General features: G+C 40.6%; 3 protein-coding genes across 3 annotated transcripts; 1 reads left to right on the top strand and 2 right to left on the bottom strand.

The window, feature by feature from the left end:
* Nucleotides 1-32,382: 32,382 nt before the first annotated feature.
* On the top strand, nt 32,383-34,879 carry LOC115754997 (agamous-like MADS-box protein AGL61). Its single transcript, XM_048276215.1, has 2 exons — nt 32,383-32,737; nt 34,476-34,879. The coding sequence occupies exons 1-2, from the start codon at nt 32,383-32,385 to the stop codon at nt 34,877-34,879; spliced, it is 759 nt and encodes a 252-aa protein (XP_048132172.1).
* A 14,649-nt stretch (nt 34,880-49,528) lies between these two features.
* Nucleotides 49,529-52,341, bottom strand: LOC115754966 (protein SRG1-like). The gene is made up of 4 exons (XM_030694167.2): nt 52,081-52,341; nt 51,705-51,952; nt 50,201-50,525; nt 49,529-49,805 (listed from the first exon to the last, which is right to left on the bottom strand). Exons 1-4 carry the CDS (start codon nt 52,339-52,341, stop codon nt 49,551-49,553), a joined length of 1,089 nt encoding a protein of 362 aa, XP_030550027.1. The 3' UTR covers nt 49,529-49,550.
* An 11,475-nt stretch (nt 52,342-63,816) lies between these two features.
* LOC115754967 (GDSL esterase/lipase At5g45670) lies at nt 63,817-66,716 on the bottom strand. The gene is made up of 5 exons (XM_030694168.2): nt 66,371-66,716; nt 65,470-65,594; nt 64,900-65,145; nt 64,445-64,700; nt 63,817-64,295 (listed from the first exon to the last, which is right to left on the bottom strand). The coding sequence occupies exons 1-5, from the start codon at nt 66,627-66,629 to the stop codon at nt 64,072-64,074; spliced, it is 1,110 nt and encodes a 369-aa protein (XP_030550028.1). The 5' UTR covers nt 66,630-66,716; the 3' UTR covers nt 63,817-64,071.
* Nucleotides 66,717-72,089: the final 5,373 nt, after the last annotated feature.

Genomic DNA, 72,089 nt, shown 5'->3' with positions numbered 1-72,089 from the left:
CGGAAAATGCCAAAATTACCCCAAATTGTACATATAAATAGGGTTTTTTTAATCTATTTTCCATCCTTAAAAGCCTCAAATATTTAAACTAAATATATTATCATGTAGAAAATCTTCATACGATCGTGCCGGTACCAAGAACGTCCAAAATGGAGTTCATATGAGCTCTCACCGTCCATTTGAAGTTTAGGCACCCTCGACTTGATCAATGACCGGTCCGAAACAAGCCTAATCGATCAACGGCTTGATCTGGTTGGGTTGACTTGATCAACAATTAAATCAGGTCGGGTTGAACCAGTTAATGGGTCGATCAAATATTACGTTACCATGACACATGGTACCACCTCACGAGTCGGGTCGGGTCTAACCCAAGTTGGTGAGACGTCTATTACACGTGCCTCACACGTGCAAGTCAAATCTCTCTCATGTTCTTCAATTTGCACGTAGCCATTTTGCGCTCCATGCCCGGTGGTGCGTGGCCATGTGTGGTAGCGCATCCGGTGGTTACCGGCAACGATCTTCATACGGTTTTGCTTGTCTCGAAGAGTACTTTTCGAATATAAAATTATTTTCTACTTTATTGAAAATAATTTTTTTAAAATACCTAAAACGTGATTCGAGATATAGTACACATATGATCTAATACCTCATGTAAGTAGCAATTTTAATCCTTATGCAAGAGCCAAAGAATAACACATATGATAAGCCAATCATGATAATCAAGTAGAGAAGTTAACGAACCTTGTTTCGGATTCATCATTCTTAATATAGAATAGCTATGAAACTATGCTCCAAGATCTTCTCCTCTAGAATCCCCTTAAACACTAGCTTCAATAAAACGGCCTCTCATGTATCGCTTTCTGACGACCCTTTATATGAGATTATGTGGACATTAGGTTTTAAAGGAGGGACTTGAGCTTTACTTATAGAGTTTGTAACATATCCCCTCATTATAAATAAAGCTTAACTCGGCTCACACTATTCAACCCCATATCCAAATAAGATTAGTAAACTTATATCCTTATTAGACCAATAATCAATTATTGTAATAATTAATAAAGCCCATATTCTAGCATGGATTTGTCATTGATTAATGTGAAGCTAAGTTTCTTGCACAAATAAGTTTCAGTCATGAGTCCTCAAGTTAGGGTAGTGTATTTCTATGTTTGGTTTGTTTACTTTAGTACTTGAATGACTTGATCCGAGTGCCTACTATCTTGATAATGCATTGTGAACTGAGATAAATGTGCCTAATACCATTATGTGCGGTTATTTCATGACTAGTAAGTTGAGACAAGTCATGTGGCACAACGTGAGCATATTAATGCATTGCATTTCAAGAGATGAATTGATATAATGCCATCGATGAGTATTGTTGATGAATCCCCGTGGAAGCCGGTATTGGAAATCGGGTTGCATCCACTATGTGTATTCAGAGAGGTCCCCTACTTTGTGTATTCAAGGAAGCCTCGGAGTGAGATGCATATGGACATGGTGATCCACGTAGTTCGGTCAAGCAAACCGTGTGATGACCTAGGCTCGCCACCTATCTAAGTATGCGCTCCGCTTTAATCTCATAATATATAGAGTATACTTGGCGCATGCGAAAGACTAGAAAACATAAATAATCGGTGATCATACGAACACAAGTAAATAACAAGTCGGCAGGCACGCTTAAAGGATATGGCCTTACTCGGGTTTCACTACCCGTAATACCAAACAACCATATAATCCACACAAAACAAGGCCATCTAATTTTATATACCATATTTACATTGTCCATTTATATACAATATCCCTTAACAACAAAAGATACACTAGGAGGATTCAAAAGGTAAGGCTACTCTCGAAGACTATCTAGCACCATCTCATGCTCCAATGCCAAGCTCATCTAATCCATAGTGCTACTGTCCACGGGTGCACCATTTCAAGGGTTATGGGAGGAGTCGACAAGGCTAGCAGTCTGAAAAGATTCCATAAGCAAGAGTGAGTAAGAGCTCAACAAATAGAAATACTATTCTGACAATTAAATCGTCTATTCAAGGCATAATCGTAGGGAATTCACATCAACAAGTACCAAGGCACACAAGGCAATTTCATCACAAAAAAGCACAAAGAAAGGTTACAACTAAGCAGGTACATATTGTATTTAACTATCCGTCATCACAATGTTACCACATAAACCACATATTCCAAGGTCATTTCCCTAGGCCCACGGCCGAATGCCTAAACCCGATTCCACCACAAATTCATGTCACTTCATCGACAACCAAAGCGATCAACCTTTAAAGTTTGACTACCCATGGCCACGAGCACATAATCCAACAACTAGGGTCCTACTGTTCTAGTTGCTTCACGCAATTTTGGGCTCTAATTAGGCTTTTTCCAATTAAATATGCATTTATATCAAGCCTTTTCCAAATTAATCATTTAAATAGGTTGAATTAAGCTCAAAATGGACTCTAATAGCCTTGATATTTTTGGCACACGCACTCTCTAAATTGCCGAAAATTTGTGATGGGTCGATGGTCCAAATCGTTTATCGATTTAAGCTCATTCTTACACCACCAAATCAAATGAATGTCAAAGCAATACATGAATACTCAAAATAAATATGATTTGATTATTTTTGGCAAGAATTAAAAGTAGTTCTAATTTTTTATTAAAAAATGACTGAAAAATGGGTTAGTCAAAATTTAGATGTCAACAACTGGGCATTAAAGAACCGTTTCTCCATTTTTTATACACATGCCTCTATTTACAGTTTGAAAGCAAGCATTTATTGTAATTGCATTTATGGTCTACATAATTACATTTGTGACCAAGACAAGATCGACAAAAGCTTTCCATATATGGAGATCCAAATTTGGACGTATTCAAGAAGAGGTTGCAGATTATATGTCGCACGAGGAGACAACTAAGATAAACATGGTTGGGAAAAATATTGCAATCAAATGACAAGGGATAACAATATGCCCGAAATTCCATTATTTTGTGTTTCCAACTTTTGTAATTTTTTTTTCTAAGTACTTTGCAACATTTATGTTTATCGTATCAAGCAAATCATTTATGTATTCAAGCTGAAACAGTTTCTCTTGAAAGTTTTCTTTTAAAAAGTCAAAGCGTTAATCGTGAATAAAGATGAGAAACTATTAGGGCAACATTCAAAGTATACATCACATAATTTGTTGTGACCGAATAGCAACAAAATTACACTAAAATTTTGTACATGTACAATTTCTGCTATTTTTGGGTGCCACCGTACAAAGGGAGTCGTAGTGACTTGGCCAATTTTTGGATTCAATTCTTATGGATAAAAAATCATATTTCCACTTTCCTTAAATGGGATCATGCTTTTAGCAAAAGGTTACACCTATGCGTTATGTACTGCCATAATCTACAAAAGTAGCTAGGTAGATAATTCCTAAATAATTAGGCAAAAGACCAAAATTGGCATAGAGGCAATAAGGGAAGAAATCCAAATACGTGAGTTTGAAAATACACTTCATTAGGATTGATCATTTGTCTGCTAGTAATATAGAAAACGTGATTTTTTTTTTTTTATAGTAAGTTGATCTCCCAAGTTGGTTCAAGTAATTAATATGCAAACAATTTTCAACTTGAAATTGCTACTAATCTATTTTATATCTATCAAACAGAGATTATGATTTCGGAGACTTGATTACATTAGATTACAGTAACGCCCTTTCTGTACCATTTCATTTCTTATGAAAAGATTTATGAAGGCATCTTGGATTTATTATAAACTAGTTACTAACATGCAATAGTGATCGAACGGGTGTGCAATCAATATATCAACACCAAATAAATCAAGACATATAAATGTCCCAAAACAAGGAATCATATCTGGGATTTTCGTTTTATTAATGAGATTACTAAATTACATGCTATGCGTGACATGAGTTTTTAATCCTAAATTATGTCTACATGACTTAATTCTAATGTGACATACAATTTTAATTAAATGGCCCTACGCATGCAATCACTAAACGACGCGCATATATGACAGGCATTAATGACTTGACCTAATCTATACGGAGGAGAGAGGAGAGAGACACGAAGGCGATGGTGAATCCCGTACTCAACTGAGGTGGGGAAGTACAATTTGATTGTACTTTCCTTTGCACATGTCTTGACAAGGCCCATGGGCTAATCGACACTTGATAAAGGATTGCAAAGTAATGTTGGGCCAACTTGAAGACGTCCAGTGTGGCCGATTGAATCATCAAGACATACGGAAGGAAAATGCTCCCATCAAATTGGTTTGTCAATTTTTCCCAACCACTTTAGGATTTACTAGCGGCCGTAATTCTGACTTTGGATGAATGAAATACAACTAATTTTTTACCAAAAAAAAAGTTAGGAAATCGGAAACCAAAATTCATCTTATCTTAGATGCTTATCACTGCATGAAATTCAATTCAAAGATATTATCCAACCCAAATGTTATCTAAACATGCATTCATTTAAATAGGATAATATCTAACCAAATCCTATCATGTGATACCATACGGAAATCAAATCCTAACCTACATGATGTGCAATTAATCTTTTTATATTTTTTACAGGAAAATACTTCCCCGATAATCATATAGTACTCGCAATTATTTCTTACCATAGATCCATATACCATCACCGCATATTTTGCATAAAACACACATTAATGAGAATATCATGGGGTCAAAAATAAAGACAAGAACTATCAGTGCGTCAAGTTAGCGGCTTTCTTTTATATATATATTTAAACGATGAAAATTATCTATGTTAGAGGTAAAACTTTACCTAATCCACACGTGCAATCCACAAAGATTTCAAATTAAAGATTATATTAATCTAAAAAATAACCTATTATCTCACGGGTTAAATTAAAGATTATCCCAATCTTAGGCAACACAATCATTCAATATTGCTTTACGAATCGAATTAGTAATTAAATCAACTATTATCTTTAAATCCCTAATATGGATAATGCCTAGATCTCAATCAAATTAGTTAGCTAATGAAATCTATCCGAATTAAGCATTTAAACAATTCAAATCAAATCGGACTAGATTGTTACCTAATTTGAATACGCATTATCCAAATCGGAATCATAGAGGATGGCGGATGGGGGTGATTCATGGTGGGCCGCACATGGTGGCTCTCGGCGTTGGGCGGCCAGCAAAAGACTCGGCTTCCCGGTGGCTCCCGGACGGGTTGACTGGCTCACAGTTCTTCACGGGATGATTGGTTTGAATCGGCAGATGAACTCTGGAAAATTCTGCAAAATATAAGCCGGGGTCACTCCGCTCAATAAGGCAAGGACAGCAACTCGTTGGTGGACCAATATTAGCATGAATATGCATGGAATTGATGAGACGTTATTGGAGTTCACACATGATGTCGCTACCTTTTCCCCAATAACCTGCAAGACAAAAATTTTTAGACGAAAGTAGAGGGTGGATCGCCTGGGTGCTAACTGCAAGACAGGAAGGGCTCCTCGGCTGGACGTGGTCGCAGTGGAGGCTAGTGTAGAAGCTCCGCTTGCCGATACAAGGCTATGGGTCGAGGTTCACCTTCTCAGTTCGTGAAGCAGAGTCGCCTGGTTGGACAACCCTTTGAGAAGGGCGAATGCGATTGGGCAGCAGCTGGTCCACAACGAACTGGGTTCGCTAGAACTTCGAGGACAAGAGGCTGCTGGAGACCACGGGACAGCAGCTGGACATGACTGAAATTGTTGCTGCAGATCTGCGGGAACAACAAACATAACTAGATGGTCGGACTGGTTTAGGAGCTCGCCGGAGGCAGGTGCGCCTTGGCTGGTTCAGGTGGCGGCGGCTGGAAAAGATCGGCTGTAGCAAGTTACAAAGCGAGGCAACGACGCCCAAGGGAGGATACACACTTCTCTCTCTTCAGGATCACTCTCTTTCATCTCGTCTTTTTTTTCCTTTTTCCCTCCCTTTTTTTTTCTCTTTTGTCCGTATATTCAATTGTAAAGGCCCCTCTCTCTCTTTCTCTCACTGCCCCCAGAATTCTGACTTGGCCCCGTCCCCTGCAGCCGAATTTTCGGATCCTTGTAATATTGCTCTCTATAACTCTTATGAAGCATAGACATGTGCAAAGCAAGTGTCAATTTGGGCCACATTGAAAAAATGTTAGCTGAACGTTGATTCATGGTGGCTTAATCCAATTTGTTCTGTTCAGTGCCCTTTCAATTAAGTCCACCCACCACCGGTCTAATTATAAAGAAAACTATATGCATGTTCCTAGGACTATATGCAATTTAAGCAATATTTTTGTTGGGGGTTGGGATCGAACCCTAATTTTTCTATGCAATAAATCACTAGATGGAGTGCCAAAATTTAGGTGTTAACAGTTGCCTCTCTTTGAGAGTGAGCTCGCAGAGGTTGCACCCAAAAACAAATTGATACCTAAATTTTGACCATGAAAATGCAATGAATGACAATAATAGATTTCAGCATAATTTCAACATTAATTGACCATTGAATTCCATCAAAATTTGACCCAACAAAATCCGTCAAAAGGACGATATGTTATTTTGTTGTTATCTACCATATGTTTGAAGGGATTTCAATGTATTATCTCCTCAAAGCACACATATTGACAAATTTTAAGTGGCCTATTATAGAGTAATCCAAATTAAGTATTTGGCCATACAAACTCCCAAACATTGAATACAAGAAATAATTATTTCTGGTTGCTGTAATCCTCAAATCTTTATTGCCCAACTAAGAGTTTTGTCTAATTTAAGCTTCCAATGGAGCTTATGTTTTAGATGTCTTACTCAAAATACGAATTTCAATTTGGCTCTTTCATTATAAATGACTCATTTATAAAAATTATTTGTCAAGGACAAAATATGCTGAGGAATACAGAGTTAAGCCTTAAAAATGAGGTAACATTTATTTTTACTTCCACATATTAGAAAATCAACCTTTCCAATGAGGAATTATTAACTTTTTATGACAATTATATTTTAAAGAAGGTGACAATTCGAAGTGATCATCCCAAAACTGTCACGCCCCGACTCTCGAGCTCGCGACATTCCTATCTTACTCGCCTCGGGTCATGAATGATAGCATCCCAAGTAGGCTATCGACCTATGAAATTACGGTGCATGCGGAACATGCAATTCTCTCGCACAATCAAAATCAGCGGGATAGTACAGTAGGAAAAATCAACACAGTCATTTCACAAAACATAATTTCATTTAAAAGGCAAGAGTAGATGAATCTTAACCCTACTGAGCTACAAGAAATATATACAACCCCATTCTTCGAGGCAGCTCACTAGAACCTCAAAAAGACACACGGTCGGATAAGGTTAAACCCTCATCTACTCCCAAAAATCCTACAACAATCCTTGCCTTATCGTCCACGGGCTCCATCATTGCCTGAAAATTATCAACAATGACGGGGTGAGAAATTAATCTCAGTGAGCTAACGTCTAAACCCGGTTAGGACGTTGATTTACTCAGACATCCTAAAAAGCAGTCACCTCAACACAGAGCAGATATTTCAACCACATGCAAGCTTACCCTCTAAGCTACACATAATGCAATGCGGACTCGACTCAATAGTTAGCCAACCAAACCAATTCAACCCAATGCAAAGCATCATAGCACTTGCATGCATAGGACACCATACATAGTCCATTTATTATTAGAACCGACCCGTAGATCCAAGACACTAGTCGGTTAGTGCTCTTCCGGTAGGATCGGGCATCGTCCCTTACTTCCGGCGATGGCTTCTGATAGTCTATATGACTCAGCTGGACCAACCGAAAGACAATGATTGTCGACACGGCACGGAGTTAACAAGAATCCTTAAAAGGCTTCGACCCATCACAAGCTACGATCGGCAAATGAACAGCCAAAAAACAATGGTCGACGGGCATCTAGCAACCAAAAGACAGTGATTGCCGGGACCGATTGACCGAAAGACAATGATCGTCAGAATTATCCCATTATGTGATCACTCGGGCACTTCGACAACCGCCCGGTTCATTTCTTGGAAGTAGGTCGAATGCTCATACTCGAATGTTCAAATACTTTGCCCAAGGCCATTTTCGTGCAAAAACATGCAATTTGATCTCATACGTGATCACATGAATGCACAATTATATCGACCGACAGACCAAGCAATTTGGGGTGATTAACATCTAATCGGACCCCCACGGCAATCAACGACCAAACCGGCATTTACAGCCAACAATTCATAAATCAATTAGTCAATTGCAGCCAGTCAATTATTAATTCCAATTTCAATTCCAATTGCGTACTCGTCTCTAACTTATCGCTTGCTCGCGATCAATCAATTCAATCAATTATACTCACCAATTAGCTATAGATAATCTAGCTAATTGACTAATCTTAACTAATTACGGTCATTTAGCCTAAACCACATTTCTATCTAGCTCGATCGTAATTAATCTACCTAAATGCCCTAATTAACTAATTAAACTAAATACGAACGCAATTAGCGTCCTAACTCAAGAGTTAGGGGCTAACTCACAATTAAACTAACTCAACCTATCTCAACTCGGGCAGCGGTGACACGAACTTGGCCCGGCCCGGTGACGACGATTAGCGATTCGCGGCTCGATCAAACTTAAGCCTTGAGCTCCAACTTGATCCGGGATGGCTCGAAATACTTGGCGACACTCCGGGACAGCGGCGCAAGGCTCGGGAGTGGCGGCCGGTGGTCAGAGCAGCGGCAGCCGGCAATGAAAAGTGGCGTAACGGTGACCGGGCGGAGGAAAATAGGGGAAAATGGGGCTATTTTGGGGTGGTTCGGGTGGTCCAAGGGCTAGGGAAAGGTTCGGCCATTGTCGAGGGTCTTCGGGGGTGGCCGAGGTAGAGCTGGTGGCGGCGGCGGATGGTCGGAGGCGGCTGAACCGAGTCCAAAAACATGGGTGACGGTTTAGAATAGGGGAGGTAGATCCGGGCTATTCGTGGCCTCCACAGGTGACGGCCGCCTTTTGCAAGTCTCGAGGGGCGATGGGAGGTTGAGGGCGACGGCTTGGGGTGGTCGGCGGGCGGTAGGTGCGACGGAATCGCGGCGGAGGATAGCGGAACAGTGGCCCAACGCAAAACAGGGCAAGGAGGTCATCGGGGCTTCGGGCAGCTGTTCCGGGTCTTGCGACAATGAACGGCGGCCAAGATGGAGTCCGGAGGTTTGGGGGTAGGATGACAAGGTGGCCGGTGGTCGTCGGAAGTGGCCTCGAGGCGGCTGAACATCTCGGGTACTTCTCGCGGCAGAAATAGAGCAAGCGCGGGCGGGGTTGTTTCCGGGGTCCGATGGAGGTTCACGGCGGCCGAGGTGGAGGCAAAGTGGCGGGCGAAGGTAGCTGATGGCGGCAGAGGCGTTTGGCGATGGCGATGGCGATCGAGCAAACAACAAGAGGAAGGACAGGATGAGTATTCGGTGAGGGGGGTGCTCGTGCAAGAATTGGGGAAAAAGGCAGATAGGAGAGAGAGAGAGAGAGAGAAGAGGGGAGAGAGAGAGAGAGAGAGAGAGAGAGAGAGAGAGAGAGGCTGAGTTGACCGGTTGATCGGTGGGTGAAAATTTAACCAAAAGTGGGGCCACGAGTCTCTTCCAAATTAATGAATTTTGTCTCACATGCATAATATCCAAGGATGATTTCGTAATTTGATAAATCGGGATCGATAAGATTTTTGGCTCAACCGATTGGGAATAAAATTTGGAATTTCATGGGATAGGTTCAGTCCGGAAAAAATCTAGGCGTGAGGATTAAAAATCCTAAGTCACGGTGACTACGATTTCGAGACCCAATTGAAATCGAACCACATTTCGGGAATCGTCCAAAATTCGTCACTTTCGTCCTTGCGATCCGAAATTTGCACCGGCTAAAATTCAATTTTCTTTCTTTTTATTGAATTCGGGCATATTACAAAATTCGAATTTACCGGGCATCATAAAAACATTGCACACTAAACATGTTCCTAGGGCTATATACAATTTAAAGCAATATTTTTGCTAGGGGCTGGGGTCAAACCCTAATTTTTTTATGCAATAAATCACTAGATGGGATGCCAAAATTTAGGTGTCCACCGTTGCCCCCACTTTGAGGATGAGCTCGTATAGGTTGCATTCAATGACAAATTGATACCTAAATTTTGACCACTAAAATGCAATAAATGATAATAATAGATTCAAGCATAATTTCGACGTTAATAGACCATTGAATTCCATCAAAATTTGACCCAAAAAAAAAATCAGTCAAAAGGACGATATGCTATTTTGTTATTATCTACCATATGTTTGAAGTGATTTCAATGTATTATCTCCTCAAAGCACACATTACCAAATTTCAAGTGGCCTATTATAGAGTAACCCAAATTAAGTATTTGGCCATACAAACTCCAAAACAATGAATACAAGAAATAATTATTTCCAGTTGCTGTAATCCTCAAATCTTTATTTCCCAATTAAGAGTTTTGCCTAATTTGAGCTTCCATTGGAGCTTATGTTTTAGATGTCTTACTGAAAACATGAATTTCAATTTGTCTCATTCATTATAAATGACTTATTTATAGAGATTATTTGTCAAGGACAAATATGGTGAGAAATACAAAGTTAAGCCTTGAAATTGAGATAACATTTATTTTTACTTCCACATATTGGAAAATCAACCTTTCCAATGAGGAATTGTTACTTCTTTCTGACATTATATTTTAACAAGGTGACAATTCGAAGAGATTATCCCAAAACATTGCATTCTAAATTCGATATAACTATCCACTTGTAAATAGGTGCATGCTTTTCCTTGCATTACCACACTAACTTTGACAAAACTTGCATGACTTTACTTTCTTGCAATTACCTTAGATTATCACAAGGCAAATTAACAAAAATTGGCATAGAGGCAATAAGGAAAGAATTCCCAATATTTTAGTTTGTAATATACACCTCATTAAAACTCATCATTTGTAAACTAGCAATGTAGATAATGTCAAATAATTTAATCATTAAGTTGATCTTTTTTATCAAACCAGCTTTATATGAGAGAGTATTTTCTTGAAATGTGAAATAAGTAGCAAATGATAATATCAGTTGTGGCAATTTCATGGTAGCTGGCCATTGAATTCCTTCAAAAGGTCAATATGCTACTTATTATGTACCATCTATTTGTATAGAATTCCATGTATTATCTCTTTGAAGCACATATTTGAAAATTTTCAAGTGATCTATTTTAGAGTAAATTTTTTTTAAGTATTTGGCCGTAAAAAAGATTCTCAATCTTTCAATACAGGATATAGTGATTACAATGCTGTAATCTTCAAATCTTAATTACCCAATTAAGATTTTTGTCCAATTTGTGCTCCCAGTAGCGCTTATATTTTGAATATCTTACTCATAGTACAAAATTGAAATTAACTCTTTCATTGTAGAATACTTCTTCATAGAGATTATTTTTCAAAGGCAAAATATGGTGAGAAATATTGAGTTGAGCCTTAAAATTGTGATGTTATTTATTTATATGCGCATATTAAAAAATCAATTTTTTCCTTTGAAAGATTCTTACTTTTTTGATAAATAATATTTTGTGGAAGGTGACAAGTCGAAAGAGACTGTCCCAAAACTTTGCATACTATATTTGGCATATCTATCCCCTTATAAATAGGTGAATTCTTTTCATTATGGTCCCATGAATTTGACATTACTAACATAAGTTTACTATCTTGCATTTATCCTAGATTATTGTCTATAATCATGGCAGGTAGACAGACAAGAAGAAGTCGAAGAATTGGGTTGACACAAATTGAAAATGACGATGATAAGTTCATCACGTTCTCCAAACGTAGATCTGGCATCTACAAGAACACAAGCGAGCTTGTAACCCTATGTGGTACGGATGTGGGAGTGGTTATATTCTCTCCAACTGGGAAACCTTATTCATTTTCTCATCCATCTATTGATTCAACTGCAAATCGATTCCTGAAACAAAACCTTCTAAAAAATTATTGTATTGACACCTTGGTTGAGTCCCATCGTCGACGCAGGACTAATGAGCTCAATCAACAACATGCTAAGCTTGTTGAGCAAGTTGAAGCTGAGAAGGCGCGAGGTAAAGTGCTGAAGCGAGTGATTGAAGGATGGAACCACAAGGGATGGTGGGAAGCTCCCGTTGAAGAACTCAACTTGGAAGAGCTCCACCAAATGAAAGCACGAATGGAGGAGCTTCGGCGGAATTTGTCGAGTTCTATTAATCAAAGGAATCAAGCAGCTGCATCAATTCAACGAGAAACATCAAATCGGAGAAACCCTCGAGAGAGTTAAAATCAGGAGCTATGTCAATTCACCATTTGTGTTTGATTTGTAGTGTACATACGCTGAGAGATTATTGATAATATTACTACACATTTCTCATGTACCTTCAGGACATGTTTATTCGCAGAATTAAAACTCCAGAATAGACTTATAGAGCATGTGTCAAGTTTGACATGTTAACGAATGAAATTCTTTATGGTATTATCAAGTGGGGTTTGAAATTCCGTTTTCTTGAAAAAATATTGCCTACGGATTTTTTTGTAACTCCTTGGATTTTTTGGCCTGCAACTTGGGTTTTTTGTCCTTATTTAATGTAAAAGCTTTCTTTCATTCATAATCGGAAAGGATAACATTTGACTCTCCACAATCTAAGCATAACAAAGACCAAAGGTAAAGAGGCGGCTTTAAGAGTGACTTCGGATTGAGGGAATTAGTGTGATGGGCCTTAGCCACCCAATCAGCAGCTTGATTTGTGCTACGAGGACAATGGGCTGGAGATACTCGTTCAAGTTGCTTAAGCAGGTCTTTACAGTTTTGGATAATTGGACGCACAGACCACGGGCTCTCTTCCTAACCCCACTGTACGACGGAGAGAGTTTGTTTCTAGCACCACTTTTAGATCTGGAGTATCGAAGATGTGGAGACTTCCATCTACTTTTCCACTTCGTACTTTCATTAGGAACTCCAGACCGTCTCTCACTACTAGGGTTTCCGCTACATAGGCAGAAGGCGCTCGAAACTTCCTTGCGAAACCAAATAGTAGCATCCCGAAGGCATCTTGCAGAATTCCAACAACTGTAGCCTCCCTGTGTCGCGACACCACAACACATCTACGCTCAGTTTCAGACTCCCCTGATTCAGAAAGCACCAACGAGCAAGTAAAGGATTATGCCCAGCTTGTCCACTCTTTTTGCTTGGGTTCCATCTCTTGTACAGCTTAAAGGAGGTAATTGCTTCATTGACAATGGTCCAAGGCTGAGATCTTCGCTTTTGAAAGACCCAAGCGTTGCACGCTATCCAAATGGCCCATATTATCTTGGCTAGTATGACAGCGTGTGTCATACCCCGTACCCTTCGGCATGTCAACATCCTTACGCAGTAGTTAAGTTTTGACGTCTTAGGACGCGTCACCGACCCATTTAAAATTTTATGTTTCAATTAAAAGCACGCAAAAGTGATTCACTTCTCCTAACAAAAATAACAATAGGGATAGACAGGATGACATCCCACCAATTCACATCAACAAAAGTCAATTTGATTAATAGTTATTTGTTAACCCCGAGAAGTACATTTGTACACATAAGCCTCACTTTAAGGCTACTTCTTATAACCCTCAGAAGTACCAGATTAGAGTTAGGGGTTAACACTACTCCCAGCTACTCCAAAAGAGATTCACGTCCTTCTCAAAGCCAGAATTGCTCTCACATGCTAAGGGCCTAAAAATTGATTAACAACAACATGTAAGATATAAAATCTCAGCAAGTTAAAGGCTTAAGCCTCGATTAGGAGGTCAACTCAGCTTAGATGCGTTTAGAATCTGCAATGCAACACAGTACACACAAGTATGCTATCACACAATCATAGACAACCTTACGTTGCCATAGCACGCGTCTTACACATTACAACTCACTATGGGCAATATAATACAGCACATAGATGCATGATTAGAACACATGCCAACTCTCTCATGTACTGTGCGCGCAAGCATACTTTCATCATTATGGCCACTCATGGCACACCCGATCACATACGGGGGTCTTCTGGCTTTGTTGGGATAGCTGTTCATTAGATCAATTATGGCCGATCAAGGGTACGCCCGTCTTTACTGGGGTCTTCCATTGGAATTTATCCAGTTGATCAATTATGGCCGATTGGGGGCACGCCCGTCTTTCTACGGGGGTCTTGCAACTTATCTGGGAATTTATCATTTAGATTAATTATGGCCGATCAAGGATGTCACGCCCCGACTCTCGAGCTCGCGACATCCCTACCTTACTCGCCTCGGGTCATGAATGATAGCGTCCCGGGTAGGCTATCGACCTATAAAATAACGGCGCATGTGGAACATGCAAATCTCCCAGACAACAATATCAACAGGGATAGTATAGCAGGAAAATCAATACAATCAATTCATCAAAAACAATTTCATTAAACATCCAAAGCGGACGAATCTTAACCCTACCGAGCTACGGTAAATACGTACAACCCCATACTTTGGGGCGGCTCACTAGAACCTCAAAAGACACAAGGTCGGGTAAGGTTAATCCTTCGTCTACTCCCAAAAATCCTACCACAATCCTCTAGGTTCAACGCCCACGGCTTCCGTCACAGCCTGAAAAATTGTTAACCACGACGGGGCGAGAAATTAATCTCGGTGAGTCAACGCCTAAGCCCGGTTAGGACGTTGATTCGCTCGAACACCCTAAAAGGCAATCACATCATCATAGAACAAATATTTCAATCACATGCAAACTTACCCTCCAGGCCACACGTAATGCAATGGAGACTTGACTCAACAATCAACCAATCAAATCAATTCAGCTCATTGCAAAGCATCACAGCACTTGCATGCACAGGACACCACACGTAGTCCATTTATTATCAGATCCGACCCGTAAGTCCCGCACACTAGTCGGTTGGTGCTAGCACACTAGTCGGTTGGTGCTCTTACGGCGGACCAGGCATCGTCCCTTACTTCCGGCGACGGCGTCTGATAGTCCATATGACTCCGTTCGACCAACCGTAAGACAATGATTGTCGACATGGCACGGAGCTAACAGGAATCCTTAAGAGGCTTCGGCCCATCACAAGTCACGACCGGCAAACGTACGGCCATAAGACAATGACTGACGCACATCCAGTAACCGGAAGACAATGATTGCTAGGACCGAACGACCGTAAGACAATGATCGTTGGAATTATCCCGTTATGTGACCACTCGTGCACTTCGACAACCAGCCAGTTCATTTCTTGGATTTAGGTCGAATGCTCACGCTCGCATGTTCAAATACTTGGCCCAAGGCCGTTTTCGTGCAAAAACATGCAATTTTATCTCATACGTGGTCACATGAATGCACAATTAAATCGACCGACACACCATACAATTTGGGGCGATTAACCTCTAATCAGACCCCTATGGCAATCAACAGACAAACCGGCACTCACGGCCAACAATTCAATAATTCAATTAATCGATTGCAGCCACTCAATTATTAATCCCAATTTCAATTCCAATTGCGCACTCGTCTCTGACCTATCACTCACTCGCGATCAATCAATTCAATCAGTCCAATCAATCAATTCTAATTAGGCATAAAATCCTAACTAATTAGACTAACTTAGCCAATTAGGGCCATTGAATCTAAACCAAATTTCTAACATAAACCAATCCTAATCGAGCTATCTAAATACATAATAATCTAATTAAACTAATCCGAACGCAATTAGCGTCCTAACCAAGAGTTAGGGGCTAACTCACAAATTTTAATAAGCTCGGGCGGACTCAAATCGGGCGGCGGCGACGTGAACTCGGCCCGGCCCGATGACACTTAAAGGCGGCCCGCGACCTAACTTGAACTTCGATTTCAACCCGATCCGGGACGGCCCGAACGACTTGGCGATACTTCGGGAAGGTGGCACGAGACTCGGGGGGTGGCGGCCGGAGCTGGCCGGAACGGTGATCGGCCGGGCGTGAATGCACCCCGGCGAAAGGCAAAACAAAGCGTAATGTGACCGTGGGGGCTGTTTTAGGTGGTTCCGGGCGGCCAAAGGCTGGGGGAAAGGTTGGGCCTTGGTTGGGGGTCTCCGGGGAAGCTGCGGGTGGCGTCGGAAGCGGCGGCGGATGGCCGGAGGCGGGCTGAATAGCGGCGACCAGAATCGCGCAGAAAACAGGGCAATTTTCGGGCAGAACAGGGGAGGGCAAAATCGGGCTCAATCCGAGCTCTACGGGTGGCGATCGGCTCCCAACGACTTCATGGAGCTGAGAGAGGTTGAGGATGACCGTTTAGGGTGGTCGGCGGGCGGTGGGTCACGGCGGAGGAGGCCGAAATAGCGGCGCGAACCGGCGACGCGAAAACAGGGGATGTTGGGCAACGGTTCTGTTCGGGGCTGAATCGGGACGGTACGGGCGGCACACGGCGGTAGGGTGGCTTCGGGGGGTTGAGGGGGAGGTGGAGTGGTGGTGGGTGACGGCCAAAAGAGGCTCGGGGCGGCCGGAGCAGCTCACAAGCTCACTGGACCCGAAACAGGGCAGGGGCGTCGGGCGGCCGTTCACGGCTTTCGGGGTGGCGGAGTGGCGGGCGGAGGTGGCTGGTGGTCTGAGGAAGTGGATGGAGGTGGTGGTGGCGCAAAACAACCAAGGGAGGAAGATGAGATGCACGGTGGTGGCTGGTTGCGCGAAGAACAGGAGGCGGGGGAGATAGAGAGCAACGGGAGAGAGAGAGAGAAGAGATAAGTCACGTGGGCTGCTAGAGGGTGGACCACATTTGACCGGGGTTTGACTGAGGTGGAGCCCACAAGATATTTTAAAAAATCCTTGTCTTATATGCATTATTGGAGGGCAATTTGGTAATTTGATAAATCGGGACCGATTGGATTTTTGGCTCAACCGATTGGGAATAAAATGCGGATTTTCACGGGCTAGGCTCGGTCCGGGAAATTTTAAGCGCGAGGATTAAAAATCCTAAGTCGCGGCGACCACGGTTTCGAGACTCAATCGAAACCGAACGACATTTCGGGACTCGTCCAAATTCGTCACTTTCGTCCTTTTGATCCAAAAATTTGCACCGACTAAAATTCAATTATCTTCCTTTTTATTGAATTCGGGCAATTTACAACTTCGAATTTCCCGGGCGTCACAACTCTCCCCACCTTAGGAAATTTCGTCCCCGAAATTACAGTACAGTTACGATTCTTCAAAAAGATACGGGTAGCTACTCTTCATAACTTCTTCGTTCTCCCACGTAGCTCCTTCGGTTCCGTGGTGTTGCCAAACCACTTTGACTAGCGGAATCGTCTTGCTCCGGAGCACTTGTTCTTTCCTATCCACGATCCCGACCGGGCGTTCCACGTACGTAGCTCACTCATCTAGCTCGATTTCTTCATAACTCAGCACATGAGCAGGGTCCGGCTCATACTTTCTTAACATCAACACGTGGAACACATTATGTACCCGAGCCGGTCCGGGCGGCAACGCAAGACGATATGCCAAATTTCCAATCCGCTCTAAAATCTCAAAAGGTCCAACATATCTAGGGCTCAATTTTCCTTTCTTGCCAAAACGAGATGTCCCTCTCATAAGCGACACCTTTAGAAAAACATGATCGCCCACTTGGAATTCTAGAGGTTTGCGCCTCTTATCTGCATAGCTCTTCTGACGACTACGAGCGGTCCTCGGTCTGTCTCTGATAACCTTGACAGCTTCCATAGACTGCTGTACTAACTCGGGACCAATGATTTTTCTTTCGCCTACTTCACCCCAACAAACCGGCGTCCCGCACGCTCAACCATACAATGCTTCAAATGACGCCATCTTTATGCTCTGCTGATAACCGTTATTGTAGGCGAACTCAACTAGATGCAAATGCTCTTCCCAACCGCCTTTAAAATCCAAGACACATGCTCTCATCATATCCTCCAGTGTCTGAATTGTCCTTTCAGATCGACCATCCGTCTGGATGATAGGCCGTATTGAACTGCAGTTGCGTTCCCAAAACAATCTGCAGACTTTTCCAAAATGTGGCAATGAACTTGGGATCACGATCCGAGGTGATCGTCACCGGCACTCCATGCAATCTCACAATATGCCTCACATACAAATCTGCATATCTGTCCAAGGCTAAGTCTTTTTTTACCGGAATGAAGTGTGCCAACTTCGTCAATCTGTCGACTACAACCCATATTGAATCATGCCCTCTTTGACTTCTTGGCAATCCCATCATGAAGTCCATCGTGATATGCTCCCATTTCCACTTCGGAATCTCCAAAGGCTGCAACAGTCCTCCAAGCTTACAATGTTGCGTTTTGACCTGCCGACAGGTCAAACACTTAGCTACATGCTTGGCTATATCTGCCTTCATACCATTCCACCAAGAGTGTTGCTTCAAATTCCGATACATTTTCGTACTTCCAGGATGGATACTATAACTGCTACGATGTGCCTCTGATAAGATATCCTCCCTCAGACTTTCATCGACCGGCACAACTAGACGTCCTCTAAACTTTAGTATCCCATCCTCGGCCACTTGAAAATCGACCCTTCGCTTAGCTGCGTCTTCTTGAAGGATCTTCCGAACAGTAGGGTCCGTCAACCGTAGGGTCTTTATTCTAGTCTGCACTTCTGGCTCAATTCTCAATGTAGCCACCAGACTCGACGGACGACTAATCTCCAACTTGAAGTCCGAGTCTCTCACTTGCTCAAGCGTACGCCATTCACTAACACACAATTGAGCAATCGCTGATTTTCTGCTCGGGGCATCCGCAACCTTATTTGCCTTGCCCGGATGATACAATATCTCGCAATCATAATCCTTGAGCAACTCCATCCATCGACGCTGCCTCATGTTCAACTCTTTACGAGAGAACAGGTACTTCAAACTTTGATGATCGGTATACACTTGAAAACTTTCTCCGATCAGATAATGCCTCCAAATCTTCAGGGCGAACACGACAGCGGCCAACTCCGGGTCGTGCATCGGATAGTTCAACTCGTGGGGTCTCAATCGTCGAGACGCATACGCTACCACCCTTCTATGTTGCATTAGCATGCAACCCGGACCTACGAGAGACGCGTCACTGTAGATCTCGAATCCTCCAGGACCGGACGGAATAGTCAACACGGGAGCCGTAGTAAGCTTATGCTTAAGCTCTTGAAAACTACGCTCGCACCGGTCCGTCCATTCATACTTCACATCCTTCTTCAACAGCTTAGTCATAGCCGAGGCTATAACCGAGAACTTCTCCACGAATCGCCTATAGTAGCCTGCCAATCCCAAGAAGCTTCTAATCTCCGTTCTCGTCGTTGGTCTTGGCCATTATATGACCGCCTCAATCTTGGATAGATCCACTTCAATTCCCTCGCTCGAAACCACGTGGCCTAAGAACGCCACACGAGCCAACCAAAACTCGCACTTAGTGAGCTTGGCAAAAAGTTGATGCAATCTCGTAGTCTCCAACACAATCCTCGGGTGTTGCTCATGGTCCTCAGAACCCTTCGAGTACACCAGGATATCATCTATAAACACAATTACGAAGCGATCCAAGAATTCCTTAAAAACTCTGTTCATCGGGTCCATAAAAGCAGCAGGAGCATTCGTCGGACCAAACGGCATCACTGTGAACTCATAGTGTCCATAACGCGTCCCGCATGCCGTCTTCGGTATATCTTCCTTCCCGATCCTCAACCGATGGTATCATGTCCGTAAATCAATTTTAGAAAATACCGATGCTCCCCGCAACTAATCGAACGGATCATCAATCCTAGGCAATGGGTATTTATTCTTGATCGTCACTTGATTCAACCGCCTGTAGTTTATACATAACCTCATAGACCCGTCCTTCTTCTTGACGAACAACACAGGTGCTCCCCATGGCGATGCACTAAGGCGGATAAACCCTTTATCCAACGGTTCTTGCATCTGCACCTTGAGTTCCTTTAGTTCTAACAAAACCATCCTATACGATGCCTTAGAGATCGGCTCTGTTCCTGGAGCTAATTCTATCACGAACTCTATTTCTCTATCGGGCGGTAATCCAGGGCGGTTCTTCGGGAAAACGTCTGGAAATTCACATACTACAGCAATATCCTGCAATTTAGTTTCCCCAACAAACGTATCAACTACCGCAGCCAAATAACCTTGGCAACCATTTTCCAACAAACGAGTCGCCTCTAGCGACGAAATTACTACGATCGAGGTTCCTCTTCGATTTCCCACAAATTCAAAACTGGCCCAATCCAACGGCCTAAATTGAATCGCCTTACGATAACAGTCCATCGTGGCCCTTTGCTTCGTTAACCAATCCATTCCCACGATCAGATCAAAATCGTACATCTCCAGTACAATCAGATCTATCTCACTCTCATGACCATCCACTACTAGTCTACAACCGGGACAGCTTACAGCAGCTATTACGCTATCCTTCAAAGGTGTAGACACCTTGACAACCACATCTAATGGTACCACAATTAATCCAGACAGTCTAACAAATTGATCCGCAACAAAAGAATGCGTAGCACCAGGGTCAAACAAAGCGTAAGCTACGCTATTACAGAGAAGGACCGTACCTGTGACGGTCGGCGAATCCTTCACCTCATCTCGGGTGATTGTAAACACTCGTCCTTGCGCCCGAGGTCGGTTCCGGTGATTTGGTGGCGCGATCCTTCCAACTTGGCCTCCCGGTGGCCTAGCTTGTTGCCTCTGCGGGCAATCTCTCACCAGATGGCCCCGCGGGCCACATCCAAAACAAACTCCACGCATTCCACACGGACCGGATCCATGCCTCCGGTTACACAAACGGCAGACATCGTTTCTGCGAGGCATCGGCTTACTAATCACTCCTCGACGATTAGGCGGAACATTGAATCGGTTTCCTTGCATCGGCCTCTTCCCTTGCCGAATATCTCTTCCGCTCGAAGGTGCGAACCGCGATCTAGAAGCGGCGGCCCTTTCGATCAGATCCCGCTCAACCATCCGAGCTCTCTCATAAAGGTCGTTGTAATCCTTCAGATTGAATGGCACCAGCACACTTCTGATCTCGGGCTTCAGCCCATCTCTGAACCTTCCGGCCATATCCACGGGGTCTTCAACCAATCTCGGAGCATACTTGGACGGTTCCGCAAATCTGGCCTCATACTGATCGATCGTCATCCGGTTCCGGCGTAGACGAAAGAACTCTGCCATCTTCTGTTCTCTCGCGGTATCCGAGAAATACTTCCCATTAAAAGCCTCCACGAAGGCATCCCACGTTGGGACCGTACCCTCGGGAAATACTGCGTCCTTTGAAGCTCTCCACCATGTACTTGCATTCCCTTACAACCGGTACACGGCTAGGGTAACCTTATCCTCATTGGTACATCTCAACAAGTTAAACGCTTTTTCCAACTCCTCGATCCACGAAGTGGCAGCCTCGGGATCTCCGCTCCCGGAGAACTTGGGCGGCTTCAACTTAAGAAATTGTTCCACCAACCTTTGGACCAGGTGCCCGTCATTCATAGCTCCAGCTGGCTGATTCACAGGTGGAACTTCAGCAGCAGCGGCGGCATCGGCATTTTGATTCCTCACTTGCTGCCCCATCAAGTCTCCAATATCTCCCAGAGCTTGCAGAATCCCAGCCATAGTTGGCTCTCGCCCAACTGGCTCGGCAGCGCGCGGCACTCTTTCTTCCTCCAGAATCTCACCTATCGGCCCGACGGGCCTGGTTCGAGGTCCTCGGGGTGCTCTTCTACCACGCTCGCTCATTTTACAGGCAAATTACGGAGTCCCGCATACCCCATAGCAAGTGCAATCAAAAGGCGGCCCCACAACTTAAAGCACAGCAATAATCACATGCACAACGATTATTAACCCACTAACTATCCCAATTTCAATCGCTCCTTATCACTCCAGGCCAATGACCGGATGGATCAGGCTGACCTTGCTCTGATACCACCTTGGGCGGGGATGTCACGCCCCGACTCTCGAGCTCGCAACATCCCTACCTTACTCGCCTCGGGTCATGAATGATAGCGTCCCCGGTAGGCTATCGACCTATAAAATAACGGCGCATGCGGAACGTGCAAATCTCCCATACAACAATATCAACAGGGATAGTATAGCGGGAAAATCAACACGATCAATTCATCAAAAAAAAATTTATTAAACATCCAAAGCAGACGAATCTTAACCCTACCGAGCTACAAGAAATACGTACAACCCCATACTTCGGGGCGGCTCACTAGAACCTCAAAAGACACAAGGTCGGGTAAGGTTAATCCTTCGTCTACTCCCAAAAATCCTACCACAATCCTCCGGGTTCAACGCCCACGGCTTCCGTTCTGCCCTGAAAAATTGTTAACCACGACGGGGCGAGAAATTAATCTCGGTGAGTCAACGCCTAAGCCCGGTTAGGACGTTGATTCGCTCGAACACCCTAAAAGGCAATCACATCATCATAGAACAAATATTTCAATCACATGCAAACTTACCCTCCGGGCCATACGTAATGCAATGGAGACTTGACTCAACAAATAACCAATCAAATCAATTCAGCTCATTGCAAAGCATCACAGCACTTGCATGCACAGGACACCACACGTAATCCATTTATTATCAGATCCGACCCGTAAGTCCCGCACACTAGTCGGTTGGTGCTAGCACACTAGTCGGTTGGTGCTCTTACGGCGGACCGGGCATCGTCCCTTACTTCCGGCGACGGCGCCTGATAGTCCATATGACTCCGTTCGACCAACCGGAAGACAATGATTGTCGACACGGCACGGAGCTAACAGGAATCCTTAAGAGGCTTCGGCCCATCACAAGTTGCGACCGGCAAACGTACAAACGTAAGACAATGATCGATGCGCATCCAAGAACCGTAAGACAATGATTGCCATGATCGAACGACCGTAAGACAATGATTGTCGGAATTATCCCGTTATGTGACCACTCAGGCATTTCGACAACCAGCCGCTTCATTTCTTGGATTTAGGTCGAATGCTCACGCTCGCATGTTCAAATACTTGGCCCAAGGCCGTTTTCGTGCAAAAACATGCAATTTTATCTCATACGTGGTCACATGAATGCGCAATTAAATCGACCGACACACTGCACAATTTGGGGCGATTAACCTCTAATCAGACCTCCACGGCAATCAATCACCAAACCGGCACTCACGGCCAACAATTCAATAATTCAATTAATCAATTGCAGCCAGTCAATTATTAATTCCAATTTCAATTCCAATTGCGCACTCGTCTCTGACCTATCACTCACTCGCGATCAATCAATTCAATAAGTCCAATCAATCAATTCTAATTAGGCATAAAATCCTAACTAATTAGACTAACTTAACCAATTAGGGCCATTGAAGTTAAACCAAATTTCTAACATAAACCAACCCAAATCGAGCTATCTAAATACCTAATAATTTAATTAAACTAATCCGAACGCAATTAGCGTCCTAACCAAGAATTAGGGGCTAACTCACAAATTTTAATAAGCTTGGGCGGACTCAAATCGGGCGGCGGCGACGCGAACTCGGCCCGGCCCGATGACGATTAAAGGCGGCCCGCGACCTAACTTGAACTTCGACTTCAACCCGGTCCGGGACGGCCCGAACGACTTGGCGACACTTCGGGAAGGTGGCACGAGACTCGGGGGTGGCGGCCGGAGCTGACCGGACAAGTGATCGGCCGGCGTGAATGATACCCGGGCATAGGCAAAACAGAGCAGAACGGTGGCCGTGGGGGCTGTTTTAGGTGGTTTCGGGCGGCCAAAGGCTGGGGGAAAGGTTGGGCCTTAGTCGGGGGTCTCCGGGGAAGCTGCGAGTGGCGTCAGAAGCGGCGGCGGATGGCCGGAGGCGGGCTGAACAGCGGCGACCGGAATCGCACGTAAAAACAGGGCAATTTTTGGGCGGAACGGGGGAGGGCAAAATCGGGCTCAATTCGAGCTCTACGGGTGGCGATCGGCTCCCAACGACTTCATGGAGCCGAGAGAGGTTGAGGATGACCGTTTAGGGTGGTCGGCGGGCGGTGGGTCACGGCGAAGGAGGCCGAAACAATGGCGCGAACCGGCGACGCGAAAACAGGGGATGTTGGGTAACGGTTCTGTTCGGGGCTGAATCGGGACGGCACAGGCGGCACACGGCGGTAGGGCGGCTTCTGGGGGTTGAGGGGGAGGTGGAGTGGTGGTGGGTGACGGCCAAAAGAGGCTCGGGGCGGCCGGAACAGCTCACAAGCTCACCGGACCCGAAACAGGGCAGGGGCGTCGGGCGGCTGTTCACGGCTTCCGGGGTGGCGCGCGGTGGTCGGGGAGGTGGCGGAGCGGCGGGCGGAGGTGGCTGGTGGTCTGAGGAAGTGGATGGAGGTGGTGGTGGCGCAAAACAGCCAAGGAAGGAAGATGAGATGCACGGTGGTGGCTGGTTGCACGAAGAATAGGAGGCAGGGGAGAGAGAGAGCAACGGGAGAGAGAGAGAGAGAGAAGAGATAAGTCACGTGGGCTGCTAGAGGGTGGACCAGATTTGACTGGGGTTTGACCGAGGTGGGGCCCACAAGATATTTTAAAAAATCCTTGTCTTATATGCATTATTGGAGGGCAATTTGGTAATTTGATAAATCGGGACCGATCGGATTTTTGGCTCAACCGATTGGGAATAAAATGCGGATTTTCACGGGCTAGGCTCGGTCCGGAAAATTTTAAGCGCGAGGATTAAAAATCCTAAGTGGCGGCGACTACAGTTTCGAGACTCAATCGAAACCGAACGACATTTCGGGACTCGTCCAAATTCGTCACTTTCGTCCTTTCGATCCAAAAATTTGCACCGACTAAAATTCAATTATCTTCCTTTTTATTGAATTCGGGCAATTTACAACTTCGAATTTCCCGGGCGTCACAAAGGACACGCCCGTCTTTCTACGGGGGTCTTCCTACTTATTAGGGTATTTATCTTTTCAATCAATTACGGCCGATCGAGAGCACACCTGTCTCGTACGGGGGTCTTTTGGCTTATTCAAGAATTCTCGAATTGGTGTAGCTCTCATGTCATGTATGTAGTAAATAAATTGCACGCGATCAAACATGGGGTAAATAAATTGCACGTGATCACATACACACAATCCAATCACCATCCTTGAAAGTTACCAATCAATTTATTACATAAGCCAATTTATATGGCTATGCCCAATATCGACAACATAGTTTAATATTAAATACTACACAAGAGCACATTAATAAATATAATGTCTAACTACCAAAAATTAATTTACGTAATTAGAGAATAATAATTCTCAAATAATTCAATAGTTTATCATAAAAATAACGATAACTTATCATAAAATAGCGATAGCTTATTATAAAATAACGATAGATTATGATAAAAATATCGATAGCTTATCATAAAATATCAATAGCTTATCATAAAAATACTCGATAGCTTATCACAAAAATTTCAGTAGCTTATTGTAAAATATGGATAGCTTATCATAAAAATACTCGATAGCTTATCGTAACATATCGATAGATTATCATAAAAATAGTGATAGTTTATCATATAAAATAGCGATAGTTTATTATAAAATTAGTGATAGCTTATCATATAAAATAACAATAGCTTATCATAAAATAACGATAGCTTATCACATAAAACGCCGATAGCCTATCACATCATCAATAACTTATCAAGTCCACTTATCACTTATCATGATAGCCTATCAACTAATCACTAATTAAATTAGTACTAAGCATACTTATACTAATATAAACTCATCCTAATCAATTTTAACATACTAATCAAGGGATTAGGACAATAACTCACCCAATTGCAAAATTTGAGGACACCGGTACATTGGCGACGGCGAAGGCTATGCGTGGCTTGGTCCAAAATCAACATGGAACCATTGAGGACCACCGAAAAGCAGCTACACAGAACCGGTTGTGATGGTTTTGCTTGACAGAGCTCGAATTGAAGCAAGAATGGATCGGGTCTCACCAATCGGCTTCTTTCCAGCACAATTTCATGAAAATACAACAGTTTATTGGAAAAAAAAAAAAGCCTTCAGATCTGAGTTGCCCTCCATCTTATGGTCATATAGGAAAAAACGGAGCTCAATTCGCCCTCCCGACGAGCTCAAACGAGCGATTTCTTCTAGGGCGCGGGCAGAAAATCGAAGAGAGAGAGAGAGAGAGAGAGAGAGAGAGATAGATGGATAATATCACCTTAGCCTTTTTGAACAAGCTTGGGTAGGGTAAGAACCCCTCATTAAGTCTTGCCACAAAAGTATTCATCCTATCAAAGCTTCTTGTCTTTTGCTAATAATACAAGAATGACAATTTGATCTTTTCATAAGGCAAGGGCATTTTGGTAATTTCACAAAGTATAGTATGAGGTACTATATGCGTATCAAAGCTAGTATTTTATATGAATTCGTATAAATTGAAATATGGCTCAAATGGATAAGGTTTAGGTTTTAGAATGGCTTAATGGACTTTAGAAAGCTTGTTGCCCTTTAGTAAGCCCACTTAGCCTGCTCTTGGGTCTATATGGCTGAAACCGACTTGGGCTTGAGGACCAATTTGTTCTAGTCCAGCCCGCTCCTTCGTAGGCTCCAAATCTTAGCTAGTCGATACTTAAACCGAGAGTCTCGAGAAAATTGATAAATTGGCATCTCAATGAGGCGACGTCCAAAAGTTTAGTTATAAGATTCTCGAACATTCGATACCCATATTCGGATTGTAATCCATGGTCAATCGTCAATCGATCGCAACTATAGTTCATCTCGACTTAACAGGCGGCTTCCAAAAGTTACGTGTACTCAACCCGTAGTTGATTCGATAGCAATCTACATTTAAGCTTTCTCAAACAATGGACAACCTCGGTTGTCATGTAATTGCGATGGGTCAATTACTAGTTCCAATTTACTTGATCATCGGGAATTGGTTTAGGATTATTCGCAATCTATACAATGGTCAAGCGGAATCACCTATGATCCGATTGTATACTATTGTCGAAACATTCTATAGCCGTTCCTTATTTGGTCCTTAATGGCTCAAAACTGTCCCTCGTCAATCCTTATGATCGAACCGTTAGTCCATGGTTGAGTTCTCAAGTCGAGCGTACTATAACCTTAATAGCCTTTCCCTTTTGATTAGCTTCTCATGAGTGATCACTTACGAGCGAGAATTTCTAAAAGTGCATCGATTAAAATCATCATTTCATTATATCCTGAATAGAGTCGAATTTGAGGATGTCACAGAGAGAGAGGGGCTTCAGACAGTAGGAGGTTCATGCTAACAGAGAGGTTATCCACTACGCACTTCTCTATTCTCGAAATTTTGGTGGGTGGTGTATCAAAATTTAGTCTTTTGTTTGACCACACCCTTTTTGTCCATTTGCACAGAAGAAAAGATGTACGCAAGGATCGGGGGTCATCATTCTCCTGAAGTGGTTATCTTTAGTCGGCAGGGCGTTGTTACAAGTGCTCCAGAGAAAAAAGCATACCTTTGGATGGGTTTGGGTCTGCCATAAGTTGGTCCATAAATTCCTTGGGGTGCTGTAAGATGTGGATGCCTGTGCCTTAAAAACCTTCTCTTTTGCTGACTGGATCTTGCTGTACCTTGCTTTAACAGAGTAGGTTCCTTCCCTGTTCCAGATCCAAACTAGACTTTACTATGGGGGTTTATGGCTAAGTGAAATTGCCATAATTTCCTATGCCATTTCCTCGTTGAAAAGTCCTGTTATTAGCTGAGAATTCCAACCGTGTGTCTCCTGGTTAACAAGGCCTGTGACTACTCGAAGTTCTGAGTGGTTCGCTAGACCTTCGAATTTGCCGGAGGGGAGCTATTTGTCCTTTCTAACCTTTATCCTTCTACCATCACTCACTACCCATCTAGTCAAAGGTTCAATTGCAAGTCTTCCTGTTAATAGGCTTTACCACCCCAGGATGGGCGGTGGCCTTTCTTTGCTTTTCAAACATCACCTTCGGGGAAGCAAATTCCTTTCAAGATCTGGCACTAGCGTGAGTTAGGGGATTGAGCTAAGTGCCAAAGCCTATTTACCAAGCATGGCTTTATTGAAGGCGATCAGGTCCTTAAGGCCTAATCCACCCATATCTTTCCTGATCCCATTTCCTCTAGTGAATTCCTTATTTGTTAGCATTTTGCTTCCTCCAAAGGGAAGCAATCTTCCTCTCAATTGCTCTGCATATAGAGATAGGAAGTTTGAAAATGGACCGGGCATACTGCAGCGAGGCTTGAACTATTGTCTTGATAAGAATTTCCTTCCCAGCTTTTGATATGAGCTTTTCTTTCTACACCTCCAGCTTCAAATTAACCTTCGCGAGCACCCAGCTGAACTTATATCTCTTAGTATGGCCCCAATCTGATGGGATCCCTAGGAACTTGTCCGTTTTGTCCAAGATTGAGACTCTCGGTTCTTTTGACAGATTCCTCTTGAGAGTTTTTAGGCAACCCTTGCTCTGAAGCATAGCAGTACTAGTTTAAAATATTAGCCACATTCTGACATTCTCTCAAGGTCCCATTCAGGAAAAATATCGCATCGTCCACGAATGACAAGTGCGATAAGGGTGGACACCATCTATTCCGTTTGATGCCCTTCACCATGTCGTCCACCACTTCCTTATTCATTAGAGATGATAGGGAGTTGGCCAGAATGATAAACAAATAAGGCGATGGTGGATCTCATTGTCTAATCTCGTGGATGACTGGAAATAATTTAGAGATTCTCCATTCACTTGGATGCTGAAGGAGACTGTAGAGATGTAGTATTTGATTCGTAGAACCCCATTCTTTGCATGCTAGCACATAGAAAATCCCATTCCACTCTATCTTATGCTTTTTGCATGTCCATTTTCAAAACTGCCTAGAAGTTTCTTTCCTTTTTCCTAATGCTTTGTTAGTGCAAAATTTCCTGTACCACTAAAATGTCATCTTGAATTTGCCTACCACTTACAAAAGTACTTTGTTCGACAGCAATCAAGTCAGATAGCTAGGGTTTCAGCCAGTTTGCCAACACTTTAGAAATGATTTGATTTTATAACTGAAATTACACAAGCTTATTGGCCTGAATTGTGAGATAATCTCAAGGTGTGCCACCTTTGAAATCAAGACTATATGTGTTTAGTTTAGAGAGGGGTCGATGGTACCTATTGAGAGAAAACCATCTACCATATGAATTACGTCCAATTGGATGCTTTTCCAGTAATGTTGGTAGAACTGACCATTAAGTCCATCTAGCCCTGGGCTTTTGGAGCCTCCATTTGGAAAACAGCATCTTTTACCTCCTCCATAGTTACTTTTTTCGTTAGAGCCTTGTTCATATCTTCCTCTGCTAAAACCGGGCATTGGTCTAACACTGGCTGGAAGTTTCTCTCTCTCGATAACTCATACAAGGCTTGATAATAGGAATTAACGTAAATCTTGAGTTCAGCAGGATATTTGCTCCAAGTATCATCCTACAGTTTGACATAGAGATTTTATTTCGCTGTCTACATTGAATAGTGGTAGCATGAAAGTATTTCGTGTTATGATCTCACCATTTCAACTAGTTGATCCTCGATCTCATGCTCCAAAACATCTCTTCTTGTCTCCATAGTCTCTCAATCTGCTCTTTTGTTCGCTTTAATAGCTCTTCATTACCTTCCACATCCAGGTCATTAGTGCAAGTAAAAGCTTTAATTTGGAATAAAAAGGAAGTTGTTTTGCTTCTAAATCTTGGTACTGATGTCTACATGATGGTTTCCAAAATTAAAAATCCAATGAAACTCGCACTTGTAGTGAAACAAAAATTTGTCAAATCATAAAATAGTACAAAAGGAAGTCGACTTTAAAATGGGATAACCGACATGGATGATCCTCGATTTATGTTAACTTGATGTTAGATGCTAGCGTCCACTCATGTAACCTCCATGTCACTATGTATACATACACATATATTTGAAGAAATAAACAAAAGATATGCTGACTTGGATAAACCGTGTGGTAATCCACATCACTGTTTTGGCCAAATAAAAAGTTGCATGGACACTCAGAAAAATGCACAACGTGGTGATACACTTGGATGAATAAAATTACATTGAATAGATTTCTGAAAGTTTAGGATTAGATTGAACGAAAAAGTTCAAAGGCCTCATTCAAAAATCACAAATGTCATCACTACATTCGTAATTAAAGAAGTCACACACAGTTATATTTACAAACACAAGGAATTGATGATTTTGTCAAAAGGATTAGAGGTGTACATCCGAGTCAGTTCAACCTAAGAGTCGCTAAGACTAGTTGATCTGGGTAGAAGTTGATTCCAATTAAGCCAACCTATGTTTTGCTTCCAAATTAAACCAACTAGATGAAACCATTCAGCAGCATGGAAAGTGAATTGTATTGGTAAGAAAACTACTGGGATTTGAAAATACATCAAATCGAAATCACATGGAAGTGTAAAGTTGAGGAATTGAAAAGTACATGGAAAAACGAAGATAAAATTCTGGGAGAGTTGAGGGATTGCGCATGCCGAAGGGGGTCCTCTCTTACCTGGACTCTTGAGCTTACGACCTTTTACAACGGTTGCACTGGAAATTCCAAATTTTCAGTGAATTCCAAACATAGGTGAAACCATAAGATTCACACACATGATCTATCCCTCGTTCAACATTTATACAAAATTTTCCAATTCTACGGCGGGACTTGCCCCGCAAGAGTAAGACCAATCCATTTGCGATGGCGGTGGTCATTAATCTCATAATATCCATCATCATCCGAATCTTCTCCATAATGCTCGAACAATGGATTAACATAAGGGAAACTAGAACATTCACATACATGAGCACATTGATTAACAGACTCAAATCCTCACAATTCCTAATGCGAATCTCTTCAAAATATAGATCATATGGCTCAGAAATGATACACGTTCATTTTTGCTAACTTTGGCCACATAAAAAAAAAAAATTTCTTATCAAATCACAATGATGAATGAAAATTTCGTTTGAATGAGGAACTCTTCCTCCTTTCAAGTACTGAATTATGTAATTTCAAAGTACATGTGCAAATGATTTTTGGTGAAAATTACGAAGACAAACGTATTCCCTACCTTATCAAATATAATACTGCACAAGAGAAAGTAAGACTCAAGTGATCCAAAAATCATCAACCAAAAAAAAAAAAAAAATAGTCAAAATAGGTTAATATGGGTCCAAAGTATACTCTAGAAGTAAATTTTTCCCAAAATATTTTGTAAAATGAATTAGTTATTGGTCTAATTATTATACTATACATATAAACAATTTATGTGATATATTTTGTATGCTTGATGATTTTATTAATTCAGGATGCGTAAGAGTTTTGAAAATGATACATGATTGCTTTGTCATCAAGTAATAGTAAATTTTTCATTTTAGCGTAACACTTTAAATGTTAAAGTATTTTCAGGATAGTCATTGTTGCGATCAAGAAGCAATAGTATTATCCTTTAATACAAGATATGTTGACAATTTGTTCTAATATTCAAATGTTAATTTCCCAACTAAGATTTTTTCCAATTTTGTGTCTCCAATGGAGCTTATGTGTTAAATGTCTCACACAAAATACAAGTTTTAATTTGGTTCTTTCGTTATATAGTACTTGTTTATAGAGAACATATTTCAAAGGCAAAATATGGTGAGAAACACAGATTTGAGCCTTAAATTTGTGAAAACATGATTTCAATGTATTATCTCTTCGAAGAACACATATTAATAAATTTGAAGTGACCCATTATAGATGTGTTCTCATCTTCTCACACAAATTCGCCAACAATGGGTAAGAGAAATAGTCATTGTCATTTGTTCTCATCTCTCATTTTTATTTCCGAACTAAGATATTTACCTAATTTGTGCTTCCAATAGAGCTTATTTTTAGATTTCTTACTCAACATATGAATTTTAATTTGGCTCGTTCACTATAACATCTTCTAATTTTTATTTCCCTATTTGCCCAATTTGTGCTTCCAATGGAGCCTATGTTTTAGATTTCTTTCTCAAAGTACAAATTGAAATGTGGCTCATTTTTTGAAAAGTACTGTTTTATAGAGATTACTTTTCAAATACAAATAGGGAGAGAAATACAGAAGTGAGCCTTAAAATTGTAAAAACAATTATTTACATGTCCATAAGGGAAAATCGACCTTTCCATTGAACCAATCTTACTTTTTTTGAAAATACATTTTGCAGAAGGTCACAACTCAAAGAGATCATCCCAAAACATTGCATACTAAATTTGACATCACTATCTCCTTATAAATAGGTGCACTTTTTTTCAATATGCTCAGACCAAATTGAACATTAGTATCGTAACTTTATTTCTTGCAAAGATTACTATCGTTGGTCATGGCAAGGAGACAGACAAGAGGACGTCAGCCAACTATAATGAGACAAATTGAAAATGTGGAGGATAAGCTCATAACATTCTCCAAGCGCAGATCTGGTATCTATAAAAAGGCAAGTGAGCTTGCAACCCTATGTGGTTCCGAGGTGGGAGTAGTAACATTCTCTCCTGCCGGAAAGCCCTATTCATTTGCTGATCAATCAATCGGTTCGATTGCAAACCGGTTCCTCGGCCAAAACCCTCCGCAAAATGATGGTGCTGACACCTTAGTTGAGTCATATCGTCGATTGAGGATTGGTAAGCTCAATCAACAATATGATGAGCTTGTTAATCAAGTTGAAGCCGACAAGGCACGAGGTAAAGTGCTTAAACAAATAACCGAAGCACGAAGCGGGGAGGGATGGTGGGAAGCTCCCATTGAAGAGCTAAACTTGGAAGAGCTTAAAGAAATGAAGGCGCGAATGGAGGAGCTTCGGCGGAATTTGTGGAGTTCAACAAATCAAAGGAATTGAGGATGACATGATTGTGATAACTATAATTTTCTCGTGTATTGAGGCTTTTGGTCTGTATTGTTCATGTTTAAGATATTAAGAATAATATGACTGCAATTTGCATATGTACCTTTAAGACAATCTCATCCGCTGACTCACACCTTCAGAATAGACTTATAAAGTATGTATAAAGTTTCGCACATAAGCGAGTGCAGTTCCATAAATTTGTCTCAAGTAGGGCTGAAACATTTGTTTTCTAGGAGATTTTGACAACCGGAACTTTTTTTCTCAAGGACAAGTGACCTGCGACTGCTTGGAATTTCATATCTACAGAAAACTTTCATTTGGAATAAAAGGGAAGCTTTACTTTGTTTTGCTCGTAAATCTTAGAGCATGTTTGTTTGAGTGGAAGAATTTTTCGAGCATTAATTTGTTGGACTTTCAAGCGTCTGATTTACTAAATGATAAGTTAACTTGAAAACAATTTATGGTCAAAGAAAACATGCATGCTTAAAATTAGGAAAATGAATTCCTTAACCTGAAAAGGTAAAAACATATTAGGGAAAATATTTCTCAGATAATTTATTTCCTGAAAAGAATTATTTTTCTTTTAAATAAAGTTTTCCTTTAAACAAACACACCCTCGTTACTAATGCCTATGCCGTAGTTATTTTTGGAGTTGAGTGGTTGTTGTGTAGAAGGAGATCCCCTGTTTGACTTGGACTCTTCAGTTAAAGGAAAGACATTTTCTCCAACGAGGACCAACTGTATATTAAACTCAAACAAGGGAAAAATTACGAAAGGTCCTCAACATATTTCAATTGTACAAATTTAGTTATAAACTTTTTTTTGGCTAATTGAGTCCTAAACCTTTTGTATTTGTGCCAATTGAATCCATCCGACCATGTTTGGCCTGCCTGCATTGACTTGATGTTGCCGGCGCCGATGTGGCAATATTTAAAAATACTACAGTATTTTTTTTTTTTTTTTATTTTTTTTATTTCCTTCTTTATTTTTTTATTTTTTTTATTCACCTTCTTCCTTTAGCAAATGGAGGAAGAAGGGCAAGAAAAAACAAACAAAACAAAGAAAATAAATAAATAAATGAATAATTCGAAAAAATATTAAATATTAAATAATATTCACATCGGCGTCGGCGTTTACGTTATTGTCGGCTGGCCAAAGTTGATTGAGATAAACTATAAAACTTTAGGACTCAATACCAGCCTCCCAAAACTCTGTGGAACATGATTTGGCACCTTATTACTCACCTGGAGATCAGATTACTCATGTGGAGTTTATGCAACAAAGCACTCCCTTCAAAGGAAAACCTACTAAGAGGGAAAATGTTACCCGACTCGTCTTGCCCTGTTTGCCATCGAGCGCCAGAGACCCTGGAGTACCTCTTAATTCTGCGCGGCTGGACAAAAGCCATATATGGTCACACCCAGAACTGAAAATCGACTCGTCCCCCCAGCATTTAACTAGAATCCACAAGTGGGGACTGAATGTTCTCACCGAAGAGAGGGACCCATTGTCAAAGGATCTGCTCGCAGGGACCCTTTAGCTAATCTGGAAAGAGAAAAACACCCTGGTTTTCCAAGGTCGACCACCAAGCTCGATAAAGATCGTTGACGAATCAATAGCACAAAACAAACTCTTCAATAGATGGAACCTAGAAGGGAGAAATCGAAGAAAAGTGGTGAATGAGTTACCTGCACGATGGAAACCACCTGAGAAGGGAAAGCTGAAATACAACGTGGATGGCTCATGGTCCGGCGACTCACTTGAGGGATCCATAGCCGGAATCTGCAGGAATTCCGACGGCGTTGTCATCGATGGTTGTGCCGAGAAGACCCGTGCGGATTCAGCCCTTGCGATTGAAGCCCTAGCTCTCCATGCAGTTCTGTCGAGGTTGGAAGAGACACAGAAATTGAAGACTCCAGTTGATCTGAGCGCCGAAGTGCAAGTAGTCACGGACAACTCATCAATAGCAGAGTACTTATGAGGCCGAGTTCAAAGCCCAAGGTCCGTGAGGATGATTATTGAAGCCTGCAAATTCTTTCTTGCCCGACTTAATGAAGTATCTATCAAATACGGACCCCGTGAAGCCAACGTGACTATGGATTGGATTGTCAAAACCCACTAGAAAAATTTTCTTCCCTTTAATTGGCTGTCTAAGCCCCCCTACCCACTATGGGTTTTATTATGTACTGATTCCAAACCTTGATGCACTTCCTCATTACCTTATTAACGAAAGCATTTGCATTGACCAAAAAGATTGGTAAAAAAAAAGCAAATAACTAAATTAGCACAATTATAATAGATTTAAAACTTTTTTGATAATTTTTCCCTCGAACAAGACTTCGAAATGTCAAACTTAGTCTCATTAAGATATCGTGTCGAGATCTTCTTCCTCCATCCTTACCTCTAGGAGTGAGCATGGTTCCGGGGTAGAACCGAGAACTCGGAACCGAAACCCGTAGGATCCGCTCTGGTTCCAGGTTCCAAGATATGCGGGGTAGATTCTAGGTTCCAAAAATTAAGGAACATGTTCTAACAGATAGGTTCCAAGTTCTACTAGAACCTGGAACCTGGACCCTATATTCCGAAATAATTTTTTATATTTTTCTTGGTATATATTTTTGCACGATTATACAATGTTCTATGGCATCCGATGATGAGTATATAATTTAGAGCCAAACAAATTTTTAAGTTTCGGGGTCCAAAAAATGATTAGCGTGTTCCAATGGATTGGTTTCGGGTTCTAAATGTAACATGTACAAAGCCTAAAATCACTCACTTCTACTTTCTCTTAGATGTTGTCGCATTCACTCTCATTTTGCTTAATTAAAAATAAATAAAATAAAATAAAATAAATTGATAGGTTCTCAAGTACCTTGGAACCCACCCTAGAACCCGTGACGGGTTAGGTTCCGGGTTCCAAGGTATGACGGGTAGGTTCCGGATTTCAAAATATGAAAAACCTATTCCGACGGGTAGATTCCAGATTCTAGGTGGAACCTGTAAGGAACCTAAAATCGCCCACCCTTACTTATCTCCCCCCTTCCCTATCTCTGAATTATTTTTCAAGCCACTCGAGGATCGATTCTACATATTGTCGTTCGCAATAGGAAATAAATGCCTATTTCTGATGTGATGTAACTTGGGACAAACTAAAAAATGTCGAAGTATATTTTATTTTTCAAAATGTTCCTTTCAACATTGATTGTGTCACGCCCCACACTCATTGAGCACGTCAACATCCCTCCCAGTCATTAAGTTGTGATGACTTAGGACATGTCCCCGACTCATTTTTTTTTTTTTTTTGTCTTTCAATTAAGTGCATGTGAAAACTATAAACTTCCCATGACAAACATAACGATAGGGATAATTAGAAGGAAACCAACAATCAGCAAATAGCAAAAGCTCATTTTATTTAATTACCATTAACTCTGGGAGGATTACAATATACACGGGCTTATCACAAGGCCGCTCCCTAACAGACCACACATACAAAAAAAGGTGGGGTGGTTGGGTTAACCTAACTTCACTACAAAAGGGTAGCCCAAAAAGATAAGCATACGGTGCCTATCATCACAACCGACCATAACCCAAGAGAGGCTCCACATTGGACTCCTCTTCATCTGCATCGAACTCCATACTATTCGGATCGGTCTCCGGATCGTAAACAACTCCGTCCGGAGGGTCGAGATCCATAGGATCCCAAACCTCAACTCCCGGTACCACCAGCGGGGGTTCGTCGAAGCCTCTAATCGGACCATAGGGGTCATCCCCTTCCCTAAGGAACCAAGCTAAAAACTCATGCGGTTGCCACATCTCCAACCCATTCATCATCCCAAACGGTTGTCGAATGCTTCTAATATCACCTATTCGATCCTCTTGGATATTCCACCACTATTATACCCGTGTCTATGCATACACCAAAACACGTAAGCAAAGGTGATTAATTCATACTTGGGGGTCTAAAAATATTTGAACAACAAAATGAGATAAAACTCAGCAAGTTAACGACCTAAGCCTCGATTAGGAGGTCAACTCAACTCGGACGCATCTAGAACCCGTAATGCGGCATAATATATATGAGTATGCCAACACACAATCATAGGCAATCTTACTTTATCTTGACAAGCACCTTGCAAGTTACAAACCACTATATAAAATGTAATGCAATAAATAAATTACATAATCGAGATACATGTCAACCTTCTCATGCACAGTGCACTCAAGCGTGTTCTAATTATTACGGCTACTCAAGCACGCCCGTCCTCACACGGGGGTCTTCCGACTCTACCGAGTATTTATTCATTCAATCAATTATGGCCGATCGAGGGCACGTTCGTCTTCATACGAGGGTCTTTCGGCTTATCCGAGTATTTCTTGAATCAATGCAACTCTCATGCTAAAAATACAGTAAATAAATCCCACGTGACCACGCTCACATAATTAAATCATCAAACTTTTTATACTACTCTACCCAAACATTCTTGCCCTATTTAACTCATAAATTTTGATATATAAACCCGATACTTTGGGGTTTACTATTTATATGTCCACAACTCTTTTCTTGAAAATAGCCCTTCAATTCATTTAATTATACGAGCTAATTTATATGGCTATTCCCAACGTCGACATCACAATTTAAGTATAAACAATCACAATTTAATATTAAAAAATACAAAAAAAATATTAATGAAATATTAATATGTAATTTCTGAAAATTAGTTTATTTAATAAGAAAACATTAATTATCAAAGAATCCGATAGCTTATCGCCTAAATAGCGATAACTTATCACTAATTAATGAGAGCTTATCACCTAAATAATGATAGCTTATTACTCAACAACCAATAGCTTATCATCAAATAGTGATAGCTTATTATTCAATCATTGATAGCTTATCACCAAATTGTAATAACTTATCACTAACAACTTCAATAGCTTATCGCATAAATTGTCGATAGCTTATCGCATTCGTGATAACCTATTAAGTCTACTTAATGCCTATCAAGATAACTTTTCAACTAATCCCTAATTAATTAGCACTACTTAGCCTAACTTATCAACTAATCCCTAATTAATTAGCATTACTTAACCTAATATAATCTCATCCTAATCAAGTTTAACATACTAATCAAGAGATTAGGGGAAAAACTCACCCGATAACTATTCTGAAGACACGGGCGTGAAAGCGGCTACGAGGGCTATGCGTGGTTTGGTTTGGAAACGACATCGAACAATGATGGATGGTTGGACAACGGTAAAATAGAATCGGTGAGGACCGGTTTGCTCCATGGGGCTCGGAGCGATAGTTGGAAAGGCTCGAATGGGTGGCGCATGGCGATGGGAGGTCATGATGGTGCTAGGTGGTGGCTTCAATCGGTAAGGTAGCATTAAAAAGGGACAGAGATGGTGTTGGTGGTGGCCGGCCAAGAGAGAAATGAGAGAGAAGGGGCGCCGGATGAGTGAGAGAGGAGAGAGGGTGAGAGAGGTTCAAATGAGAGATATTATCTCATTCAAACTTCTTGAGCAAGCCTAAGATCAAGATATTATACCCTCATCAATGCTTTACCCCCCAAAGTCTTCACTCATCAAGGTCTTTTGTCTCAACATCATAAATGCAAGAAGGGCATTTTAGTAATTTCACAAAGTATAATATAAAATACCATACGCGTATATGAGCTAGAATTTTGTGCGGGTTCATATAAATCAAGCTTGGGCTTGAAAGGGCCCACTTGTGCTTGTCCTAGGCCCTAATGGCCAAACTACAATGGGCTTGAGGTCTAATGGACCTTTGTCCCGTCCACTTCCTCGTGGGCTCCCAATCTCGGCCCGTTAATCCTTCTTCTTTTTTTACGAGAGTTCTAGCCAACCGATAAATTGGTAGATCAATGAGGTAACGTCCAATAGTTTAGTTTTGAAATCCTCGAAGGTTTGATACCCAAATTTGAATTCTAATTCATGGTCAAAATCGATCGATTGCGACTTTAGTACACCTCGAGCTAAAGGGCGGCTTTTAAGAATTACGCGTATTCGACTCGTGATTAATTCGACATCAATCCACCTTTAAGCTTCTCAAGCCATCGGTTATGATGTACTTGCGAGGGGTTAATCACTAGTTTGGGCGTACACGATCATTAGGAAACATTCTATGGTTGTTCCTTGATCTGTCTAAAGTGGTTCAAAATTGTCCCTCGTCAATCTTTGTGGTCGAATTATCAATTCATGATTGAGTTCTCAAATCATGCGTACTTAATTCCTTAATAGCTTTTTCCTTTCGGTTAGTCTCTCATGAGTAATCAATCCAGAGCGAGAATTACTAACATTGCATTGATTAAAATCATCATTTCATTACATCCTGAATAGGGTCGAGTTTGAGGATGTGACAATTCTTCCCCACTTAAAGAAAATTCGTCCTCAAAATTTATAACAACCATACTACTTAAAAAGATGGAGATGTTGTCGTCTTATTATCTCTTCACTTTTCTAAGTAGCTCCTTTCGTTCCATGATGTTGCCAATCACCTTAACCAAAGAGATCTTCTTGTTCCGTAACACTTGATCTTTTCTGTCTTCGGTGCGCACTGGTCTTTCCACGTACGACACCCTATCGTCCTCATTTATTTTTTCATAATTCAGCATGTAGGTAGGATCGGGCTCATATTTTCTTAGCATGGATATATAGAAGACATCGTGTACTTGTGCCAATTTCGGCTGCAAAGCTAGAAGATATGCCAAAATTCCAATTCTCTCCAAAATTTCAAACTATCCGATATATCTCGGCCTTAACTCCATTTCCTACCAAATCGCGACGTTCCTCACATAGGTGACACCTTGAGGAAGATGTGATCACCTACTGGGAATTCCAAAGCCCTTCGTCGCTTATCCGCAAAGCTTTTTTGATGGATCTAGGTTGTCTTAAGCCTTTCTCTAATGGCTTTAACTACCTCAACCGATTGTTTTACGAACTCCGGAATAGTAATCCTCCTTTCTCTAACCTTGTCCCAACATATTGGACTTCTGCAGGTTCTACTATACAAAGTTTCAAATAGTGCCGTTCTAATGCTCTGTTGATAGCTATTGTTATAAGTGAACTCAACGAGATGTAATTGCTCCTTTCAACTTTCTTTGAAATCCAAAACACAAGCTCACAGCATATCCTCGAGAGTTTGAATTGTTTTCTCGGATTGTCCATCCGTCTAGGGATGACAAGCTATACTATATTGCAACTTCATTCCCATGGCACTTTAAAAAAATTTCCAAAATATAGCGGTGAACTTGGGATCTCTATTCGAAGTAATTGTTACGGTACTCCATGAAGGCAAACTATCTATCGCACGTACAACTCAACATATCTATCCATGGAAAAATCCTTTCGTATGGCAATGAAATGTATAGACTTGTTCGATCTATCAACTAAGACCTAAATAGAGTCATTACTTCTCTAACTCCTTGGTAGACCCATTAAGAAATCTTTTGTGATATGTTCCCATTTCCATTCTAGGATCTCAAGTTGTTGTATCAACCCACCTGGCTTGCAATACTGCGTTTTCACTTGTTGGCACGTCAAGTATTTGGCTGCGTGCTTGACTATATCAACTTTCATTCCACTCCACCAGTAATGTCGATGTAAATTTTGATACATCTTTGTACTACCAGGGTGGATACTATAATTGCTGCGTTGTGCTTCTAACTGAATCTCGTCCTTGAGTTCCATATTGTCGGGTACGCACAATCATCCATGAAACTTTAACGTTCCATCTTTAGCCACTTAAAAGTCTGGCTTTCTTTTATCCGCATCTCCTTGTAGAATCTTTTGAATTATAGGATCCGTTCATTGTAACACCTTAATCTTAGCCTGTACTTCCGGTTCAATTCTTAGGGTAGCTAGAAGACTCGAGAGGTGACCTACCTCAATCTTGTACTACGAATCACGTACTCCTTTGAGTAGAGTCAATTCATTAACCATCATATGCATGATGGTAGACTTCCGACCGAGTGCATCTGCTACCTTTTTGGCTTTTCCAAGGTGATACCGAATGTCGCAGCCGTAGTTCTTGAGAAGTTCCATCCATCGATGTTGTGATGTCCCGAAATTTTGACGTCGCTAAGATAACTGGATTCAATTAAAGTTAAATCATCAATTCCATCCTGCAAATTAAATTTGAATTTTTGAGGATTTGAGAGACGATAATTAGATATTCTTGAGACGTCGGTCAGAGTAGTTTAAGCTCCGGTACTTTAGTCGTCGTGTTGTAGTACCAAGACACTTCGCGCTCGAGCCTAGCCCCGATCGAGCCCTAGCCTTGAAAGTACCAAAATGCCATAAGTTATTTATGCCAAATGACCAATCAGTCATAAAATACCAAATGACCAAATTGCCTTTTGAATTTATGCAATACATGACAAAAATATTCAAATTTGATTTTACCCATGGGCCCTCTCCTTCACATCAGCTACCTTCTAATCCCATCACACACACACACACACACACACACACACACACACACACACACACACACACACACACACACACACACACACACACACTCCTCCCCACCTTTAGCGACACACTCCCGACTCCCCTTCCCCCTTGCTGTTTTTGCTTCGGCCACCACCATGCCTCATTGCTAGCCACCATCCCTTTGTTGTCATCGCCACCACCCGTTGCGCTAGTACCAGCCCATCATCTCTAGCCGACCCATCGTCGACGTCTTCCACTTTACCTCGATCATGATCCGAAGCCCCCGTAGAGCAGTTAGACCCTCGAGCCAATGCGGTTTGCTGTCGCCGTGCTCCATGCCCATCCATCATCCGAGCAACCACCACCCTACCGTCTATCGCCCACGAGCTCGACCCAACCCGAGGTCGAGAACCCTTAGACCCGAGAAACCCATAAACCACAACCCTCATCCTCGTGGCTTGTTGTTGTCGGCCTCCACCTCAATCGCCGATCCCAGCCGCTCTCGTACGGCCGTTAACTCGAGAGCTATCCGCCACCACGAACCCGTAGCTGTCGAGGATCGTCGCCACCATACCATTACCGCTTGTGTCACCACCGTCATTGTCCTGGACCATTAGTTGTGAGTTAACCCTTAACCCTTGATTATGTCATTAATTGCGTATAGGAATAGATTAATTAGTGTAAATCCTAGACTAGTTAGTTAACTATGATCGGGTGAGGTTGGTAACCCTAGTTAGTAAGTTAACTCTAGCTAGATAAAATAGACGGTGGCTAGTTGATGGTGAACTGTCTTGGATTTGATCACAAACAGGCTAGTTAGTCGAAGTCAAGTGGACTAATGATTGTCGAGTTATTTAATTAAGTCGGACTTAATTAATTGTAGTTGGATTAATTAATTGCGGTCATGTTAATTAACCATAACCGAAATAATTAATTATTATTAATTAAATATTATTATTGATTGATTGATGGGTAATTATGGATTGGATGTTGTATGCATTGGTTGTGTATATATTATATATATACGAGAATTAATCACCTTGTATTAGAATTTGAAGCAAGCAATGCGGTGGAGTGGTATGAAGGCGGACATAGCCAAGCACGTGGCGAAGTGTTTGACGTACCCGTAGATCAAGGCGCAGCACTGCAAGTCGGGAGGATTGCTGCAATCGTTGAAAATTCCACAGTGGAAGTAGAAGCATATCACGATTGGGTTTGTCGAGAATTCGGAGAGGATATGATTCGATTTGGGTCATGGTTAACAGATTGATGAAGTCGGCGCACTTTATTACGGTGAAGAAGGATTTTGCCTTAGACGGATATGTAGAATTGAATGTGCGACACATAGTGCAACTTCATGGAGTGCTAATGAGGATTACTTCGGATCATGATCTTAAGTTTACTACCACATTTTGGAAAAGCCTATATAATGCTTTGGGAACGAAACTGCAGTTCACTACGACCTATCATCTACAGACGGATAGCTAGTCCGAAAGGACGATTCAAACACTTGAGGATATGCTAAGAGCTTATGTTTTGGATTTCAAGGGCGGTTGGGAGGAAAAAGCGTATTTGGTTGAGTTTACCTACAACAACGGTTATTAGCAGAGCATTAGGATGGAACCTTTTGAAACGTTGTATGGAAGAACTTACGGGATGCTAGTGTGTTGGGATGAAGTGGGCAAAAGGAAGATCACCGGCCCCGAGTTGGTACAACAGTAGTTAGAAGTTGTCAAGTTTATTAGAGAAAGGCTTAGAATAGCTCAGAGTTGCCGAAAAAATTACACCAATAGGAAGCGTAAGTCTTTGGAGTTTCAAGTGGGAGATAACGTATTTCTAAAGGTGTCGCCTATAAGAGGGACATCCCATTTTGGTAAGAAAGGAAAGTTGAGCTCGAGGTATGTAGAGCCGTTGGAGATTTTAGAGCGGATTGAAAATCTGGCGTATCGTCTTGCCTTGCCCCCGAGACTTGCTCGGGTACATAACGTTTTTCACTTGTTGATGCTAAGGAAATATGACCCTGACCCAGCTCATGTGTTGAGTTATGAAGAGATCGAGTTGGATGAGTGAGCATCGTATGTAGAGCGCTCGGTGAAGATTATGGATAGAAAAGAGCAAATGCTCCGGAACAAGATGATCTCTTTGGTCAAAGTGGTTTGGCAACACCATGGGATAGAAGGAGCGACTTGGGAAAGTGAAAACGTTATAAAGAGTAGTTATCCTTTTCTTTTGAAGGTTTGTAATAGTAGTGTAATTTCGGAGACGAAATTTCCTAAGGATGGGAAAGTTATAATGTCCCGAAATTTTGACATCCGTAAGATAACTGGATTCAATGAAAATTAAATCATGAATTCCAGCCTTTAAGATAAATTTGGATTTTTGAGGATTTAAGAGACGATAGTTAGATATTCTTGAGACGTTGGTCAGAGTAGTTTAAGCTCTGGTAGTCTAGTCATCACGTAGTAGTACTAAGACCTTTCACATCCGAGCCTAGCCCCGACCGAGCCCTAGCCTTGAAAGTACCAAAATACCCTTAGTTGTTTGTGCCAACCGACCAATCAGTCCTAAAATACCAAATGACCAAATTGCCCTTCAATTTATGCACTATAAGATAAAAATATTCAAACTTGAGTTGACTCGTGGGCCCTCCTCATTCACATCGACCACCTACCAATCCCATCACCCTCACTTCACTCTCTCTCTCACTCAACCCCCACCTTCGGCGACACACCTCTGACTCCCTATCCCCCTTGCTAGTTTTGCTCCAGCCACTACCGCACCTCACCGCCAGCTACCATCCCTCTATCGTCATCGCTACCACAGTCCATGACCCCCAGTTGACTCGTTGCCATTGTCCTCCACTTCACCTCAACTACAACCCGAAAGCCCCACTGAGCCATAAAATTCGCGAGCCAACGTGGCTTGCTGCCGCCATGCTCCACCGTCCATTGTTGGACCCAACCCGAGGCAAGAGCCCTTGGATCCAAGAAACCTACATACCGCCACCCTCGCCCTCGCGCCTCGTCATCGTCAACTACCACCTCGGCCGCCAACCCCAACTGCTGTCGTACCGCCATTGACCAGAAAGCCCTCTACGGTCGAGCTCGTGATCGTAGAGGACCATCGCTACCGTGCTATTATCGCCCGTGTCACCACCGCCGTCGTCCCTGACCGTTAATTGGGATTTAACCCCAAACTCTTGGTTAGATTGTTAATTTCATTTAGAGATAGATTAATTAGTGTTGATCATGGATTAGTTAGCTAATTGTGGTCGGGTTATGTTAGTAACCCTTGTTAGGTTAAATTATCATAGTTAGTTAAGTTAATTCCGGTTTGATAAAATAGATTATGGCTAGTTGATGGTAGACTCTACTGGATTTGATCGCGAGCATGTTAGTTAGTCGAAGCCTAGTGGACTGATGATTATCGGGTCAATTAATTAAGACGGACTTAATTAATTCTAGTTGAATTAATTAATTGTGGTCAAGCTAATTAAGCATAATCGAAATAATTAATTATTATTAGTTAACTGTTATTAATAATTGATTGATGGGTGAATATTGATTACCTGTTGTATGCATTGGTTGTGTATATTATATATATATATATATATATATATATATATATATGAGAATTAATTACCCTATATCAAATACAAAGTTTGGTGGATAAACTGTGCATTCATGTGATCATGTGTGGATCAAATTGTATATTTGAGCATGAAAATGGCCTTGGGCCAAGTCTTTAAGCACTACCGTGTGAGCATTTGACTAAATGCAAAAGATAAGAATTGACTGGTTGTCTAGTGTGCTTGTATAGTCATATGATGGTTTCTTGACACGTTGGTGTTGAGTCGATCGGAATCACACGACTTGTCAAATGCACATCAATTCGTGACGCCGGATTGGTTAGATACTGGTCGCAGCTTGTGATGGACCGATGCTCCTTACGGGAATTCCTGTTATGCCGTGCCATATCGATCGGAATCACACGGCTAAACAATTGCCATTGCCAAAGTAATGAAACTATGATTGGTCATACCAAGAGAGCACCAACTATCTAGTATGCTGAGCACTAACTTTCTAGTGTGCGGGCACCAACTGTTTAGTATGCAGGCTGAATGGCCATTAATAACCAAAACATGTGTAGTTTTCTATGCATAGAAGCTGTTTGGGTGTTCTAGTTGTATGTCTTGGTTGGAGTGACTGATGAGTCGTGTCGAATATTGTGTTATGCAGGAACCAAAGTGTGATAAGCTTATGACGAAGTTGGGGAATGGGACCCCACTCAAGCTGCACCTCTTGATGGCGTAGTGACGAGCTCGGATACCGGCCCCGAAGACTCGGAGTCCAATCTGGAGAATTTGGTGCCGGAAAAGGATATAGAGATCGTAGAGCCATCAAATGTGGAGCTGCCATCCGAGATGGATGTGGAGGAGGAGCTGGAGACTTCATCAAAGGATAGTGAGGATGGGGCTTAGGGTAGTTGCCGGTTGACCTTTTTTGGCGAGTAATTTTTATCAGAAGAGTTAGGTTTCGACCACTTAATCTTTTTGTTGTAGGTGGTCAAAGGCTTGTATAATGGCCTCTGAAGCCTTGGGTTTTGGTTTGTGTAAATGATATGTGGATATGTATATAAGTTTTCTTTTACCATCCCAAGTCATCATACTACTGTTTATTTTTGTACGGGGTTCGGTTTCTACTTCCGTATGTGCTTGTCATTCATGTTGAGTTTGGAATTTTGTTGGCCTTGGGATCCTGGAGAACTGTACATAAGCGTGGCCGGAGGAGATGTTGGCGAGCTCGTAGGGTTCGGGTCATGACACAATGGGTGTGCACAATACAATGACAACACAATACCGGTCGATGGCGAGGCGTTAGCACAATAACGGCGGTGTCGGCCAGGGCGACAAGGAAGCACAATCAAGAGAGAGGGAAAGGGTGTGGTGATGGTTTGACAGAGCAACAAGTGTATTCGACGATCATACGATGAAATAAACCGATGTCACCGGTTTATACAGGGGAAGAGTCAGCAGCTGATCCACAGCGCATTAACACGTGTTGACAACCTCAGCACGTGTTGACATGCTCCGACACCTATCAGAAATGCCCCGACACTTGTCCGAAAAGCCGACACTTTTCGACATTTGTCCACAGATTTTGCCACGTGTCATCCTCTTGTCCTTATCTGGTCCCAATTTCTCATATATTTAACCCGATATGACCCTAATCAAACATATAGTGTCCTTAAAAATATTACCGGGCCAATAATAATTCCTTAAAAAACCATCATGTTCGAATAATAATCCCTCAAAACTTATCCAATAATCCAAACTCATTAAATACTAATCCACTCATAAGCGGGTAAGGGTTTTCGGGTCATCACACCTCACTCTATATAAACAACCTTATGCTTAGGGTTAATTCATTCACTCACATACACAATTTTTGGCACACTTAAGGCAGAAAATTCATAGCATAATTGAGAAAGTCTAAGGAGTTTGATTATCTCCCCCACCGGTCGAGATAATCCTCCCAATCCAAGCTCAATCGAGACATCTTTCTCGGCCGAACCCTCCACCAAATGGCCTCCTCCTCCTCCGAAGCTGCCCGAAGCTCCACCACTCACATCCATCGTCCAGCTGTAAGCTACCTCAGCTACAGCCGATGCGTCGTCTGTAGAACAGACCATCCTAGCTCATCCGCCGATCTATCGACAACCGATGAAGCCCTCCACTATCCAGCTCTGTTTAGCCACAATTTAGCCCCATTTTGAGATCGATCGGCTTCGGTTTTAACATTATTTGAGGGTTTAACTCAACTACTTTTTGTGTTAGATTGTTTGGGTCCGTTCTCGTGGTGAATCAAGCTCAAATGGTGCCTTTTTGGGCGGATCATTGAGTTTGCACAAGTGCAGAAATCTTGCTTGGAAAAGGTATAAAGTCTCAAATTTTGATTGCAAATCCATGCTTATTTGATTGGAAGTTCGCATATACGTTCTTGTACCTCAATGAACATATATGATTTGCAAATTAAAATTGATAAAGTTCAAGCGTTTTTTGATAATAAAAAAAAAAAGACGAATTCTTAGTTGATTGTCAAACTTGAAGCTTTTGAGATATTGCTTGATTGTATTGCCTTCAATTTACCATTTACATCGGAAGTCGCTATGCACCATGCTTTGACCTGGAGTTGCTTGAAAAGCTTTATGATTTAGCATATCGAAAATAGCTTATATTTTGATAAACAATCAAGTTAGTACGTTCCTTGCTAAAACCAAAAATTTGAGCTATTTTTGCATAAAAAAATTCTGATTTTTCAAAAAACTTAACTTGTTCATGAATTAGCCGAATTCTACACACATCTATGAGAATTGGCGGATTTTGATTGGAAAATATCTTTTCTCAAAGTCTAAAATATTTTCGGCATATTTTCTAGGATCAAATTGAATAAAGTGGGAAAGAAAAGGATTTTTTATGAATTGGGCTGAAATTTTCGGCTCACTCTTTCTCTTGGCTGAAATTTGCTTGTTGATGGATGATCTTTGCTTTGGTGATTATCTCTTGCATGTTGCGTTGGTTGAATAGCTTTATCCATTTAGCTATTTGACATTATCTTTATGTTCCGGATAAGAATTGCTTGGATTGGATAATATCCTTCCGAATTTTGGGGATTATCTGAAGATATTTTCTAAATCCTAAAGATAATTTCTCAATTTTTAAAAGATTGAATTTTCGCTGATGGGAAAGTGGACCCTACACAATTTCGGCCACCCCACATTAATTTTTGAAATTTGGGGATTGGTGGTGACTTTTACTTCTCGTCTTGTGCTTTGCATAGTTCCTTGTCATGTGTATTTATTTTATGTGATTGTTTTGTTATAAGGTTTGCACAATTATAAACAAATATGCTAATAATATATGCTCCCCTATGTGCTTTAACCCTTTGGAATATGCAAATTATATACCCTAACCTCGATCTTAATGGAATGAGTCGTCAATTTTGTAAAGAATTTTATATTTTGCCTTTCTTAGATAGGACGATGAAATTCTATACCAATCCGCTTGCTGACTTGAATCTAATAGTACGTTGCGGATAAAAAATCGCAATTTTCGAAATTTAAGGTATATTATGAGCATATCTATTTATTTTTGTTCATTTTGTTTGTTTGTTTTAATTTACCCAAATAACACAAAAAAAAATCACTTTTTTCGTATATAATATGGTCATTTGTCATTGCATTTTTCTAAATAAAAAATTTGATTCCCCTCATCAATCGAAAGAGGGTTTTTCATGAAAGCTTCTATCAAAAGGGCATTAATTTTTCTAATTAATGTAACCAAGTCCTCAAACTCATTTTTTCTGGTTTGTAGAAATAATTTAATTCTCTTGCTAATTTACTTGGGTATCTAATCGGCTTACCAAGAAAACGATTAGTGGCGGCTCCAAATTGAATAAATTTTGTATGAAATGAACCTAAGTTACGATTCAGTAGAACTTGGGAGAGTTCAAATTAGGTTAGTTAATTTAGTTAACCTAATAATCCATTAACCTGAAATTTTTCCTAATTTTAGGTCAAGACAATAATTACTAGGACAATTTTGACTATCAATAGGATATATAAACTATAGGTCGATATCCCTGAACCATGGCGAAACAAAATTTCATAGTTGAGAGGACGAACCATGTCTCAAACAAAATTTTATAAAAGGCTTGTTGGTTCTTTTAAGGCAAGGCATCACACGTCCCGCTCATATCCCGGCTCATGCACTACTCGGACTTTCTACACTTGCAAATTCGAATAACATCAGCAACTTTCATGACCACCTTTTGCGCTCAACTTGTTCCATGGGTTCGTTCCAAATGGTTAAGTTCAGCTTTACCTTGTTGCGATGGAAAGAAGAACAAAGATTCGTAGAAGTCCGAAAATGTTGAAGTGATGCTTTCTCTGTGACGGATTTACACTGCTTTATTTATTAACAATGTTCTCTTGCTTTCGAGACCAAAAAAAGAAAAGAAAAAGATGTATACCAGTTAGAAAGCTCTTTAAGTCATTAATCCAGCAAATCAAAGCGATGAAACTGATCAACAAAAGCAAGGAGGGAGCGAAAGGAATATGGATAATCAAGTTTTCGAGGTACATGGAGAGTGCCAACATAATGATATGATTTCTCAATGACCAGATTCAATTCCCTTTTATTGACCTTGAATCGTCCTCATAACTTCAAGATAGGACTTGCCTTGCAGCTCGCGAGAGAAGTGTCCCTTGAAGTAATCAACAACGCCAATTCTTCTAAACAATGCTGGCTTGTCCGGTGTGATCAGGCTCGGTGCAGGACCCATCTCGCCCTCAAGTTTCGGGCCATAAAATGTGGCAAATGAGAGCCTTTCTTTCGTCGAATTAACTGTTGCTCTGTGCTCAATGCTACGATATGTACCGTTCGTCACAATCTGTGTCCCTCATCAAATACACAAACTACCTTGTCATGTCTCTAATAGAATTTTACTGTAATCCATACTCGTTTTATGGAGCTGATTAGCTCAATGCATCGGAATAAACAATGACGTGCACACACAAGGACTTGGACCGCATAAATTTTCATTTAGTCCACCATATTGTTCAAGATTGTTATTGCATTCCCGACTGCATAAATTTTTCATTTATATAGACTAATCCAAGCTTTTTTTACATAATGAATAAATAACTTTTTATACATATTGTGAATGAAAACCCAATCTTGTCATCAGTAGCACATGAATTAGCAATACTGGCTCGCATATCAAACAAAATTAGGTGGAATTCCACAATTGAAAGAAAAGATATAGGGCCAATCGAGAAGCTTTACCTCTAAAATATCTCCGACATTGACAACGAAAGCATTAGGGAGGGGCTTGACAGGGACCCACTCTCCCTCTTTCCTTACTTGGAGACCTTCCATTTCATTGACCTGGAGAAGAATGGTGAGGGCTGAGGCGTCGGAATGTGGGGTGAGGCCAATGACGAGCTCGGGTCGGGAACATGGAGGGTAATAATTCATCCTAAGGGCTTGCCTGCCTCCATCGAACAGTTCTATCATGTCCTTGGTGTCCATCTTCAGAGGTTTTGCCATGAGAAGGAGTATCTTCATCGTCAGATCTCGTAGCTCTGAGGAGTATTCATCCAAGACATCTCTGCATAAAAACAAGACGATACATATAAGAATAGGTTTTATACAATGTTCATCTCAGTTGGGAGAGACGGGGGCTGCGAAGAAAACAGTTGAATAGACTCTATGTCAATGTTCCTATTGGTAAAATTAAAATATTATTAATGATGTATACGAATCTTGAAGCTAGACTTCTATGCATTCGACGCATGTCCGCCCAACTCACATGCATCAAGTGCAGTCAAGAATATTTCCTTACTTAGGCTGCATTCGTTTCGCAAAAAATAACTTTCAAAAATAATTTGCGAATTTTTCGGTGTTCGGATCACGAAAACTAAATGAGTCAAGGAAAATATTTTCTATCAATGGACAAAAACACCTTCAAAAGTGAAGAAACTAATTTTCTCTTTTGGAAAAAGAAAATCATTCTTTTCACTTTTGAAAGTATTTTAAGAGGAAATCAGTTTCCACATACACCAATCTCTTTAATCTCTCTCTATCTATATGCTTCGAATGCTTACTATTTTTTTATTTCTTTTATTTCTTTTTCTATTTTTTTCCTCGGCCGGGCCTTAATGACCCAGCCACAGCCAATCCCGGCAAGCTACCGAGCTCGAGGCTTGCCAGTTCCTGGGAATGCGGAGTAAGAGATGCATGGTTTCTAAAACTTGCAATTCTTAATTAACGCAATTTTTCATTAAAAAAAAAAAAAAAAAGCACTTCTTGTTCTTGAACTTGCGGTTACCAAATCACAGGCATTCACTCTAATAATAGCCAATATGTCATTATGTTGTGAATTGACCTCAAACCTGCTCATTTGGCCTTGTTTAGCCATCGAGAATCTTTTCCATATTCAAGAGTAAAGCATGAAAACGACAATGCTTTGTCCTCGCTCCCGAGTCTCCATCATCACGTGAACATGAAGGGGACTCTGCGTAAATTATTGTTTCGTATCAGGTTAGATGACCTAATTTTGTTAAAAGATTGTATTTTTTTTTCAATATTGAATGTTAATTTTCTATGCATTAAAGTTACTTTATTCTTTGCTCCCGCCTTTCTCACCATAGACCATTGCCCTTGCTTATCTCTCTTTCGTGTGCACGTTTGACATCTATCTACTCCCGACAACGCACAATCCGGATCGTTCAATTAGTGTATAGTGTTCTCAGTGCATGAAGGAGAGAAAGAGAGAAAGAGAGAGAACCTGAAGGGAGAAGGAAGCATGGGAAAAAGGTGAGGTTTTCTCAAATGTCTCGGGAGGGACACCATGAAGAAGATGTCGCTCCAATCAAGCTTCTGCTCCTCGGACACAACAAACGACTGCCCAAAACCCTCCAATTCTTCTCCCCCTTGCCAAAACTTCCTCTTCTCCTCCATTGGAAGATTGAAGAACTCTTGTATTCCCAACTTCACCTCCTCCACCAATGAACAACTCACTCCATGGTTTATCAACTGCATCCACACAAAGGGATCAGTTAAATTTAAAAGTCAATTCTCGAAAAAAGGAAAAATTCGGATCTTGTGACTCAACCAATCCTCACAGAAAGAAAAAGTAAAAGCTACTTTTGTAACATTTTTACCTGGAAGAATCCCCAATCTCTGCATGCCATGTGCAGCTTTTCGAGCTCGGACTCCATCAAATCGTCACTGCTTGATGAGAGCTTATTCAGGTCAATTACTGGCACTTGAAGGAACGAAGTTCCGTGATCCTCATGCATGAGCGGGTGATCTTGGTCAGTACGGACATAGCGAGGAGGGACTTCGGTTGTGAGCTCTTTTGCCAACTCCTGAACGCTTGGGACTGGAAGAGAACTACCAAGCTTTGTGAGATTCGCATCCATTTGAGAAGGCTGTAAGTTACAAAGTGCATTTGAGAGTTTGATGGCTGTAGGATGTCACGCAACTTGGTTTCTAATTTATAATGGTTGTATCAAGAGCAGAAACCACCAAAAAAGTTCTAAATCTATTGTATTGTGTCAATTCAGTTATAAACCTCTTTTTTTTTTTTTTTGGCCAATTGAGTAGTTAACCTTTTATATTTATATATATTCAGTCCATCCGGCCAACTTTAATTGATCGACAATGACGTGGACATTGGCCGATACCGACATGAAAATTTTTAGATTTATTTATCTATTTATTTAATGTTATTTTTGGGAAGAAGAAAAAATAAGAAAAAACATAAAAAAAGACAAAAAAAAATTAATTCCAAAAAAATTAAAAAATTATTAAAAATTATCCACGTCAGCGCATCTGGCAAAAGTTGATTGGATAGATTAAATTGGCATAAATACAAAAGGTTTTGGACTCAATTCGCATAAAAAAAAAGATTTATGACTGAATTGACACAATTACAATAAATTTAGAACTTTTTTTGTTCCCGAGTCAAGAGACCCCCGCAATTGAAGCCATAAGAAGAACTTGTTCAGATGCGACGTGTAATTTTGTATAACATGATTAAGGTAACTTACGTGCTTAAAATTATTCTTGTAGGACATCACATGTTGAAAAGGTTTCTTTTGCCTGCTCCCGTGTGCTTGGACACGCAACATTTCAACGCAATATCTTATGTTTTTTTTATTCGAATTTTTTGTTGTTTGGTTAAATAAATTAGTTAAGGAAAATATTTTTGATCTATGAATAAAACACCTTTAGAAGTTAGAAAATAATTTTCTTTTTTTGAAAAGACCAAATCATTTTCTCTCATCTTTCTTCCTTACACTCAGTCACCCTTCATTTCATTGTAATTATTTGTTATTTTCCTGTCGTTTTTTCTTTTCCTTCTTTTTTCCTTCTTCCTTGGACGGTTGCTGGTCATGGCAGTGGCTAAGGGCCCAAAGGAAGAAAGAAAAGGCAAAATAAAGAAAATAATAGAAAAAGAGAAAGTAATTGAAATTTTGAATTTGTTTTGTAATTTTCTCAAGGGAAAAAATCGCTCAAACCCATAATTATGTCCACTGTGATGCATTTACCCCAAAATTTTTGTATAACACCAAAAATCAAAAACTTGTACTAGTGTGATACATTTACCCCAATTTATTCTTTTGTATATGTCACAATGATACAAGTTTGAAGTTTTTGATATCACAAAAAAAGTTTAGGATAAAAATGTCATACCGGTATAAGTTTGTGATAAATGTGTAATATGTGTACAAGTTTGGGGTTTTTTGTGTCAAAAATAGTTTGGGATAACCGTATCACAGTGGACTTAGTTTAAGAGTTGTTGCTGACTTTTTCCCTTTTCTACAACAAGATTTTCCTTACCAAATGATGGAAGATATATTCCTATTCGTATTTAAATTTTAGCCACACACCAGATAATATTATCATTTTCCTGACAAATTATTTTATGAAATATTTTCCAAAAATATTTTATTTTCCGCCAACAAAAGGAGCGGAAATGTAATCGCCCCGGTGAGTCAAATGGCCATTTGCTTCATCTACAGCTTCTAGAGCTCCACCTCCATCAATCCTCTGCAAATGGAAGCCAAAATCAGCAAAAGACTGACAACAACTTTCCTGTTACAGTTATAGTTCTACAGAAGAAGCTACTCGTTACCAAAATATCAAAATGATTTCACAGAAAAAATAAAGAGAGATATCTAGAGATTCTGGGCAAAACTTGATAATACACTACGGCATTGAAGTTTGTCATGGTATAGATATCATATCATTATCTAGAATAATAAGTATAGATGTAGACTATAATGTCATGCTATCAAAATGAATTATAAAGCCATTTTTTACCTTGAATTTATTAAAGTGAGTTATGCATGCACCTTAAATTGAAAATATATAAAGGGTTCAACAAAAAAAAGAAGAAAAAGAAGAAGAAACCACAAAACAAAACGGGTTAGGGCCTGCATGGCAATGATTCTGATTCGAAAAAATGATTTTGATTGGAATTTTTTTTTATTCTATTTCATGGATGAGTTTTAAAGAATCAGAACGTGTTTGTTAACTACACAAAATTTTTGTTCTTGGAACAAAAACGCATTTGATAACCGCACAAAATTTTTATTTCCAAAAATAATTTCTCTTCATAATTTTTGTCATTTAAGTCAATAATTCCGTAATTACTTTGTAAAATTTTACCATACATTTCAAATTAATTGAAGATTAATTCATATTGATTCTTTTATATAACCTATAGCCTATTGCATATAATACTTTTTTGTGTAATTTTGTCTAATTGTTGTGTCATAATGAGTTTTTTTTAGCTTAAAAAAGGATAGATCATGTTGGGTTGGTGTGTGATTTTAGATTAGCTCGGGCTCTCGCAGGTCTATACCAAATCGCAATGAAAGAATATAAAATTCGATCTTAGTGTGATCAGTGGCATATATATGTGTACATGCAAATGGAGTCGCCACCAGTCTTTAAGGAAGGTATATCGGGAACCTTATCGAAGGTGGGGACAAACCGTTCAATTCTGCGCAACCAGAGAAATCTAAGGTCCGAGAACTTAGTTACATTGATGTTTCCACCGACGCCCTTTCGGCACAGAAGTTTAGAATTTTCTAAATGTGTTTCATGCAAATTTTTAATTCATTTTTAAACCTATGAGGCAAGCCAAAGTTAAGTGTTCATGCAAGTTGTTTTTGTCTTTTTCTGAACTTTCTAAAATTAGACTAAGTTTAAAGTACTTAAACCTAAGTAAATCACAACCAGTGAAATCAAATGCACAATCAATGAATCATGGCATTGATAAATTGCATCATAAAACCCTAATGAAGCCCTAAGAGCTTGGAGAAATATGGTTCGGGTTTAATTTCTTACGTGTTTATGATTTTCCTAAAAAGAATAAAATCAATGCAATCTAGGGAATCTAGGCTCAAATTTATGAAGATGAGGTCAAACTAGCCTAATCTAAGTTTCTTTTATTTTTAGGGATTTTTTGAAAATTTTTTTATTTTTCAAAAAAAATTGAATTTTTTTAATTTTTTATTTTCTTATATTTTTTTCTTTGAAAATTAAACCTTATTATGTTTTAGATAGAGTGAAAAGTGATGAGAGAACTGAAAGGAAAAAGTGAGAAATGTGGGAGTTCATTCTGTTTTATGATTCTCTAAAGCGATTCTTTTTCCATAACCAACTTTTTCTTTGTCCTTGTTTTTGCTCCAAAACTGTTTTCAAGAATAGAATCAGAATCAGAATCATCTACGTTACCAAACATGATTCTCATCCTTTTTTATTCCAGGAAACAGAATTAAAGAATCAGAATTATTGCCATGCAAGCCATTAGTGTGCCTATTATAAGCCCACTTTCAGCCCATCTTCCTTCCTCTCTTCTATATTCGATTCCATCATTCATGGCTCTTCAATCTTCGTCCTTGGTGAGCACTCTCCCTCCTCTTTCATCCTCACCGATCAACATTACCACCAACCACGCTGCCGACGTTAGAGGAGCACATGAATCTTGAGCGCTTGTGGGGACCGAACTTGTCATGGTTGTTGCTGCTATTATAGCCACCACTCAGCAAAGTGCAAGTAGCCGTAAGCAAGAAGAGAAATGAAGACGAAGGCAAAATTGAGAGGGAGAGAGTGGAGAGCTCGTAGCGGGTGTAACAAATGCATGGGTTGTAAGTGTGCTCATGAAGTGTTTAACGTAAAGGTTGTTATATCAAGCAATATCATCTAAGGGAGGTGAATAGGTGATTTTGAATAAATTTGACTTTAAATTGCTGAATTAAAAGAAACAAGTCAAGTAAGTCACAGATTCCGAATCCGAATAATGTTCGATGGGACCAAGCGCCATGTTTGTTGCCGTTGAAGAGAGGTAAATTCTTGATCCATAGCATGATGCTATTGAGGATCCTTAACCGCTTGTGAGTAACATGTTGGTTCATAGATATGGCTAGCGATAAGTGTAAGTCCAAGTGGAAGTGGGTAAAGGGTGTGGGAAAAGGCCTTCTGTTTGGTAATACCAGATTTAGACCTTGTTTGCATTGGGTGAGTGGAAGAGGGAGGGACATGTTTATTGTTAATAGGTGGAGGAATGGGTTGGCTAGAGATAGGCTCGGTAGTTGATGGCTCTGTATTTGATGAAGAAGGCACCGGGGAGGTGCCGCCAGATGTGAGAACGGCTTGTGGAAGGATCACAATGAGCATACTCGATTTGAATGACTCCAAAGAAATCAAGATTATGAGGTGTAGGATGTGAATAATGAGTGGGAGTAATGGAGAAGTGGGGAAACTTAATTTTGTCAAAGACGACATGACGAGAAATATATACTCAACCAGATGAGAGATCCATGCAACGATACCCTTTATGATTAGAGCTATAACCAATAAAACAACATGGCGTCAATCGAAGTTCCAATTTATTAGCATTATATGGCCGAAGCCATGGGAAGCAAAGAGAACCAAAGGTTTGTAAGTATGAATAATCGGGTAGGGTGTGAAATAAAATTTGATATGGGGAGCAAGTATGATGTTGAAGTATGAGCATGTGGTTAATCAAATAAATGGTTGTGGTAAATGCTTCCAACCAAAATTTAGAAGGCATATGAACATGAGCCATCATATCTAAGCCAATTTCGATGATGTGGCGGTGCATGCGTTCCACAACACCATTTTGTTACGGTGTGTGGGGGCAAGAATATTCATGTGTCCAAGCAAAATGTAGTGATGGTGTGTCGCAATAGATATTCAACTTGCTTTTTAAAACTAATGAAGATATCATAAAAGTCAGATTTTAATCTCATAGGAAATAACCAAGAATATTTAGAAAAATCATCGACAAAGAGAACATAATAAGAATAATTAGAACAAGATAATGTGGGAGCAAGGCCCCATACACAATGTAATAATTTTAGAGGATGACTACAGGTGGAATGAGAATTGGAAAAAAGAAGCTTGTGACTTTTTGCTTGCTGACATGAAGAGCAAATGCGAGAACTCGATTTATTGGAAACAAAAATAACCGAGAGAATAGCCCGTTGAATGTTATGAGAGGGGTGACCAAGATGAGCATGCTATTAATCCGTGGTGATGGAGGAATTGTAATGAGCCTGCGGAGCGGTGGATGATGATGGAGTGTGAAATAGGTGTAAGCCGTTCTCAACTGCCCCTTGATATAATATCCTCTCCATAGCCTTGTCCTTAATACAAAAAATAGAGGCATCAAAGGTAAAGAGATAGTTGTTATCTTTGGAAAAGCAATTAGAGAGTAAATTGAGTGAAGCTATGAGACATGGAATATATATTTCAGGTGAAGAGATGATAAAGAAGATGAGATGGTGGTGGAACTAACATGTGCAATGGGCATAGCGTGGCCGTTACCTATCTCAACAGCATCATTACTGTCATAAGCAATTGAAATGTGGAGATTTTCGAGATCCGGGTTGAGATGATGAGTAGCTCTGGTGTCGGTATACCAAGTATTAGGTGGGGTGGAGGCAGCAACTGAAGTTTTATTGGTGGATGGTGACCTTGACAGGTGTAGTCTATTCGGTGATAACAATTGACGACAATCTGACATTGTGGACGAACACCCAAATTTTGAAATTTTTGTTGACCTTGGGGTGATGGTCGTTGTTGCACCGATCCGGAGGATCCGGATGACTGCTGGCATGGAGAAGATGTACCACGAGATGATGCATGGCCGCGACCACGAGAGAATTGAATGGAGTTGTTAGGCCTAGAAGGCTTGGAAGTAACCAATGCAACAGATTGAGCCGAGATCACGGGAGGTGTATCGTCGCTTAAAGAGAGATCTTCACAAATTAATAGTGTATGCAGTTCTTCCAGAGATAGGGTCGAAGTTCTAGCATGAATACGAACCGAGGAATAGAATTGGCAATATGATGGTGGTAGCCCATCGAGGATGTGAATAAGTAAATCATCCTCGCTTAGGGGTGAGCCATAGGTAGCCGATTGGTCAGAAATAACCTTAAATGGCTGGAGATAATTAGCCATAGATTGAGTGCCCTTCTCAAGTCAACTAAGCACCTGTTTGAGGGACATCACATGAATAGGCGCCGTGGAGGCATATCTATTATTGAGCAGCTCCCATGCTTGCCTAGCGAAGGTGAGTCCAACAATATACGGAAGAGCGGAGTCACTTAATGTAGCATTGATTCAGGATAAGAACAGCCGGTCTTTTTCAAACCAAGTTGGATTTGTAGGATCACTAGGTGAAAGTGGAGGAATAGAGCCATCAACATGATGCATTATGCGATGACCACACAAAATAGGTGTGAACAAAGATTTCCAAAGAAGATAATTGGAGGCATTTAGTTTGATTGGGATGAGGCTAGAAATGTTCGAAATCACAATAGGCGGGGACCGAACTAGGGTATTAACAAAGCCAATAATTTCTGCATTAACATTGCCGGTAGCTTCGGGATTAGTTGAAGGAGCCATGAGGAAGAAGAAGCGGGATCACAGAAATGCTATTACACGTAGAGCTATGATATTATAAAGGAGTAAAATAAACTTTTGAATTTTGATTTTCCTTATTCTTCTATTGATGTACATAATGAGTTTAAATAGATATATAATCACAGATGAAGACCAAAGTGATTCCTCAAATCAAGGAAAGAATAATTCCTCAAATCGAGGAATTCACTCAAATCAAGAAAAGAATTCTAAATACAAACATTTCAAATTGAGAAAAATATCATCAAAATTGATTTCATGACGATATGTTATCATCCACTTTGTGCAAAAACAAATGTTTTCACAATTTTAGGATTCAACCCTGTATTTGTCACCATATTTTCCTTTGAAAAACAACCTCTTTGGATGAGTATTTTGTAACGAGCCAAATTGAAATTTGTTTTTCAGTAAGACATTTAATATATAAGCTAAATTGGAAGCACCAATTGGGCAATATTTTATGACAACCTTCCAGAAAATACTTTTTTCAAGAAAAGTAAAAAAAAATTTATGGAAAGGTTGATTTTTCAATATGTAGATACAAATAAATGTTTTCACACTATTAAGGCTCAACTTGAATTTCTCACCATGCTTACCTTTGAAAAATAGTTAGTTGTAGTTTGAGCAAGAGGTCCAAAACATAAGTTCCATCGGAAGCACAAATTGGGAAAAAATCTTAGTTGGGAAATTACATTTGATGATTACAACTAGTTGCAATTACCTTTCGTTGTATTCATTGTTGGAGAATTATTTATGGCCAAATACATAACTTGGATTACTCTATAATAGGTCACTTGAATATGTCCTGAACCGATTGTGATAAAAGGCCACCTCATCATCCACGTGGACTATTTTCTTTCATGGAAAAAAAAATTCCATGTTGGCATTAACATTTGTTCAAAAAAAATCACGTAAGATATTTTGTAGGATTTTGTTGCTAGAGGTACATAAGTGATCGTGTTCTCTTTGATGTGGCACTAAAGTGATCCAGGGAGAAATTTTGCTACTAAAGGGATTGTCGTACAAAAATTATGACAGTTATAATGTCCTTTTTTCGATTACACGCACAATCCATCAAATCTGTGATGGAGTTTTAATGATTTGATCAAAGATAAAACAATTGGATTTAGGGCTCTAATTTAAAACTATTCTTCCTTGATTTTATGCCAACTTTAAGTTTTGTCGGTTAATTCATAAGAGCACATTATTCTAATAATTATGTCGCTTGGAGGCCACAGGAAAATTCCAAATAAGAGTCCGAACTGTTATCCTTTTCTTAATAATAGCCTGGAGTTGATTTTATTTCAAGTAAGGGCCTAAAGTGCCCTTAATGTTCAAAGAAAGGCCTAGCCGAAGGCATTTTTGTCTTTTCACATTTTCTGATTTTTTTCCTTTTTTCTATTTTCCTTTTCTTTTCTTTTTTTCTTTGCCTTTTGTTTCCTCTCTCTTTCCTCTCCCCTACCTCGGCGAATTGCCGGCCTCAGACGAGGGCCCCACCAGATCTGGCTTGGGCAACCCTCGCCCGATGCCTGGGCTAGTGTCGGGCGACCCTCACTCGTGCCGGCGTCTGGCGAGGGCGGCCCTTCCTAGATCCCACGAGGACCATCCCTAGAGAGAGAGGGTGAGGGGTGCTGAGTTAGAAAGCCCAGTCTGCAACGCGATTGTTCTCCTCCTAGCTATTGCCTCGAAATTGCTCGATGAGGAGCTAATATCACCGTGTTGCACTTGACAATCGACGGATTTTTGGTGCTACGAGCATGAGAACAGAACCAGAAGAGAGTTAGACAGTGATGATTGTGATGCCAATAGAGTGTGATTGTCTCTGGTTTGGGTGGGAAGTCTGAAGTGTGAGTGAAGGCTGTACAGATCCGGTGGGATTGGCGAGAAAATGGGGAAGAAAGCATTAGAAAAGGGCGAATTTTGACCAATCCCTCTCGCCCACGCATCTGTTCTTAGTCGTCTCTCACTGTTCTAGCCGTTGCAGGCCAAACAGCACCGCACACAGAGAGTATGAGAGGAGAGGAGAGGAGAAAGAGGGAGACGCGGCCGTACCGTCCTCCCCCAAACAAAAGAAGCTAAAGAACATGAAAAAGTCAATAGTCAAACTCCATTATTTCCTGAAACGCACAGTGTTTGCAACCATATAGCTTGATTATCATGTGCATAGCCTATGCTGTTTAAAGAAAAGATAGCATTTAATTGAGAGATCTATAGCATCTATCTACAAGACTGCAATTACTCTTGTGAAAGAAATAGAATACCTCATCAAGTAGAACATAAGTTCACATAAATGAATGTCTGCAACATAACCTATGTTGGGATAATTGTCCAGAAACTCCTAGACCTATTATATAGTGGTCAATTTAGTCTTAAATATTTCAATTGTATCAATGTGGCTCTAAATCTTTCAATTATGCCAATTTAGTCCTACATATTTTTCACAACATGCTAATTTAGTCTTTCCAATCAATTTCGGTTGGAAGTCTCTCACATGGACGCTGGCCGGCGATCAACCATCCTACATGACAGGGTTGGTGCTAATGTAAATAGTTTTTTCCTTTTCATCTTTTTTTCTATGATTTCCTTTTTTTCACTTTTTCATTTCTTTTTTTTTTTTTTTTTGGCCTATGGCCGATACTAGGCCATGGTTGGCCCTTGCAACCTGGGTAAGGGCTATCATAATCAAAATTGGTGAGGGTCGTGCTCTCCCAAGCCTCAAGGATCGAGCCCTTATTTGTGGCCCACAAGGCCAGCGACGCCGTCGCTGGCCATGGCCGAGTATTGACTAGTGGCAAAAGAGAAAGTAAAAGGAAAAAAGAAAAAAAATTCCACGTTAGCGTAGGCTACGCCATGCGAAATGGCCGGCGGCAAGGTGGCGTCCACGTCATCGATTTTCAGTCAACAATTGGCAAGTCATTAAAAGGTTTATGACTAAATTAGCACAATTGAATGATTAAGGACTTAATTGACCACCATACTTTCGAGCTTGCTTGAGGTTGGTGATCTTAAGTCTCGCTAGATCGGTGACCTCGAGGCCTTGCCAAAGGTGGGCGAGTCACGGCGAACTCGAGGCCTTTCTAGAGGTAGACAAGTTATGGTAAGCTCAAGCCCTTTTAAATGCGTGACGGGGGAGCTCAAGGCCTCGCGAGTCGCAGCAAACTAGACCTCACCGAGTCGTTAACCTCCGGCAAGTTCGAGCTTCGCCGGCCTTGAGCAAGTTCATCCCTCGCCCGTGGCTGATCGGTTGCCACAGTCTGCGGAGGAATGAAAAAGAAAAATAAAAAATAGCAAAATAGAAAAAAAGGAAATAAAAATAATCAAAAATTTGAAATTTTTGGTAATTTTCTCCGGGACAAACAAAATCATATGTTTCATACCAAACAAAGGAAAATATTTTCTATTTCTTTTTCTAGTTTCAACCAAACACTGAAAAATATTGTCATTTTCCTGGAAATGACTTCTTGTAAAGCAATTTGCAGAAATATGACATTTTCCGTGAAACAGAAGGAGCCTAAGTCTTAATTTCGCCGTAGGTGGCATTGGGTTGCCGAATTTTCGAACCTATATTAACTTAAGCATGAGTTTGACCCTAATCATGTGGCTTCCAATCAATTTTATCGTTTGTTTGACATAAAATCGAAGAACAATTGTTTCTAAATTAAAACCTTAAATCCAATTATTACATCTTATATTGAATCACTAAAACTCATTTTAATGTCAATGAATCCATCATTGGTGCCTACCATCACATTTGTTTGGAATTTTTTTTTTTTTTGGTCAGAATTTCTCTTGAGAGTTCAAATTCAATTTTATTTCATATTTTTGTTGATTGAACGAGAATTAGAATTTTGAAACTGTAGATTTGGCCACCTGATTTTACTACTTGACATTTGTTGGTTTGATTATTTCATGGAAATTAAAACTCGTGGATATTATTACTCTGATGAATTTCAGCGAATATGGATAACGAATTAAATGTTGATTAACATTTCAGAGTGTAAATTGCCATTGAAGCCAGACCAACAAAAGAAAATGAATTGCCATTGAAGACAAGATCTTAGATTTGCGTTTAAATTTGATTGCACTCGATTTTGCAAAGAATGAGTACTAATTTCATTTCATAGCCATAATCAATCCATATAATTCATAATCGACCAAACACACATGTTCTATCATTCGATTGCATGAGTTTTGAAATATTGAAAAGTTAACTGCGTTTTCTGAAAGTTTAGGACGCAATTGCACTTCATATAAAAGGAAAGTGTGAACTATAGCGTCAAAGACCTTAGCTTTACTTGAGGTTACCTTTACTTAGTCTTCTAAGTTTGGATTAGTCCTCTCTTCTAGGTGCACTATCAGTTGGTCATAGAGAACATATGGAGCAATTCTTCTGAGCTTTGAGCCTTCCCCTTCACCTGGAGAAATCAACCTTTGAGCCTTACGATTCTTCTGATTTTCAAATTCCAAATTTCACCTGCAGGACTCGACAGGGGACATGAAAAACTTCTTCAAGCTTTTCATTGCAGTTCGAAAGAAAACGTACTTGTACATAAAAACATTCGGAGAAAAGGGCATATTCAGCAGCTCCAAAGCTTTTCCGTTGGAGAAGTCCTTTTTTTTACTGGGAATTAAAGAACATTTTACGCAATAATTAAGCAAGTAAACTATGTTTGTTGACGAAGCGAAAACCAAGTACTAAGTCGAGCGAAAGTAAATGGGAAAAATTATTGGTTGGTTGTTTCAAATTCGAACAGAACTGTGACGATTTATACTAGGATCCAAAAAAACTAACAAGGATTGCTACCGGCACTTCACCGTTGCTCTTCCCTCTCTCGCTTCTCTCTCTCTCTCTCTCTTCAATCTTATGCCAAATTATAGAAAACTCAATTGGCATCATAAATAACACATGTAAGAGGCAAGTTCTTCCAAGGACTATAAGTGTATATCGGTGTGCATTGACTTGTTCCTAAAGGTACACTCCAGTTGATTTAGACAAAAACACAAGCGAGCAAAGCAAACGAAATTATAATCGAACTTATGGTCACAAAACCCACGACATGCCTTACATGGAACAATGGAAACAACACAATCATGGTACAGTGAAATTTGGGAACAAACAACAGGACAATCCCTATCGCGTCACTGCGACTCCCTTGGCCACTTCCACTGCCACCGCCACCTCTCTATCTTCAGAGCTGGGCGAGGCGGCGAATGTCGATGGGGTAAGCGTCGGTCGAGGCCTCGGCGCTGTATGATCTCCTTCCGACAACTATGTTGGCGGCCTCTGAAGGGTGGAACGCGTCCCAGAACAGATACCCGTTTCGGTTTTGGCACGGGGTCTGAAGGGGAAGGCACGTGATTTGGCCGTTGTTCCTCCCAACACCGCAACACCCGGCATTCGTGACGCTAAAACCTGAAATTTAGCACAAAAAATTAAGGGAAAGAATGTATTGAACTTCGATGAGAAAATTATGGTACCGGTTGATTTTCCATGGAGTCTAGCATCAAACAAAATTCCTAATTTCGCTATTAAATAGTCTATGGCGATAGAAGAAGGTGTACCGAAACTTGCAGGTCGATTGATGAGATCTTGGAATATTCCGTAAGCGTCGACGTAAATGAATCTACCATCGGCTAAATTGCTGTTGAGCTGATCGACGAGCGACTTGAGCTTGTTGTTGAATAATTGGCATGCGACGTTGATCCTTTCCACGCATGTGGTGCCATCAGCACTGTTCTGAGCCAACGCGTTAGGACTACAACCTATCTGACCAACCCCGATCAACACCACCTTCCTTGCTCCATAGTTGTACAATGACTGGAGCAATAATTGTAAGCGAGATCAAAAAAAGGTTCAGCAAATGACACTGCAGAATTGAAAATAAAAAAAAAAATGCTATGAAAGAAGTACAATCTTTACATGTCACAGCGTAAAGAGCAGTACGTTTAACAACACAAGTTAGCCTTTACGCGAAACTGTAAGAGAAAGGAAAAGAAGTGCTACAAATTATGCTGACCCTTAGTTGCTGAGAGTACTGCTGAATGAGCTGGTCGGCGTACTGGTCGGGGGTGAACTGGCTGCTCGAGGAGTAGTACTGAGGCATGAAGTAGTTGTTGAGGTAGTCATTGCTTCCCATGCCGACCGAGTATATGCACTTGCTCAGGTAATTCGCCGCCGTGTCCTCATCGCCCAATATGTTCACCACCTGCGACACCGTGTTCTGGTAGTTTTGCACCTGCCCTCCGAAGCTTATCCTCCCTCCCTGAAACAACAACACCGTGTATCATCAGTTATGTCCACAAAATTTGGCAGAGTTCATGTTTTGCTTCCAACGTCACATGCCATGATTCTTAGTATTTCGAGCATTACTCTCGTGGCGGTGAAGGGCAAGACATACCATAGATTTTCGCCTAAAAATTGAAAAATTGTTCGCTGGTCACAGCTTAAAAATTGTTTGCGACTCATAATGATGTGTTGAATCATAGTTAGAACGTTGTCCTAATTACGCCACATTGCTTTACCGTGAAATTTCCGTAGAATTTCTGCAGACCATATGGAAAGAACATGAAATGTGCTTGATATATACCAGTTGCTGTCCGGTTTCTGCCCTGATCCCTGCAGCAGCAGATGCATAATTCACTCCTTTAAGAATCGCATCCCCGCTCGCGGTCACATACGGTGGAATATAATCGTCAAATCCCAGAAGCTCAGCTGTAAAATTACCAAAGCAGATAAAAATTAACTGAATATGAGATTTGAGAGAGCAAGCACTGTGCGTTATACATGCACTCCTAAACGATTGACTAAGCATGCATGACTTAATTAAGACAAAGAAACTATCGATCTTATATATATATTGACATCGCCCATGAGTATGAGCGGTCTCGAGATTACGACACATGCGTGGTTCATCATAAGATCCACCCGCTAAAATTTATCGTTACGCGAGCGGTCTCGAGATTATGACACATGCCTAGTTCTACATAGGATCCACCCGATTGAAAAAGAATTGCTCACATGCCATTCAATCGACTACATTGGATCCCATCCCATTTATGAGGCAGCATTAGCTTCACATGAACACTATCAATGTGCACGTCATGTGGGAGACTTGTGGTCAACCACAAGTCTTTTTGTCACATAAATGCGTAAAGATAGTAAATCAGATCCCCTTCTTGTTTCTCCAAGGAAAAGACTGGTCGTTATCCGATTTTAATTAGGTAATTAGGATTAGATGTTCTTTGATGGTTCTATATTAGGTTGCTAATTAGGATTAAAAAAATTAATCCCATCAAAAATCAAATACCCTTAAGCTGTCTCTGCAAGTAATGATTTATTTAAATGTTCGCTTAAGAATTTTGCTATGTGCCTCTTGCATGCGACCTTTTCCTTTGACCTTATGAAAAACTTGCGTCTTTGTTCCAAAACACAACTTGTCGCAGAAAAAAGCCAGGCCGAAAGAGAGAAAGCTTGCAAAGAGAGCTTACCGATCACATCGACGGTGGTCTTGCCGTTAGAGAACCTCCCTGTGGGACCATCGGCGAAGTCGATGCCGTACGGCAAGTAGTTGGCTCTGGCCAAGGAGTTGAGCTGGTTGTTGTTCCCGTTGTCCACCAGCGAGTCCCCGAATATGAAGTAGCACGGCACTTGCGGGTCGGCGCTTGCTCCGTCGCCGATCAACATCGCCAGCAGCAACACGCCCATGAACCGCAAAACCCACCCTCTGTTGCTCATCTCACCCTCCATTACAAAAGCTCAGATCTCTCGGGGTGATAAGTGATGAACCAGTAGTGCAATGTGCTATTGTGGGTTGGCCTTCACTGATCTCACACTAAGTATAAATAAGAAGGTTCAGTGAAGAAAGCTTCTACTGCTTGTTGGACAGTTGAGCGAGATAGATGGGCAGCATTAACTTCACGCGGACATAATGTGGGGAGAGACGACTGATCGATGACTCTCTCTCTTGATCATGTCATGCATGTCCAATGCATGTTGGGGCAGAGGAACAAGTCCAACTGCTGAATGATGAAATTTAAATGGTGTCGGTACGTCAGATCGTGGTCAGACAAAAGTCCATTCTGATCGTCTCGGCTTGGGTAGGTTCTGTAAACGGAGGGTTACAGCTTGCCAGAGTACTAACGCGTCTTTATATTGAACTAGCCATGCAATTTTTTATCCATTTCTTATCATATTTATGGAGCAGAGCCTAGAGTTCATCTATCTAAGATGGGCTTCCTCATATTAAAAAAAAAAATCACTGAGTCATTATGAATTGCTAGATTTCATCAAACTTTCAATCCATATTTAGTAATGTGGACATATGAGTCGGATCAGAAAAAAAGTATAAGTACCTGCTAAGCTCAATGCGAAAGGGGAAAAAGAGAGGAAGACATCTCGATCATTGAAACTCAATATGTTGGTATACTTTCCTCTTAAAGACAATTAAATTTAGTGTTGCCCGAGCTTGGCAAGCTTTACTATACAAGGATATCGACCCAATTAAAGAAATTAGATGTCGATATTCTTTGAAAGTGTGATGGTTACTATGCAGATGATTTGTGAGCGCGGTTCTAGTTTGTCATCTAGTTGTAAGCATGTGACATAAATTCAATTTTCTGCATATTAATTGTACAAAAATTTTGTACTTAAGCTACCTCACATGTATTTTAGCTTGTTTCTTTACCTTGTTTATGAGTTAGTAATTCATTGACCCAAAGTTTTTCTATTCATATAATAAGGTAATAATCACTTATAGAGGGAGGCACCAATGTTTATTTTTGTTTGCATTGAAAAGATTGACCCTATCCTAAGTAAATGCAACGTGTCTATGGACTCCGTTTATTTCATAGTAAATGCATGATTTAATAAATATTTTTATCATGCACATAAAATTCTAGATATAAATCGTTGTCGATAATAAAAAAATCCATTGATTAATTATTTCAATTGATACAAATGATTATTTAAAAAAAATTAGTCCTTGATCCTTCGCAAAACAAATGAAATTAGATTCAAATCATCCTTTCCATCAGCTTTCCTCCAAAATCATTATTATACTTTACTGTATCACACTGAGGAAGCAAAGATAGACCCTATACGAACTTTGATATCTTATTTTATCATTCTTAATTTTGTCGTTTCCATTGCAACGAGAAAATACTTCTCACTCTCTCGAATGAGAGATGGGACCCTTTGGCCCGTGGATCTCAACGAACCCTTATAGTGTCATTTAATGCCTGGCCAGGAGCTATAATGAAAGGGGAGGAAAAAAAAAGTCATATTGCCTCAATCTTTGCTTCACTGTTCGTCAAAATGGTAATATTACGGAGACAGCTTTTCCAAATTGCGCATGTGGTTGTATGCCAGTGCTCCAGCTAGTTCGCATTAGGGGATGTACTTTATTGACTTTTAAATCATATTGGATCATCATACGTTTTATATACATTACGCATTTCAGTTCGATTTAAATTTTACTAACTTCAGTTGGGTTGGGCTTCGTCCAAGGGCTCAAACTCTAGGTGTAATCATAATAAACTAATAGGAATTTACATTCCATTGGTGAATGCGACAGTCTTCCAATAACTAAGGTATAATCACAAGCACGAGAGATACATAGATAGACCTATTGTGGATGATCCAAGCTCGTCAGATCACGTCAAACTCACTTAGGTCTTTATTATCTGAGGATGCATGTGAAGTTGGGAATACTACACCGGCGGAACTCGGTTTTTCCCTGCAAGCGAAGGCATGCTTGCTCTCAACCCGAAATGCTCCTTTTGTTACTTCTTCTTCTTCTTAACACAAACTAAGTCCAAAGGTTCCTTGAGCAAGAACTATTGGATCATCGATCCGGCAAAAGGAAAGCCCACCAATAAATGCAGATTCTCTCTATTAAAACTAAGGCTGGTTATCAGTACCAGAAGGTGAATCAAAGGCTCTACCTCAACCACTTTTGATCTAGGGTTTGCATATTCTGGTGGACAAATTGTGAGCCCAACTCTGGTTAGACCGATGAAGCAATAGCCATTAAGTCTCTTCTACCTAAGTTGTGACTTGCTATAGTGAACCCTACAACATGAAATAATGAGCGAGACTTGGCGATTTGTTTTGCAGCCTAACTCTTCTCCAACTCTGCCATTTGCAACAACGTCTACAAATGCAGACAGTCCGAAATCACCTTTCCCTTCTTAATCATAAGCAGATGAATGACAAAGTAAGTGTGTCTTTCGAAAGAGAGAGCAATATTGGCAATTCAATCATTTCCGCCTTAAACGGCGGAGATCAGAAATCGAAAAGGAAATTAGTTGAACACGTTGCGAATTTCTAAGGCGCATTTATGGTGGCACATGCTACAACCTTTTCCCAGCAAAACCCTAATAAATGTTGGGAGGGTACTAGAATTTAGTGCTGGAGAGAGTCAATACTGTAGTAACATGGGGCGTGCATGGATGACTTCTGAGCAATGAATACGAACTGCAACGCCCTTCGCTTCAATTGTAGCAAGGCAAAGACCAGCAAGCAAACGCTAACGTAACGTTTACTTGTTCTCTCTTTTTCATGGCAAAACACCCGTTCACGTCGACGTTGACCAGTGTCGGTGACGCGGCTACGCAAAGATTATCCAGCTGATGGTCGGAAAGAATAATGGCCAACTAGGTCGTGATAGAACAGTTGAGACAGAGACATTGAACACATGGAAGAACCGATCAGCTCTGATCATGAGCACATGAAGACGGTGGTATGAATCTCTTAGACCTGCAAATTTTTCGAAGGATATGATTTGAGAGCTACGGCTGTGAGAAAGAATGTTGCAAATTTTACGAGGTGTTCGACAAACAATGTTGCTTGAAAATTTTAAGAGGTGTTTGACAAACTCTTCACAACCCTAGCGCTCTCAAAGGAAAAAATTGTCCAAAAGTCATAAACATATTGCACTATTGTCAATTTAATCATAAACTTTTTAATTTTGCCAATTGAATTTTAAACATTTTCATTTTTTGTAAATTGAATATATCCAACCAATTTTAGCCTGTAATCATTGACGTTGACGTCGGTGATCCTACTTGACACGAATGGTGCGGAAGTGGACAATTTCTAAAAATATTCTAATATTTTTACAATTTTTAATTTATTTTTATTCATTTTTCTTTCTTGTTTTTCACAACTATTGCTAGCGAGGGTGTTGCGACCAACGAGGGTGTCGGCTCTCGCTTAGGTTTGGGAGAGGGCCCAACGCACTCTCTAGTGGTCGGCGAGGGCACGAAGGCCCTCGCCCATGGCCGATGAGCGTTATGACGTCCTCGCCTAGACCAAACGAGGCGACCCTTGCTTGTGGCCGGTGTTGATCGGCCGACGACCTCGTTGGCCACAATTGTAAAAAAAAAAAAAAGGAATAAAGAAAATAAAAAATGAAAAAAAAATAAATTCAAAAAAAAATATCAAAGTATTCTGTTTGCTATGCCACGTGGGATAGCCGCATCCATGTAAAGATTTACGGTCAAAATTGGCCGGATAAATTTAATTGGCAAAAGTTGAATATGTTTAGAACTCAATTGACACAGTTAAAATGCTATGACTGAATTAGAAAAAAATGCAATAGGTTTAGGACCTTTTGGACAAATTCCCCTTTTTATAGGATATGCTATCTCTAGGCAAACTTTGAATGCATTTCGTAGCATGCAGATTTGTTAGCAGATGGCTACACATCATGAAATTCTACTTTACATCTGATGCTTGATGACAATATTTAGCTCCATGAATAGGTAAATTGTTAATTCACCAAATTGTGGATGGTAAATAGCAATCATGTCACATTCATTTCTTTGGGTCATTTGTGATGTTAACTAGAAGGCTAACAAGGCAACATATTTTACTGGTTCCTCCGAGGTGTTTTTTTCGTATATGAAGTAGATTATCTGCCAAAAGAGATTTTTTTTAAAGTAATTATAAATACATGATAAAAACCAGATTGTCACGGGAATTGTGCAGAGTCTAATGATCTAATCTGAATCAATATCTCATTTGCTTGCCCTTCATCCAAAACGTCTTGCAAGAGCCATTCTCCACTACCAATCATGAATTTGGTCTTGCAATTGAAGCAAACTCAGTCAAAACCCTGCATCACATGCCAATATCTTCTTGCTTTGCAAGGTCTGCACGGTTGCCTCCATTTACAGCACTACCAAGTGAAATATCTAGAGTTAGGCCACACAAAAGCAGTGGAAAAATACTCGTTCGAAAGCAAGGATGACAGATTAAAACCAGAATTGTCTAGCCTAGCTGACTTTAGGGTGCCATATGTAAAGTTCATTAGTGCTTAAATATGAAGCTTCATAAACATCAAGCTTCGGAAGGAGTGTCCAGAGTGTAGTCTTTGAAGAGAGTTCAAGGCTATGAATCATTGTGCTAACCAACATAAACCAGACCATCCCAAGCCCTTAATCCTCTCTCAATGGAGAAGACAAACCAAGTGAAAGCCCCTCAGACCTAAATAACTCTTTAAAGAATTTTCAGAGTGAATTAATCAACTTAGAAGCAAACAATGGAAGTTCTATAATGATAGATTGCACGAGTTAGATCAGATCATCAACGTCATTTGAGTTACTCATTGCTGGTGCGTCAAGCCAAATCAAGCCGAGGGCGGTGGCGGGGACACCGATCAGTTGGTATCAAAGTGGAGGGAGAGAGCCCGCAAGTCATGATCAGTGGAATTGAAGAGAGAGGAGAGGAGCGAAGAAGAACGAAGATGGGCAAATTCATGTTTTCTTTTTACTTTACTATTTTGATTAAATGGGTTGAAAGTGGGTTTATCTCAAATATTTGTTGTGGCAGACCGTAAAATGTTTAATGGATTTTAATGATTGTCGTGATTTTCAAATATTGCAAATGTATCGCAATCTTTTCTGGGGCAAAGTGTGGATTCTATCTTTACTAACTTCGTAATATAATCATATGTTCGTTTTTATTGACTTTATAATTCATTTAACAATTTTAAAAATATTTTTGGAGATACCAATCCAACCTAAGAGTAGCATATGACAACTGTCATATCCTGGATTTTTTTTTTTTATATCTTAGATTAACTCGCTGAGATATTGTCCACTTTGGCCTTTGATATACAAGTGGGCTCCTTCCAAGGAGGTCGCCCATCCTGGAAGTGAACCGACCAGAGCACGCTTGACTTTCGAGTTCCAAAGTTAAACACTA

Source organism: Rhodamnia argentea, chromosome 3 (assembly GCF_020921035.1).
Source record: "Rhodamnia argentea isolate NSW1041297 chromosome 3, ASM2092103v1, whole genome shotgun sequence".
Classification (NCBI taxonomy): domain Eukaryota; kingdom Viridiplantae; phylum Streptophyta; class Magnoliopsida; order Myrtales; family Myrtaceae; genus Rhodamnia; species Rhodamnia argentea.
This window is presented reverse-complemented; position numbering and strand designations above follow the sequence as displayed.

What these genes read in the sequence shown, in the direction of transcription:
- LOC115754966 (XM_030694167.2), bottom strand. Translation starts at nt 52,341, where the DNA reads ATGGATGCGAATCTCACAAAGCTTGGTAGTTCTCTTCCAGTCCCAAGC. An exon ending in GAGATTGGGGATTCTTCCAG is followed by an intron (nt 51,953 to 52,080) that starts GTAAAAATGTTA and finishes GTGTGGATGCAG; the next exon opens with TTGATAAACCATGGAGTGAG. An exon ending in ATGTCGGAGATATTTTAGAG is followed by an intron (nt 49,806 to 50,200) that starts GTAAAGCTTCTC and finishes TGAGGGACACAG; the next exon opens with ATTGTGACGAACGGTACATA.
- LOC115754997 (XM_048276215.1), top strand. Translation starts at nt 32,383, where the DNA reads ATGGCAAGGAGACAGACAAGAGGACGTCAGCCAACTATAATGAGACAA. An exon ending in TGAAGCCGACAAGGCACGAG is followed by an intron (nt 32,738 to 34,475) that starts GTAAAGTGCTTA and finishes TGGTTTTCCAAG; the next exon opens with GTCGACCACCAAGCTCGATA.
- LOC115754967 (XM_030694168.2), bottom strand. Translation starts at nt 66,629, where the DNA reads ATGGAGGGTGAGATGAGCAACAGAGGGTGGGTTTTGCGGTTCATGGGC. An exon ending in GACCACCGTCGATGTGATCG is followed by an intron (nt 65,595 to 66,370) that starts GTAAGCTCTCTT and finishes GTAATTTTACAG; the next exon opens with CTGAGCTTCTGGGATTTGAC. An exon ending in CAATCGACCTGCAAGTTTCG is followed by an intron (nt 64,296 to 64,444) that starts GTACACCTTCTT and finishes GCTAAATTTCAG; the next exon opens with GTTTTAGCGTCACGAATGCC.